The sequence below is a fragment of the Hemiscyllium ocellatum genome, chromosome 46 (genome assembly GCF_020745735.1).
Source record: "Hemiscyllium ocellatum isolate sHemOce1 chromosome 46, sHemOce1.pat.X.cur, whole genome shotgun sequence".
Taxonomy (NCBI): Eukaryota; Metazoa; Chordata; class Chondrichthyes; order Orectolobiformes; family Hemiscylliidae; genus Hemiscyllium; species Hemiscyllium ocellatum.
This window is the reverse complement of record NC_083446.1, coordinates 22,320,825-22,390,208: the sequence shown is the minus strand read 5'-3', so window position 1 is coordinate 22,390,208 and position 69,384 is coordinate 22,320,825. Positions and strand designations below refer to the sequence as shown.

The 69,384-nt window shown below is 54.3% G+C and overlaps 2 non-coding genes across 2 annotated transcripts; both read left to right on the top strand.

The window, feature by feature from the left end:
• Positions 1 to 44,551: 44,551 nt before the first annotated feature.
• Positions 44,552 to 44,624, top strand: trnar-ucg (transfer RNA arginine (anticodon UCG)). Its single transcript has one exon. It is a non-coding gene; the product is annotated as a tRNA-Arg (tRNA).
• A 12,752-nt stretch (positions 44,625 to 57,376) lies between these two features.
• Positions 57,377 to 57,458, top strand: trnas-uga (transfer RNA serine (anticodon UGA)). The gene has a single exon. It is a non-coding gene; the product is annotated as a tRNA-Ser (tRNA).
• Positions 57,459 to 69,384: the final 11,926 nt, after the last annotated feature.

Genomic DNA, 69,384 nt, shown 5'->3' with positions numbered 1-69,384 from the left:
AGGGAGTCAGGATGACCGCGATGGAGTGAGTGTGAGTGGCCAGGGTGACGGTGATGGATTGATTGTGAGGGTGTCAGGGTGACGGTGATGGAGTGAGTGTAAGGGGGTCAGGGCGATATTGATGGAGTGAGTGTGAGGGGTTCAGGGCGATGGAGGAGGTGCGAGTGTAAGGGGTCAGGGTGACTGTCATGGAGTGAGTGTGAGGGGGTCAGGATGAAGGTGAGGGAGTGAGTGTGAGGGGGTCAGGATGATGGTGATGGAGTTAGTGTGAGCGGGCCAGTATGATCGTGATGGCGTGAGTGTGAGGGGTTCATGGTGACGGTGATGGATTGAGTGCGAGGGGTCAGGGTGACAGAGATTGACTGAATGTGAGGAGTTTAGGATGAGGAAGATGGAGTGAGTCTGAGAGCGTCAGGGTGACAGTGAAGGAGTGGGTGTGAGGGAGTCAGAATGATAGTGATGGAGTGAGAGTGAGGGTGTCAGGGTGACGGTGATGGAGTGAGTGTGAGGAGATCAGGGTGACGTTGATGGAGTGACTGTGAGGGGGTCAGGGTGACGGTGATGGAGTGACTGTGAGGGAGTCAGGTTGACGGTGTTGGAGCGAATGTGAGGTTGTCAGTGTGATGAAGATGGAGTGTGTGAGGGGTTCAGAGTGAAGGTGATGTATCGAGTGTGAGGAGGTCAGTGAGACAGTGATGGAGTGAGTGTGAGGGGTTCAGGATGACGGTGATGGAGTGAGTCAGGGAGACAGTGATGGAGTGAGTGTGAAAGGGTCAGAGTGTTGGTGATGGAGAGGGTTTGAGGGGTTCAGGGTGATTGAGGTGGAGCGAGTGTGAGGGTGTTCAGGGTGACGGTGATGTAGGGAGTGTGAGGTGGTCAGGGTGACGGCGATGGAGTGTATGTGAGCGGTTCAGTGTCATGTTGATGGAGTGAGTGTGAGGGTTTCAGGGTGACGGAGGTGGAGTGAGCAGCGGGTCAGGGTGACAGTGATGGAGTGAGTGTGAGGGGATCAGGGTGATGGTGATGGAGTGAGTGCGAGGGGGTCAGGGTGATGGTGATGGAGTGATTGTTAGAGGGTCAGGGTGACGGTGATGGGGTGAGAGTAAAAGTGTTAGGGCGATGGTGCTGGAGTGATTCTGAGGGCGTCAGGGTGAAAGAGGTGGAGCGAGAGAGTGGGTGTCAGGGCGACAGTGATGGAGGAGTGCGAGGGGTTCAGTCTGTTGGAGATGGAGCGAGTGTGAAGGGGTCAGTGTGACGGTGATGGAGCGAGTGTGAGGGGGTCAGGATGAGGGTGATAGAGTGAGTGAAAGTGGTTCAGGGAGACTGTGATGGAGTGAGTTTGAGGGGGTCAGGGTGACGGAGATGGAGTGAGTGTGAGGGAGTGAGGGTGACGGTGATGGAGTGAGTGTGTGGGCGTCAGGGTGATGGAGATGGAGTGGGTTTGAGGGATTCAGGTTGACGGAAGTGGACTGAGTGTGAGGGGTTCAGGGTGATGGTAATGGAGTGAGTGTGAGGGGTTAAGGGTGTGGCTAATGGAGTAATTGTGAGGGGGTCAGGGTGAAGGAAGTGGAGGTTCTGTGAGACAGTGATGGAGTGAGTGTGAAGTGCTCAGCGTGACGGTGATGGAGTGAGTGTGATGGGTTTAGGGTGACAGTGATGGAGGTAGTGTAAGGAGGTCTGGGTGACGGTGATGGAGTGAATGTGAGGGGGTCAAGGTGATGGTGATGGAGTGAGTTTGAGGGGGTCAGTGTGATGGAGATGGACCAAGTCAGGGTGACGGTGATGGAGTGAGTGTTAGAGGGTTGGAGTGAATGTGGTGGAACGAGTGTGAGGGGTTCAGGGTGATGGTGACGGAGTGAGTGTGAGGGGGTCAGGGTGACGGTGATGTCGTGAGTGAGAGTGGGTCAGGGAGACTGTGACGGAGTGAGTGTGATAGTGGGAGGGAGAAGGTGATGGAGGAAGTGTGAGGGGGTCAGGGAGATAGTGATGGAGTGAGTGTGAGGGTTTCAGGGCATTGGAGGAGGTGCTTTTGATAGTGGGTCAGGATGATGGAGAAGGAGCGAGTGTGAGGGGTCAGGGTGACTGTCATGGAGTGAGTGTGAGGGCGTCAGGATGACGGTGATGGAGTGAGTGTGAGGGGGTGAGGATGACGGTGATGGAGTGAGTGTGAGGGAGTCAGGATGATGGTGATGGAGTGAGCGAGAGAGGGTCATTGAGACTGTGATTGAGTGAGTGTGTGTGGTCAGGGTGACAGTGATGGAGTGAGTGCGAGAGGGTCAGAGAGAAGGTGATGGAGCAAGTGTGAGGGGGTCAGCGTGATGGTGATGGAGCGAGTATGAGGGGGCCAGAGTGACGTCGATGGAGTGAGTGTGAGTGGGCCAGGGTGACGGTGATGGAGTGTGTGTGAGGGTGTCAGGGTGACGGTGATGGAGTGAGTGTGAAGGGGCCAGTATGATGGTGATGGGGTGAGTGTGAGAGGGTCAGGATGACAGTGATGCAGTGAGTATGAAAGGGTCAGGTCGATGGTGATCGAGTGAGTGTCGGGGGTCAGGGTGATGGTGATAGAGTGAGTGTGAGGGAGTCAGGGTGACGGTGATGGAATGAAGGTCAAGGGGTCAGGGTGAAAGTGATGGAGTGAGTGTAAGGGTGGTCAGGGTGACGGTGATGGAGGGTGTGATAGAGTCAGGGTGACGGTGATGGAGTGAGTGTTAGAGGGTTGGAGTGACTGTGATGGAGTGAGTGTCAGGGGTCAGGGAGATGGTGATGGAGAGGGTTTGAGGGGGTCAGGGTGATGGAGGTGGACTGAGTCAGGATGACGTTGATGGAATGAGTGTGAGGGGGTCTGGGAGACTGTGATGGAACAAATGTGAGTGGGCCAGGGTGACGGATGTGACGCAAGTGTGAGGGAGTCAGGGAGACGGTGATAGAATGAATGCGAGAGGGTCAGCGTGACGGCGATGGAGTGAATGTGAGGGGCTCAGGCTGACGGTGATGGAGCGAGTGTGAGGGCGTCAGGGTGATGGTGACGGAGTGAGTGTGAGGGGTTCAGGGTGACGGTGATGGACTGAGTGCGCGGGGGTCAGGGTGACGGAGATTGAGTGAATATGAGGGGTTTAGGATGAGGAAGATGGAGTGAGTGTGAGAGCGTCAGGGTGACAGTGAAGGAGTGTGTGTGAGGGAGTCAGGATGACCGTGATGGAGTGAGTGTGAGGGGATCAGGGTGACGGTGATGGTGTGAGTGTGAGGGGGTCAGGGTGACGATGATGGAGTGACTGTGAGGGAGTCAGGGTGACCGTGTTGGAGCGAATGTGAGGTTGTCAGTGTGATGGAGATGGATGTGTGAAGGATTCAGAGTGACGGTGATGGATCGAGTGTGAGGAGGTCAGTGAGACAGTGATGGAGTGAGTGTGAGGGGTTCAGGATGACGGTGATGTAGTGAGTCAGGGAGACAGTGATGGAGTGAGTGTGAAAGGGTCAGGGTGATGGTGATGGAGAGGGTTTGAGGGGTTCAGGGTGATTGAGGTGGAGCGAGTGTGAGCAGTTCAGTGTGATGGTGATGGAGTGAGTGTGAGGGGTTCAGGGTGACGAAGATGGAGTGAGTAGCGGGTCATGGTGACAGTGATGGAGTGATTGTGAGGGCGTCAGGGTGAAAGAGGTGAAGCGAGAGAGAGGGTGTCAGGGTGGTAGTGATGGGTGAGTGCGAGGGGTTCAGGATGACAGTGATGGAGCGAGTGTGAAGGTGTCAGTGTGACGGTGATAGAGCGAGCGTGCGGGGGTCATGATGATCGTGATGGGGTGAGTGTGAGAGGGTCAGGGTGACGGTGATGCAGTGAGTATGAAAGGGTCAGGTCGATGGTGATCGAGTGAGTGTCAGGGGGTCAGGGTGATGGTGATAGAGTGAGTGTGAGGGAGTCAGGGTGACGGTGATGGAATGAAGGTCAAGGGGTCAGGGTGAAAGTGATGGAGTGAGTGTAAGGGTGGTCAGGGTGACGGTGATGGAGGGTGTGACAGAGTCAGGGTGACGGTGATGGAGTGAGTGTTAGAGGGTTGGAGTGACTGTGATGGAGTGAGTGTGAGGGGTCAGGGTGATGGTGATGGAGAGGGTTTGAGGGGGTCAGGATGATGGAGGTGGACTGCATCAAGATGACGTTGATGGAATGAGTGTGAGGGGGTCAGGGTGACTGTGATGGAACAAGTGTGAGTGGGCCAGGGTGACGGATGTGACGCAAGTGTGAGGGGGTCAGGGAGACGGTGATAGAATGAATGCGAGATGGTCAGCGTGACGGCGATGAAGTGAATGTGTGGGGCTCAGGCTGACGGTGATGGAGCGAGTGTGAGAGCGTCAGGGTGACAGTCAAGGAGTGTGTGTGAGGGAGCAAGGATGACCGTGATGGAGTAAGTGTGAGGGGGTCAGGGTGACGGTGATGGAGGGAGTGTGAGGGGATCAGGGTGATGGGGGTGGAGTGAGTGTGAGTTGGTCAGGGTGACGGCGATAGAGTGAATGTGAGCAGTTCAGTGTGATGTTGATGGAGTGAGTGTGAGGTGTTCAGGGTGACGGAGGTGGAGTGAGTAGCAGGTCATGGTGACAGTGATGGAGAGAGTGTGAGGGGATCAGGATGCCGGTGATGGAGTGATTGTTAGAGGCTCCGGGTGACGTTCATGGAGTGAGAGTAAAAGTGTTAGGTCGATGGTTTTGGAGTGATTGTGAGGGCGTCAGGGTGAAAGAGGTGAAGCGAGAGAGAGGGGGTCAGGGTGACAGTGATGGGTGAGTGCGAGGGGTTCAGGATGACAGTGATGGAGCGAGTGTGAAGGTGTCAGTGTGATGGTGATGGAGCGAGTGTGAGGGGGTCAGGATGAGGGTGATGGAGTGAATGAGAGTGGTTCAGGGAGACTGTGATTGAGTGAGAGTGAGGAGGTCAGGGTGACAGTGGTGGAGTGAGTGCGAGGGACTCAGGGTGACAGTGATAGAGTGAGTGTGAGGGGATCAGGGTGACAGTGATGGAGAGAGTGTGAGGGGGTCAGGGTGCCGGTGATGGAGTGATTGTTAGAGGGTCCGGGTGACGGTCATGGAGTGAGAGTAAAAGTGTTAGGTCGATGGTGTTGGAGTGATTGTGAGGGCGTCAGGGTGAAAGAGGTGAAGCGAGAGAGAGGGTGTCAGGGTGACAGTGATGGGTGAGTGCGAGGGTTTCAGGATGACAGTGATGGAGCGAGTGTGAAGGTGTCAGTGTGACGGTGATGGAGCGAGTGTGAGGGGGTCAGGATGAGGGTGATGGAGTGAATGAGAGTGGTTCAGGGAAACTGTGATTGAGTGAGAGTGAGGAGGTCAGGGTGACAGTGGTGGAGTGAGTGTGAGGGGCTCAGGGTGACGTTAATGGAGTGAGTGTGAGTGGGTCAGGATGAGGGTGATGGAGTGAGTGAGAAAGGGTCAGGGAGACTGTGATTGAGTTAGAGTGAGAGGGTCAGGGTGACGGTGATAGTGTGTGTGTGAGGTGCTCAGGGTGACAGTGATGGAGTGAGTGTGAGGGGATCAGGGTGATGGAGATGGAGTGGGTTTGAGGAATTCAGGTTGACGGAAGTGGAGTGAGTGTGAGGGTTTCAGGGTGACGGTAATGGAGTGAGTGTGAGGGGTTAAGGGCGAGGTTGATGGAGTGAGTGTGAGGGCGTCAGGTTGACGGAGATTGAGTGAATGTGAGGGGTTTATTCACACAGCAATAGAGTGAGTGTGAGACGGTCAGGATGACGGTGATGGAGTGAGTGTGAGGGAGCAAGGATGAGGGTGATTGAATGAGAGAGAGTGGGTCAGAGAGACTCTGATTGAGTGAGTGTGAGGGGGTCAGGGTGACAGTGATGGAGTGAGTGTGAGAAGGTCAGAGAGAAGGTGATGGAGTAAGTGTGAATGGATCAGCGTGACGGTGATGGAGCAAGTGTGAGGGGGTCAGGGTGATAGTGATGGAGCGAGTGTGAGGGGGTCAGGGTGACGGTGATGGATTTTGTTTGAGGGGGTCAGGGTGATGGTGGTGGAGCGAGTGTGAGGGGGTCAGGTTAACGGTGATGGAGTGAGTGTAAGGGGGATCAGGGTGACGTGATGGAGGGTGTGACCTATTCTGGGTGTCAGTGATGAAGCGAGTGTGATGGATTCAGGGTGATGGAGGTGGAGCGAGTATGAAGTGGTCAGGGAGACAGTGATGGAGTGAGTGTGAGGGGATCAGGGTGAAGGTGCTGGAGTGAGTGTGAAGGGGTCAGGGCATGGTTGATGGAGTGAGTATGAGGGGGTCAGGTTGACGGAAATGAAGTGAGTTTGAGGGGTTCAGGTTGATGGAAGTGGAGTGAGTGTGCGTGTTTCTGGCTGACGGTGATGGAGGAGTGCGATGGTGATGGGCAAGTGTGAGGGGGTCAGGGTGACAGTGATGGACGAGTGTGAGGGCGTCAGGGAGACTGTGATGGAGTGAATGTGAGAGGGTCAGGGTGACGGTGGTGGAGCGAGTGTGAGGCTGTCAGGGTGACGGTGATGGAGGGTGTGACCGAGTCAGGGTGACGGAGATGGAGCGAGTGTGAGGGGGTCTGCATGATGGTGATCGAGTGAATGTAAGCATTTCAGTGTGACGGTGATGGAGTAAGTGTGAGAATGTGAGGATGACGGAGATGGAGAGGGTGTGAGGGATTGAGGTTGACGGTGATTTTGTGAGTCTGAGGGGGTCAGGATGACAGTGATGGAGTGAGTTTGAGGGGCGTCAGGTTGTAGTGATGGAGCGAGTGTGAGGGTTTCCGGATGAAGGAGATGGAGTGAGTGTGAGGAGGTCAGGGTGACAGTGATGGATGAATGTGAGAGTATCAGGGTGACAGTGAAGGATTGAGTGTGAGGGGATCAGGATGATGGTGATGGAGTGAGTGTGAGTCGGTCAGGGTGACAGGGATGGAATGAGTGTGAAGGAGTCAGGATGATAGTGCTGGAGTGAAAGTGAGGGGTTCAGTGTGACGGTGATGGAGTCAGTGTGAGGGTGTCAGGATGACGGAGATGGAGAGGGTGTAAGGGATTGAGGTTGACGTTGATTTTGTGAGTCTGAGGGGGTCAGGATGACAGTGATGGAGTGAGTGTGAGTGGCGTCAGGGTGTGGTAATGGAGCGAGTGTGAGGGGGTCAGGGTGACAGTAATGGAGTGAGTGTGAGGGTGTCAGTGTGACGGTGATGGAGTGAGTGTGTGAGGGTCAGGGTGACAGTGATGGAGCGAGTGTGAGGTTGTCAGTGTGATAGTGATGGAGTGAGTGTGAGAGGTTCAGGGTGATGGAGGTGGAGCGAGTGTGAGGGGGTCACGGTGATGGAGGTGTATCGAGTGTGAGGGGGTCAGGGTGACAGTGATGGAGTGAATGTAAGGGGCTCAATGTGACAGTGATGGAGTGAGTATGAGGGTGTCAGGGTGTTGGAGATGAAGTGAGTGTGAGGGGTCAGGGTGGCGGTGCTTGAGCGAGTGTGTGGGGTTCAGGGTGACAGGTGGAGTGAGTGCGCATGGTTCAGGGTGAATGAGGTGGAGCGAGTGTGAGTGGATCAGGGTGACAGTGATGGAGTGAATGTGAGGGGTTTATTGTAATGGTGATGGAGTGAGTGTGAGAGCATGAGGATGACATTGATGGAGTGAGTGTGCGGCGGTCAGTGAAATGGTGATGGAGTGAGTGTGAGGGCATCAGGGCGACTGTGATAGAGTGAGTGTGAGGGGGCCAGCATGACGGTGATGGAGGGTGTGACCAAGTCAGGGAGACGGTGATGGAGAGAGTGTAAGAGGGTCGGAATGACGGTGATGGAATGAGCGTGAGGGGGTCAGGGTGACCGAGATGGAGTGAGTGTGAGAGCGTCAGGATGACAGTGATCGACTGAGTGTGAGGGGGTCAGTGTGACGGTAATGGAATGCGTGTTAGAGGATCAGGGGGATGGTGATGAAGTGATTGTGAGGGGTTCAGGGCGAGTGTGATGGAGTGAGTGTGAGGGGTTCGGGGTGATGGAGGTGGAGCGAGTGTGAGGGGATCAGGGTGACAGCGATGGAGTGAGTGGAAGGGGTTCAGGGTGACGGTGAAGGAGTGAATGCGAGAGGGTCAGGGTGACAGTGATGGAGCGAGTGTGAGGTTGTCATGGTGCCGGTGATGGAGTGAGTGTGAGAGGTTCAGGGTGATGGAGGTGGAGCGAGTGTGTGGGCGTCAGGGTGATGGAGGTGGAGCGAGTGTGAGGGGATCAGGGTGACAGTGATGGAGTTAGTGTAAGGGGGTCAGGGAGAGTGTGATTGAGTGAGTGTGAGGTGGGCAGGGTGACGGTGATGGCAAGAGTGCGAGGAGGTTAGGGTTATGGTGATGGAGTGAGTGTGAGAGGGTCAGGATGATGGTGATGGAGCAAGTGTGAGGGTGTCAGGGTGACGGAGATGGAGTGAGTGTGAAGTGTTCAGGGTGACAGTAATGGAGTGAGTTTGAGGGGGTCAGTGTGATGGAGGTAGAGCAAGTGAGAGGGGGTCAGCGTGATGGTGATTGAGTGAGTGTGAGGTGGTCAGTGTGACGTTGATGGTGCGAGTGTGAGGGACTCAGGGTGATGGATTTGGAGCGAGTGTGAGGGGATCAGGGTGATGGAGGTGTAGCAAGTGTGAGGGGGTCAGTGTGATGGTGATTGAGTGAGTGTGAGGTGGTCAGGGTGACGGTGATGGCAAGAGTGCGAGGGAGTCAGGGTTGTGGTGATCGAGTGAGTGTGAGAGGGTCAGGGTGACAGTGATGGAGCAAGTGTGAGTGTGTCAGGGTGAAGGAGATGGAGTGAGTGTGAAGTGTTCAGGGTGACTGTGATGGAGAGAGTGTGAGGGTTTCAGGGTGACAGTAATGGAGTGAGTTTGAGGGGGTCAGGGTGATGGAGGTGGAGCAAGTGTGAGGGGGTCAGGGTGATGGTGATCGAGTGAATGTGGGTTGGTCAGTGTGGCGGTGATGGTGCGAGTGTGAGGGGCTCAGGGTAATGGAGGTGGAGTGAGTGTGAGGGGGTCAGGGTGACGTTGATGGAATGTATGTTAGAGGGTCTGGTCGATGGTGATTAAGTGTTTGTGAGGGGGTCAGGGTGATGGTGATGGAGCGAGTGTGAGGGGGTCAGGGTGACAGTGATGGAGTGAGTGTCAGGGGGTCAGGGAGACTGTGATCGAGTGAGTGTGAGGTGGTCAGGGTGACGGTGATGGCGAGAGTGCGAGGGAGTTAGGGTTACGGTGATGGAGTGAGTGTGAGGGAGTCAGGGTGATGGTGATGGAGTGAGTGTGAAGGGTTCTGGGTGAATGTGATGGAGAGAGTGTGAGGGGTTCAGGGTGATGGAGGTGGAGCAAGTGTGAGGGGGTCAGGGTGACAGTGTTAGAGTGTGTGTAAGGGGGTCAGGGCGACGGTGATGGAGTGAATGTGAGAGGATCAGGGCGACGCTGATGGAGTGAGTGTAAGGGGAGTCAGGGTGACGGTGAGGGAGGGTGTGACCGAGTCAGGGTGATGGAGATGAAGTGAGTGTGAGAGCGCCAGGGTGACTGTGATTGATTGAGTGTGAGGGGGTCAGGAAGACGGTGAACGAGCAAGTGTGAGGGGGTCAGGGTGACAGTGATGAAGTGAGCTTGAGGGAGTCAGGGTGATGGAGGTCGAGCAGCTGTGAGGAGGTCAGGTTGACGGTGATGGGGCGAATGTGAGTGGGTCAGAATGAGGGTGATGGAGCGAGTGTGAGGGGTTCAGGGTGATGGAGGTGGAGCGAGTGTGAGGGGGTCAGTGTGGTGGCGATGGAACGAGTGTGAGAGGATCAGACTGACGGAGGTGGAGCAAGTGTGAGAAGGTCAAGGGGATGGTGATGAATTGATTGTGAGGGAGTCAGGATGAAAGAGGTGGTGCAATTGTGAGGGGGTCAGGGCGATAGTGATGGAGTGAGTGGAAGGGGGTCTGGGTGACGGTGATGGAGTGAGTGGAAGTGGCTCAGGGTGACGGAGATGGAGTGAATGTGAGAGGGTCAGGGTGACGTTGATGGTGCGAGTGTGAGGGACTCAGGGTGATGGATTTGGAGCGAGTGTGAGGGGATCAGGGTGATGGAGGTGTAGCAAGTGTGAGGGGGTCAGTGTGATGGTGATTGAGTGAGTGTGAGGTGGTCAGGGTGACGGTGATGGCAAGAGTGCGAGGGAGTCAGGGTTGTGGTGATCGAGTGAGTGTGAGAGGGTCAGGGTGACAGTGATGGAGCAAGTGTGAGTGTGTCAGGGTGAAGGAGATGGAGTGAGTGTGAAGTGTTCAGGGTGACTGTGATGGAGAGAGTGTGAGGGTTTCAGGGTGACAGTAATGGAGTGAGTTTGAGGGGGTCAGGGTGATGGAGGTGGAGCAAGTGTGAGGGGGTCAGGGTGATGGTGATCGAGTGAATGTGGGTTGGTCAGTGTGGCGGTGATGGTGCGAGTGTGAGGGGCTCAGGGTAATGGAGGTGGAGTGAGTGTGAGGGGGTCAGGGTGACGTTGATGGAATGTATGTTAGAGGGTCTGGTCGATGGTTATTAAGTGTTTGTGAGGGGGTCAGGGTGATGGTGATGGAGCGAGTGTGAGGGGGTCAGGGTGACAGTGATGGAGTGAGTGTCAGGGGGTCAGGGAGACTGTGATCGAGTGAGTGTGAGGTGGTCAGGGTGACGGTGATGGCGAGAGTGCGAGGGAGTTAGGGTTACGGTGATGGAGTGAGTGTGAGGGAGTCAGGGTGATGGTGATGGAGTGAGTGTGAGGTTGTCAGGGTGACGGAGACGGAGTGAGTGTGAAGGGTTCTGGGTGAATGTGATGGAGAGAGTGTGAGGGGTTCAGGGTGATGGAGGTGGAGCAAGTGTGAGGGGGTCAGGGTGACAGTGTTAGAGTGTGTGTAAGGGGGTCAGGGCGACGGTGATGGAGTGAATGTGAGAGGATCAGGGCGACGCTGATGGAGTGAGTGTAAGGGGAGTCAGGGTGACGGTGAGGGAGGGTGTGACCGAGTCAGGGTGATGGAGATGAAGTGAGTGTGAGAGCGCCAGGGTGACTGTGATTGACTGAGTGTGAGGGGGTCAGGAAGACGGTGAACGAGCAAGTGTGAGGGGGTCAGGGTGACAGTGATGAAGTGAGCTTGAGGGAGTCAGGGTGATGGAGGTCGAGCAGCTGTGAGGAGGTCAGGTTGACGGTGATGGGGCGAATGTGAGTGGGTCAGAATGAGGGTGATGGAGTGAGTGTGAGGGGTTCAGGGTGATGGAGGTGGAGCGAGTGTGAGGGGGTCAGTGTGGTGGCGATGGAACGAGTGTGAGAGGATCAGACTGACGGAGGTGGAGCAAGTGTGAGAAGGTCAGGGGGATGGTGATGAATTGATTGTGAGGGAGTCAGGATGAAAGAGGTGGTGCAATTGTGAGGGGGTCAGGGCGATAGTGATGGAGTGAGTGGAAGGGGGTCTGGGTGACGGTGATGGAGTGAGTGGAAGTGGCTCAGGGTGACGGAGATGGAGTGAATGTGAGAGGGTCAGGGTGACGGTGATGGAGCGAGTGTGAGGGGTTCATTGTGACGGTGGTGGAGTGAGTGTGAGGGTGTCAGGGTGACGGAGATGGAGTGAGTGTGAGTGGGTCATGGTGACAGTTACGGAGTGAGTGTGAGGGTGTCTGGGTGATGGAGATGGAGTGAGTGTGAGAGGGTGAGGGTGACAGTGATTGAGTGAGTGGAAGGAGGTCAGGAAGACGGTGATGGAGAGAATGTAGAGGGTGATGGTGACGGTGACTGAGCGAGTGTGAGGTTGTCAGGGTGACTGTGATGGCGTGAGTGTGAAAGGTTCAGGGTGATGGAGATGGAGTGAGTGTGAGGGTTTCTGGATGACGGTAATGCAGTTAGTCAGGGAGACAGTGATGGAGTGAGTGTGAGTGTGTCAGGGTGACGGTAATGGAGCGTGTGTGAGGGTGTCAGTGTCACGGTGATGGAGTGAGTGGAAGGGGGTCTGGGTGACAGTGTTGGAGTGCGTGTGAGGGACCCAGGGTGATCGTGATGGATTGAGTGTGTGAGGGTCAGGGTGACGGTGATGCAGTGATTGTGAGGGGGTCAGTGTGACGATGGTGGGGAGAGTGTGAAGGGTTCAGGGCGACTGTGATGGAGTAAGTGTGAGGGGTTCAGGGTGATGGTGGTGGAGGGAGTGTGAGGGGGTCAGGGTGGCAGTGATTGAGTGAGTGGAAGGGGGTCAGGATGACGGTGATGAAGAGAATGTGAGAAGGTTATGGTGACGGTGATGGAGCAAATGTGAGGTTGTCAGGGTGACGGTGAAGGAGTGAGTGTGAGAGGTTCAGGGTGATGGAGGTGGAGCGAGTGTGAGGGGTCAGGGTGACAGTAATGGAGTGAATTTAAGGGGTCAGGAAGACTGTGATTGAGTGAGTGTGTGGGAGCCAGGGTGACGGTGATGGAGTGAGTGTAAGGGGGTCTGGGTGACTTGGGTGGAGTGAATGCGACTGATGCAGTGTGACGGTGATGGAGTGAGCGTGGGTGTTTCAGGGCGACTGTGATGGAGTAAGTGTGAGGGTTTCAAGGTGATGGAGGTGGAGCGAGTGTGAGGGGGTCAGCGTGACGGTGATGGAGCGAGTGTGTGGGTGTCATGGTGACGGTGATGGAGGGTGTGACCAAGTCAGGGTGACGGACATGGAGTGAGAGTGAGAGCGCCAGAGTGACAGTGATTGACTGAGTGAGGGGTTCAGCGAGATGGTGATGGAGCAAGTGTGAGGGGGTCAGGGTGACAGTCATGGAGTAAGTGTGAGGGGGCCAGATTGACGGAGATTGAGTGAATGTGAGGGGTTTATTGAGACAGCGAGGGAGTGAGTGTGAGACGGTCAGGATGACAGTGATGGAGTAAGTGTGAGGGAGTCAGGATGAGGGTGATTGAATGAGAGAGAGTGGGTCAGAGAGACTGTGACTGAGTGAGTGTGAGGGGTCAGGGTGACAGTGATGGAGTGAGTGCGACAGAGTCAGAGAGAAGATGATGGAGCAAGTGTGAGGGGGTCAGGGTGGCAGTGATGGAGTGAGTGTGAGGGGGTCAGTGTGATGGTGATTGAGTGAGTGTGAGGTGGTCAGGGTGACGGTGATGGAGCAAGTATGAGGGGGCCAGAGCGACGGCGATGGATTGAGTGTGAGTGGGCCAGAGCGACGGCGATGGAGTGGGTGTGAGGGGGTCAGGGTGATTGTGATGGAGTGAGTGTGAGGTTGTCAGTGTGATGGAGACGGAGTGTGTGACGGGTTCTGGATGACGGTAATGAAGCGAGTGTGATGGGGTCAGGGAGACAGTGATGGAGTTAGTATGACGGGTTCTGGATGACGGTGAAGGAGTGAGTCATGGAGACAGTGATGGAGCGAGTGTGAGGGAGTGATGGTGACGGTGATGGACTGAGATTGAGGGAGTCAGGGTGACGGTGATGGAGCGAGTGTGTGGGAGTCAGGACGACGGTGATGGAGTGAGTGTGAGGAGGTCAGAGTGACAATGATGGAGCGAGTGTGTGCGGGTTAAGGTGACGGTGATGGAGTGAATGTGAAAGGGTCAGGGTGACAGTGATGGAGCGAGTGTGAGGGAGTGATGGTGACGGTGATGGACTGAGATTGAGGGAGTCAGGGTGACGGTGATGGAGCGAGTGTGAGGGAGTCAGGATGACGGTGATGGAGTGAGTGTGAGGGGTTCAGGGTGACAATGATGGAGCGAGTGTGTGGGGGTCAGAGTGACGGTGATGGAGCGAGTGTGAGGATGTCAGGGTGATGGTGATGGAGTGAGTGTAAGGGGGACAGGGTGACGGTGGTGGAGTGAATGCGAGGGATGCAGCGTGACGGTGATGGAGTGAGTGAGAGTGTGTCAGGGAGACTGTGATGGAGTGAATGTGAGAGGGTCAGGGTGACAGAGATGGAGCGAGTGTGAGAGCGCCAGGGTGACAGTGATTGATTGAGTGAGGGGGTCAGGGTGACAGTGATGGAGTGAGTGTGATGGGGTCAGGGTGACGGTGATGTATTTAGTTTGAGGGGGTCAGGGTAATGGAAGTGGAGTGAGTGTGAGGGGGTCAGGGTGACGGTGCTGGAGCGAGTGTGAGGGGTTCAGGGTGACGGAGGTGGAGTGAGTGCGTATGGTTCAGGGTGAATGAGGTGAAGTGAGTGTGAGGGGATCAGGGTGACAGTGATGGAGTGAACGTGAGGGGTTTATTGTAATGGTAATGGAGTGAGTGTGAGAGCGTCAGGATGACATTGATGGAGTGAGTGTGCGGCGGTCAGTGAAATGGTGATGATGCAGGTGTGAGGGGATCAGGGTGATGGTGATGGAGTGTTTGTGAGGGGGTCAGGGTGACAGTGATGGAGTGAGTGTGAGGGCGTCAGGGCGACGGTGATAGAGTGAGTGTGAGAGCGTCAGGATGACAGTGATTGACATGTTAGAGGATCAGGGCGATGGTGATGAAGTGATTGTGAGGGGTTCAGGGCGACTGTGAGGGGTTCAGGGTGATGGAGGTGGAGCGAGTGTGAGGGGATCAGGGTGACAGCTATGGAGTGAGTGTGTGGGCGTCAGTGTGATGGAGATGGAGTGAGTTTGAGGGATTCAGGTTGACGGAAGTGGAGTGAGTGTGAGGGGGTCAAGGTGATGGTGATGGAGTGAGTTTGAGGGGGTCAGGGTGATGGAGATGGACCAAGTCAGGGTGACAGTGATGGAGTGAGTGTTAGAGGCTTGAAGTGAATGTGATGGAACGAGTGTGAGGGGTTCAGGGTGATGGTGACGGAGTGAGTGTGAGGGAGTCACGGCGACGGTGATGGAGTGAGTGTGAGGGGGTCAGGGTGACGGCGATGTCGTGAGTGAGAGTGGGTCAGGGAGACTGTGATGGAGTGAGTGCGAGAGTGTGAGGGAGAAGCTGATGGAGCAAGTGTGAGGGGATCAGCGTGACGGTGATGGAACTAGTGTGAGGGGGTCAGGGAGATAGTGATGGAGTGAGTGTGAGGGGTTCAGGGCGATGGAGGAGGTGCGAGTGAGAGTGGGACAGGATGATGGAGATGGAGTGAGTGTGAGGGGTCAGGGTGACTGTCATGGAGTGAGTGTGAGGGGGTCAAGATGACGGTGATGGAGTGAGTGTGAGGGCAGGGGTCAGGGTGTCAGAGATTATGTGGATGTGAGGGGTTTATTGAGATGGCGATGGAGTGAGTGTGAGGGGGTCAGGATGACGGTAATGGAGTGAGTGTGAGGGAGTCAGGATGATGGTGATGGAGTGAGGGAGAGTGGGTCATTGAGACTGTGATTGAGTAAGTGTGTGTGGTCAGGGTGTTGTGATGGAGTGATTGTGAGAGGGTCAGAGAGGATGTGATGGAGCAAGTGTGAGGGGGTCAGCGTGATGGTGATGGAGCGAGAATGAGGGGCCAGAGCGATGTCATTGGAGTGAGTGTGAGTGGGCCAGCATGATGGTGCTGGCGTGAGTGACAGAGGGTCAGGATGACGGTGATGCAGTGAGTATGAAAGGGTCACGGCGATGGTGATGGAGTGAGTGTCAGGGGGTCAGGGTGATGGTGATAGAGTGAGTGAGAGGGAGACAGGGATGGAATGAATGCGAAGGGGTCAGGTTGAAATTGATGGAGTGAGTGTAAGGCGGGTCAGGGTGACGGTGATGGAGGGTGTGACAGAGTCAGTGTGACCATGATGGAGTGAGTGTGAGGGGGTCAGGGCGATATTGATGGAGAGAGTTTGAGGGGATCATGATCATGGAGGTGGACTGAGTCAGGATGACGGTAATGGAGTGAGTGTGAGTGGGTCAGGGTGACGGTGATGGAACAAGTGTGAGGGGGCCAGGGTGATGGAGGTGGAGCGAGTGTGCGGGGGTCAGGGTGACGGTGATGGAGTGAAGACGAGAGGGTCAGCGTGATGGTGATGGAGTGAGTGTGAGGGGGTCAGGGTGACGGTGATGGAGTGAGTGTGAGGGGTCAGGGTGACGGTGATGGATTGAGTGCGAGGGGTCAGGGTGACAGAGATTGAGTGAATGTGAGGGTTTTAGGATGAGGAAGATGGAGTGAGTGTGAGAGCGTCAGGGTGACAGTGAAGGAGTGTGTGTTAGGGAGTCAGGATGACCGCGATGGAGTGAGTGTGAGTGGCCAGGGTGACGGTGATGGATTGATTGTGAGGGTGTCAGGGTGACGGTGATGGAGTGAGTGTAAGGGGGTCAGGGCGATATTGATGGAGTGAGTGTGAGGGGTTCAGGGCGATGGAGGAGGTGCGAGTGTAAGGGGTCAGGGTGACTGTCATGGAGTGAGTGTGAGGGGGTCAGGATGAAGGTGAGGGAGTGAGTGTGAGGGGGTCAGGATGATGGTGATGGAGTTAGTGTGAGCGGGCCAGTATGATCGTGATGGCGTGAGTGTGAGGGGTTCATGGTGACGGTGATGGATTGAGTGCGAGGGGTCAGGGTGACAGAGATTGACTGAATGTGAGGAGTTTAGGATGAGGAAGATGGAGTGAGTCTGAGAGCGTCAGGGTGACAGTGAAGGAGTGGGTGTGAGGGAGTCAGAATGATAGTGATGGAGTGAGAGTGAGGGTGTCAGGGTGACGGTGATGGAGTGAGTGTGAGGAGATCAGGGTGACGTTGATGGAGTGACTGTGAGGGGGTCAGGGTGACGGTGATGGAGTGACTGTGAGGGAGTCAGGTTGACGGTGTTGGAGCGAATGTGAGGTTGTCAGTGTGATGAAGATGGAGTGTGTGAGGGGTTCAGAGTGAAGGTGATGTATCGAGTGTGAGGAGGTCAGTGAGACAGTGATGGAGTGAGTGTGAGGGGTTCAGGATGACGGTGATGGAGTGAGTCAGGGAGACAGTGATGGAGTGAGTGTGAAAGGGTCAGAGTGTTGGTGATGGAGAGGGTTTGAGGGGTTCAGGGTGATTGAGGTGGAGCGAGTGTGAGGGTGTTCAGGGTGACGGTGATGTAGGGAGTGTGAGGTGGTCAGGGTGACGGCGATGGAGTGTATGTGAGCGGTTCAGTGTCATGTTGATGGAGTGAGTGTGAGGGTTTCAGGGTGACGGAGGTGGAGTGAGCAGCGGGTCAGGGTGACAGTGATGGAGTGAGTGTGAGGGGATCAGGGTGATGGTGATGGAGTGAGTGCGAGGGGGTCAGGGTGATGGTGATGGAGTGATTGTTAGAGGGTCAGGGTGACGGTGATGGGGTGAGAGTAAAAGTGTTAGGGCGATGGTGCTGGAGTGATTCTGAGGGCGTCAGGGTGAAAGAGGTGGAGCGAGAGAGTGGGTGTCAGGGCGACAGTGATGGAGGAGTGCGAGGGGTTCAGTCTGTTGGAGATGGAGCGAGTGTGAAGGGGTCAGTGTGACGGTGATGGAGCGAGTGTGAGGGGGTCAGGATGAGGGTGATAGAGTGAGTGAAAGTGGTTCAGGGAGACTGTGATGGAGTGAGTTTGAGGGGTCAGGGTGACGGAGATGGAGTGAGTGTGAGGGAGTGAGGGTGACGGTGATGGAGTGAGTGTGTGGGCGTCAGGGTGATGGAGATGGAGTGGGTTTGAGGGATTCAGGTTGACGGAAGTGGACTGAGTGTGAGGGGTTCAGGGTGATGGTAATGGAGTGAGTGTGAGGGGTTAAGGGTGTGGCTAATGGAGTAATTGTGAGGGGGTCAGGGTGAAGGAAGTGGAGGTTCTGTGAGACAGTGATGGAGTGAGTGTGAAGTGCTCAGCGTGACGGTGATGGAGTGAGTGTGATGGGTTTAGGGTGACAGTGATGGAGGTAGTGTAAGGAGGTCTGGGTGACGGTGATGGAGTGAATGTGAGGGGGTCAAGGTGATGGTGATGGAGTGAGTTTGAGGGGGTCAGTGTGATGGAGATGGACCAAGTCAGGGTGACGGTGATGGAGTGAGTGTTAGAGGGTTGGAGTGAATGTGGTGGAACGAGTGTGAGGGGTTCAGGGTGATGGTGACGGAGTGAGTGTGAGGGGGTCAGGGTGACGGTGATGTCGTGAGTGAGAGTGGGTCAGGGAGACTGTGACGGAGTGAGTGTGATAGTGGGAGGGAGAAGGTGATGGAGGAAGTGTGAGGGGGTCAGGGAGATAGTGATGGAGTGAGTGTGAGGGTTTCAGGGCATTGGAGGAGGTGCTTTTGATAGTGGGTCAGGATGATGGAGAAGGAGCGAGTGTGAGGGGTCAGGGTGACTGTCATGGAGTGAGTGTGAGGGCGTCAGGATGACGGTGATGGAGTGAGTGTGAGGGGGTGAGGATGACGGTGATGGAGTGAGTGTGAGGGAGTCAGGATGATGGTGATGGAGTGAGCGAGAGAGGGTCATTGAGACTGTGATTGAGTGAGTGTGTGTGGTCAGGGTGACAGTGATGGAGTGAGTGCGAGAGGGTCAGAGAGAAGGTGATGGAGCAAGTGTGAGGGGGTCAGCGTGATGGTGATGGAGCGAGTATGAGGGGGCCAGAGTGACGTCGATGGAGTGAGTGTGAGTGGGCCAGGGTGACGGTGATGGAGTGTGTGTGAGGGTGTCAGGGTGACGGTGATGGAGTGAGTGTGAAGGGGCCAGTATGATGGTGATGGGGTGAGTGTGAGAGGGTCAGGATGACAGTGATGCAGTGAGTATGAAAGGGTCAGGTCGATGGTGATCGAGTGAGTGTCGGGGGTCAGGGTGATGGTGATAGAGTGAGTGTGAGGGAGTCAGGGTGACGGTGATGGAATGAAGGTCAAGGGGTCAGGGTGAAAGTGATGGAGTGAGTGTAAGGGTGGTCAGGGTGACGGTGATGGAGGGTGTGATAGAGTCAGGGTGACGGTGATGGAGTGAGTGTTAGAGGGTTGGAGTGACTGTGATGGAGTGAGTGTCAGGGGTCAGGGAGATGGTGATGGAGAGGGTTTGAGGGGGTCAGGGTGATGGAGGTGGACTGAGTCAGGATGACGTTGATGGAATGAGTGTGAGGGGGTCTGGGAGACTGTGATGGAACAAATGTGAGTGGGCCAGGGTGACGGATGTGACGCAAGTGTGAGGGAGTCAGGGAGACGGTGATAGAATGAATGCGAGAGGGTCAGCGTGACGGCGATGGAGTGAATGTGAGGGGCTCAGGCTGACGGTGATGGAGCGAGTGTGAGGGCGTCAGGGTGATGGTGACGGAGTGAGTGTGAGGGGTTCAGGGTGACGGTGATGGACTGAGTGCGCGGGGGTCAGGGTGACGGAGATTGAGTGAATATGAGGGGTTTAGGATGAGGAAGATGGAGTGAGTGTGAGAGCGTCAGGGTGACAGTGAAGGAGTGTGTGTGAGGGAGTCAGGATGACCGTGATGGAGTGAGTGTGAGGGGATCAGGGTGACGGTGATGGTGTGAGTGTGAGGGGGTCAGGGTGACGATGATGGAGTGACTGTGAGGGAGTCAGGGTGACCGTGTTGGAGCGAATGTGAGGTTGTCAGTGTGATGGAGATGGATGTGTGAAGGATTCAGAGTGACGGTGATGGATCGAGTGTGAGGAGGTCAGTGAGACAGTGATGGAGTGAGTGTGAGGGGTTCAGGATGACGGTGATGTAGTGAGTCAGGGAGACAGTGATGGAGTGAGTGTGAAAGGGTCAGGGTGATGGTGATGGAGAGGGTTTGAGGGGTTCAGGGTGATTGAGGTGGAGCGAGTGTGAGCAGTTCAGTGTGATGGTGATGGAGTGAGTGTGAGGGGTTCAGGGTGACGAAGATGGAGTGAGTAGCGGGTCATGGTGACAGTGATGGAGTGATTGTGAGGGCGTCAGGGTGAAAGAGGTGAAGCGAGAGAGAGGGTGTCAGGGTGGTAGTGATGGGTGAGTGCGAGGGGTTCAGGATGACAGTGATGGAGCGAGTGTGAAGGTGTCAGTGTGACGGTGATAGAGCGAGCGTGCGGGGGTCATGATGATCGTGATGGGGTGAGTGTGAGAGGGTCAGGGTGACGGTGATGCAGTGAGTATGAAAGGGTCAGGTCGATGGTGATCGAGTGAGTGTCAGGGGGTCAGGGTGATGGTGATAGAGTGAGTGTGAGGGAGTCAGGGTGACGGTGATGGAATGAAGGTCAAGGGGTCAGGGTGAAAGTGATGGAGTGAGTGTAAGGGTGGTCAGGGTGACGGTGATGGAGGGTGTGACAGAGTCAGGGTGACGGTGATGGAGTGAGTGTTAGAGGGTTGGAGTGACTGTGATGGAGTGAGTGTGAGGGGTCAGGGTGATGGTGATGGAGAGGGTTTGAGGGGGTCAGGATGATGGAGGTGGACTGCATCAAGATGACGTTGATGGAATGAGTGTGAGGGGGTCAGGGTGACTGTGATGGAACAAGTGTGAGTGGGCCAGGGTGACGGATGTGACGCAAGTGTGAGGGGGTCAGGGAGACGGTGATAGAATGAATGCGAGATGGTCAGCGTGACGGCGATGAAGTGAATGTGTGGGGCTCAGGCTGACGGTGATGGAGCGAGTGTGAGAGCGTCAGGGTGACAGTCAAGGAGTGTGTGTGAGGGAGCAAGGATGACCGTGATGGAGTAAGTGTGAGGGGGTCAGGGTGACGGTGATGGAGGGAGTGTGAGGGGATCAGGGTGATGGGGGTGGAGTGAGTGTGAGTTGGTCAGGGTGACGGCGATAGAGTGAATGTGAGCAGTTCAGTGTGATGTTGATGGAGTGAGTGTGAGGTGTTCAGGGTGACGGAGGTGGAGTGAGTAGCAGGTCATGGTGACAGTGATGGAGAGAGTGTGAGGGGATCAGGGTGCCGGTGATGGAGTGATTGTTAGAGGCTCCGGGTGACGTTCATGGAGTGAGAGTAAAAGTGTTAGGTCGATGGTTTTGGAGTGATTGTGAGGGCGTCAGGGTGAAAGAGGTGAAGCGAGAGAGAGGGGGTCAGGGTGACAGTGATGGGTGAGTGCGAGGGGTTCAGGATGACAGTGATGGAGCGAGTGTGAAGGTGTCAGTGTGATGGTGATGGAGCGAGTGTGAGGGGGTCAGGATGAGGGTGATGGAGTGAATGAGAGTGGTTCAGGGAGACTGTGATTGAGTGAGAGTGAGGAGGTCAGGGTGACAGTGGTGGAGTGAGTGCGAGGGACTCAGGGTGACAGTGATAGAGTGAGTGTGAGGGGATCAGGGTGACAGTGATGGAGAGAGTGTGAGGGGGTCAGGGTGCCGGTGATGGAGTGATTGTTAGAGGGTCCGGGTGACGGTCATGGAGTGAGAGTAAAAGTGTTAGGTCGATGGTGTTGGAGTGATTGTGAGGGCGTCAGGGTGAAAGAGGTGAAGCGAGAGAGAGGGTGTCAGGGTGACAGTGATGGGTGAGTGCGAGGGGTTCAGGATGACAGTGATGGAGCGAGTGTGAAGGTGTCAGTGTGACGGTGATGGAGCGAGTGTGAGGGGGTCAGGATGAGGGTGATGGAGTGAATGAGAGTGGTTCAGGGAAACTGTGATTGAGTGAGAGTGAGGAGGTCAGGGTGACAGTGGTGGAGTGAGTGTGAGGGGCTCAGGGTGACGTTAATGGAGTGAGTGTGAGTGGGTCAGGATGAGGGTGATGGAGTGAGTGAGAAAGGGTCAGGGAGACTGTGATTGAGTTAGAGTGAGAGGGTCAGGGTGACGGTGATAGTGTGTGTGTGAGGTGCTCAGGGTGACAGTGATGGAGTGAGTGTGAGGGGATCAGGGTGATGGAGATGGAGTGGGTTTGAGGAATTCAGGTTGACGGAAGTGGAGTGAGTGTGAGGGTTTCAGGGTGACGGTAATGGAGTGAGTGTGAGGGGTTAAGGGCGAGGTTGATGGAGTGAGTGTGAGGGCGTCAGGTTGACGGAGATTGAGTGAATGTGAGGGGTTTATTCACACAGCAATAGAGTGAGTGTGAGACGGTCAGGATGACGGTGATGGAGTGAGTGTGAGGGAGCAAGGATGAGGGTGATTGAATGAGAGAGAGTGGGTCAGAGAGACTCTGATTGAGTGAGTGTGAGGGGGTCAGGGTGACAGTGATGGAGTGAGTGTGAGAAGGTCAGAGAGAAGGTGATGGAGTAAGTGTGAATGGATCAGCGTGACGGTGATGGAGCAAGTGTGAGGGGGTCAGGGTGATAGTGATGGAGCGAGTGTGAGGGGGTCAGGGTGACGGTGATGGATTTTGTTTGAGGGGGTCAGGGTGATGGTGGTGGAGCGAGTGTGAGGGGGTCAGGTTAACGGTGATGGAGTGAGTGTAAGGGGGATCAGGGTGACGTGATGGAGGGTGTGACCTATTCTGGGTGTCAGTGATGAAGCGAGTGTGATGGATTCAGGGTGATGGAGGTGGAGCGAGTATGAAGTGGTCAGGGAGACAGTGATGGAGTGAGTGTGAGGGGATCAGGGTGAAGGTGCTGGAGTGAGTGTGAAGGGGTCAGGGCATGGTTGATGGAGTGAGTATGAGGGGGTCAGGTTGACGGAAATGAAGTGAGTTTGAGGGGTTCAGGTTGATGGAAGTGGAGTGAGTGTGCGTGTTTCTGGCTGACGGTGATGGAGGAGTGCGATGGTGATGGGCAAGTGTGAGGGGGTCAGGGTGACAGTGATGGACGAGTGTGAGGGCGTCAGGGAGACTGTGATGGAGTGAATGTGAGAGGGTCAGGGTGACGGTGGTGGAGCGAGTGTGAGGCTGTCAGGGTGACGGTGATGGAGGGTGTGACCGAGTCAGGGTGACGGAGATGGAGCGAGTGTGAGGGGGTCTGCATGATGGTGATCGAGTGAATGTAAGCATTTCAGTGTGACGGTGATGGAGTAAGTGTGAGAATGTGAGGATGACGGAGATGGAGAGGGTGTGAGGGATTGAGGTTGACGGTGATTTTGTGAGTCTGAGGGGGTCAGGATGACAGTGATGGAGTGAGTTTGAGGGGCGTCAGGTTGTAGTGATGGAGCGAGTGTGAGGGTTTCCGGATGAAGGAGATGGAGTGAGTGTGAGGAGGTCAGGGTGACAGTGATGGATGAATGTGAGAGTATCAGGGTGACAGTGAAGGATTGAGTGTGAGGGGATCAGGATGATGGTGATGGAGTGAGTGTGAGTCGGTCAGGGTGACAGGGATGGAATGAGTGTGAAGGAGTCAGGATGATAGTGCTGGAGTGAAAGTGAGGGGTTCAGTGTGACGGTGATGGAGTCAGTGTGAGGGTGTCAGGATGACGGAGATGGAGAGGGTGTAAGGGATTGAGGTTGACGTTGATTTTGTGAGTCTGAGGGGGTCAGGATGACAGTGATGGAGTGAGTGTGAGTGGCGTCAGGGTGTGGTAATGGAGCGAGTGTGAGGGGGTCAGGGTGACAGTAATGGAGTGAGTGTGAGGGTGTCAGTGTGACGGTGATGGAGTGAGTGTGTGAGGGTCAGGGTGACAGTGATGGAGCGAGTGTGAGGTTGTCAGTGTGATAGTGATGGAGTGAGTGTGAGAGGTTCAGGGTGATGGAGGTGGAGCGAGTGTGAGGGGGGTCACGGTGATGGAGGTGTATCGAGTGTGAGGGGGTCAGGGTGACAGTGATGGAGTGAATGTAAGGGGCTCAATGTGACAGTGATGGAGTGAGTATGAGGGTGTCAGGGTGTTGGAGATGAAGTGAGTGTGAGGGGTCAGGGTGGCGGTGCTTGAGCGAGTGTGTGGGGTTCAGGGTGACAGGTGGAGTGAGTGCGCATGGTTCAGGGTGAATGAGGTGGAGCGAGTGTGAGTGGATCAGGGTGACAGTGATGGAGTGAATGTGAGGGGTTTATTGTAATGGTGATGGAGTGAGTGTGAGAGCATGAGGATGACATTGATGGAGTGAGTGTGCGGCGGTCAGTGAAATGGTGATGGAGTGAGTGTGAGGGCATCAGGGCGACTGTGATAGAGTGAGTGTGAGGGGGCCAGCATGACGGTGATGGAGGGTGTGACCAAGTCAGGGAGACGGTGATGGAGAGAGTGTAAGAGGGTCGGAATGACGGTGATGGAATGAGCGTGAGGGGGTCAGGGTGACCGAGATGGAGTGAGTGTGAGAGCGTCAGGATGACAGTGATCGACTGAGTGTGAGGGGGTCAGTGTGACGGTAATGGAATGCGTGTTAGAGGATCAGGGGGATGGTGATGAAGTGATTGTGAGGGGTTCAGGGCGAGTGTGATGGAGTGAGTGTGAGGGGTTCGGGGTGATGGAGGTGGAGCGAGTGTGAGGGGATCAGGGTGACAGCGATGGAGTGAGTGGAAGGGGTTCAGGGTGACGGTGAAGGAGTGAATGCGAGAGGGTCAGGGTGACAGTGATGGAGCGAGTGTGAGGTTGTCATGGTGCCGGTGATGGAGTGAGTGTGAGAGGTTCAGGGTGATGGAGGTGGAGCGAGTGTGTGGGCGTCAGGGTGATGGAGGTGGAGCGAGTGTGAGGGGATCAGGGTGACAGTGATGGAGTTAGTGTAAGGGGGTCAGGGAGAGTGTGATTGAGTGAGTGTGAGGTGGGCAGGGTGACGGTGATGGCAAGAGTGCGAGGAGGTTAGGGTTATGGTGATGGAGTGAGTGTGAGAGGGTCAGGATGATGGTGATGGAGCAAGTGTGAGGGTGTCAGGGTGACGGAGATGGAGTGAGTGTGAAGTGTTCAGGGTGACAGTAATGGAGTGAGTTTGAGGGGGTCAGTGTGATGGAGGTAGAGCAAGTGAGAGGGGGTCAGCGTGATGGTGATTGAGTGAGTGTGAGGTGGTCAGTGTGACGTTGATGGTGCGAGTGTGAGGGACTCAGGGTGATGGATTTGGAGCGAGTGTGAGGGGATCAGGGTGATGGAGGTGTAGCAAGTGTGAGGGGGTCAGTGTGATGGTGATTGAGTGAGTGTGAGGTGGTCAGGGTGACGGTGATGGCAAGAGTGCGAGGGAGTCAGGGTTGTGGTGATCGAGTGAGTGTGAGAGGGTCAGGGTGACAGTGATGGAGCAAGTGTGAGTGTGTCAGGGTGAAGGAGATGGAGTGAGTGTGAAGTGTTCAGGGTGACTGTGATGGAGAGAGTGTGAGGGTTTCAGGGTGACAGTAATGGAGTGAGTTTGAGGGGGTCAGGGTGATGGAGGTGGAGCAAGTGTGAGGGGGTCAGGGTGATGGTGATCGAGTGAATGTGGGTTGGTCAGTGTGGCGGTGATGGTGCGAGTGTGAGGGGCTCAGGGTAATGGAGGTGGAGTGAGTGTGAGGGGGTCAGGGTGACGTTGATGGAATGTATGTTAGAGGGTCTGGTCGATGGTGATTAAGTGTTTGTGAGGGGGTCAGGGTGATGGTGATGGAGCGAGTGTGAGGGGGTCAGGGTGACAGTGATGGAGTGAGTGTCAGGGGGTCAGGGAGACTGTGATCGAGTGAGTGTGAGGTGGTCAGGGTGACGGTGATGGCGAGAGTGCGAGGGAGTTAGGGTTACGGTGATGGAGTGAGTGTGAGGGAGTCAGGGTGATGGTGATGGAGTGAGTGTGAAGGGTTCTGGGTGAATGTGATGGAGAGAGTGTGAGGGGTTCAGGGTGATGGAGGTGGAGCAAGTGTGAGGGGGTCAGGGTGACAGTGTTAGAGTGTGTGTAAGGGGGTCAGGGCGACGGTGATGGAGTGAATGTGAGAGGATCAGGGCGACGCTGATGGAGTGAGTGTAAGGGGAGTCAGGGTGACGGTGAGGGAGGGTGTGACCGAGTCAGGGTGATGGAGATGAAGTGAGTGTGAGAGCGCCAGGGTGACTGTGATTGATTGAGTGTGAGGGGGTCAGGAAGACGGTGAACGAGCAAGTGTGAGGGGGTCAGGGTGACAGTGATGAAGTGAGCTTGAGGGAGTCAGGGTGATGGAGGTCGAGCAGCTGTGAGGAGGTCAGGTTGACGGTGATGGGGCGAATGTGAGTGGGTCAGAATGAGGGTGATGGAGCGAGTGTGAGGGGTTCAGGGTGATGGAGGTGGAGCGAGTGTGAGGGGGTCAGTGTGGTGGCGATGGAACGAGTGTGAGAGGATCAGACTGACGGAGGTGGAGCAAGTGTGAGAAGGTCAAGGGGATGGTGATGAATTGATTGTGAGGGAGTCAGGATGAAAGAGGTGGTGCAATTGTGAGGGGGTCAGGGCGATAGTGATGGAGTGAGTGGAAGGGGGTCTGGGTGACGGTGATGGAGTGAGTGGAAGTGGCTCAGGGTGACGGAGATGGAGTGAATGTGAGAGGGTCAGGGTGACGTTGATGGTGCGAGTGTGAGGGACTCAGGGTGATGGATTTGGAGCGAGTGTGAGGGGATCAGGGTGATGGAGGTGTAGCAAGTGTGAGGGGGTCAGTGTGATGGTGATTGAGTGAGTGTGAGGTGGTCAGGGTGACGGTGATGGCAAGAGTGCGAGGGAGTCAGGGTTGTGGTGATCGAGTGAGTGTGAGAGGGTCAGGGTGACAGTGATGGAGCAAGTGTGAGTGTGTCAGGGTGAAGGGGATGGAGTGAGTGTGAAGTGTTCAGGGTGACTGTGATGGAGAGAGTGTGAGGGTTTCAGGGTGACAGTAATGGAGTGAGTTTGAGGGGGTCAGGGTGATGGAGGTGGAGCAAGTGTGAGGGGGTCAGGGTGATGGTGATCGAGTGAATGTGGGTTGGTCAGTGTGGCGGTGATGGTGCGAGTGTGAGGGGCTCAGGGTAATGGAGGTGGAGTGAGTGTGAGGGGGTCAGGGTGACGTTGATGGAATGTATGTTAGAGGGTCTGGTCGATGGTTATTAAGTGTTTGTGAGGGGGTCAGGGTGATGGTGATGGAGCGAGTGTGAGGGGGTCAGGGTGACAGTGATGGAGTGAGTGTCAGGGGGTCAGGGAGACTGTGATCGAGTGAGTGTGAGGTGGTCAGGGTGACGGTGATGGCGAGAGTGCGAGGGAGTTAGGGTTACGGTGATGGAGTGAGTGTGAGGGAGTCAGGGTGATGGTGATGGAGTGAGTGTGAGGTTGTCAGGGTGACGGAGACGGAGTGAGTGTGAAGGGTTCTGGGTGAATGTGATGGAGAGAGTGTGAGGGGTTCAGGGTGATGGAGGTGGAGCAAGTGTGAGGGGGTCAGGGTGACAGTGTTAGAGTGTGTGTAAGGGGGTCAGGGCGACGGTGATGGAGTGAATGTGAGAGGATCAGGGTGACGCTGATGGAGTGAGTGTAAGGGGAGTCAGGGTGACGGTGAGGGAGGGTGTGACCGAGTCAGGGTGATGGAGATGAAGTGAGTGTGAGAGCGCCAGGGTGACTGTGATTGACTGAGTGTGAGGGGGTCAGGAAGACGGTGAACGAGCAAGTGTGAGGGGGTCAGGGTGACAGTGATGAAGTGAGCTTGAGGGAGTCAGGGTGATGGAGGTCGAGCAGCTGTGAGGAGGTCAGGTTGACGGTGATGGGGCGAATGTGAGTGGGTCAGAATGAGGGTGATGGAGCGAGTGTGAGGGGTTCAGGGTGATGGAGGTGGAGCGAGTGTGAGGGGGTCAGTGTGGTGGCGATGGAACGAGTGTGAGAGGATCAGACTGACGGAGGTGGAGCAAGTGTGAGAAGGTCAGGGGGATGGTGATGAATTGATTGTGAGGGAGTCAGGATGAAAGAGGTGGTGCAATTGTGAGGGGGTCAGGGCGATAGTGATGGAGTGAGTGGAAGGGGGTCTGGGTGACGGTGATGGAGTGAGTGGAAGTGGCTCAGGGTGACGGAGATGGAGTGAATGTGAGAGGGTCAGGGTGACGGTGATGGAGCGAGTGTGAGGGGTTCATTGTGACGGTGGTGGAGTGAGTGTGAGGGTGTCAGGGTGACGGAGATGGAGTGAGTGTGAGTGGGTCATGGTGACAGTTACGGAGTGAGTGTGAGGGTGTCTGGGTGATGGAGATGGAGTGAGTGTGAGAGGGTGAGGGTGACAGTGATTGAGTGAGTGGAAGGAGGTCAGGAAGACGGTGATGGAGAGAATGTAGAGGGTGATGGTGACGGTGACTGAGCGAGTGTGAGGTTGTCAGGGTGACTGTGATGGCGTGAGTGTGAAAGGTTCAGGGTGATGGAGATGGAGTGAGTGTGAGGGTTTCTGGATGACGGTAATGCAGTTAGTCAGGGAGACAGTGATGGAGTGAGTGTGAGTGTGTCAGGGTGACGGTAATGGAGCGTGTGTGAGGGTGTCAGTGTCACGGTGATGGAGTGAGTGGAAGGGGGTCTGGGTGACAGTGTTGGAGTGCGTATGAGGGACCCAGGGTGATCGTGATGGATTGAGTGTGTGAGGGTCAGGGTGACGGTGATGCAGTGATTGTGAGGGGGTCAGTGTGACGATGGTGGGGAGAGTGTGAAGGGTTCAGGGCGACTGTGATGGAGTAAGTGTGAGGGGTTCAGGGTGATGGTGGTGGAGGGAGTGTGAGGGGGTCAGGGTGGCAGTGATTGAGTGAGTGGAAGGGGGTCAGGATGACGGTGATGAAGAGAATGTGAGAAGGTTATGGTGACGGTGATGGAGCAAATGTGAGGTTGTCAGGGTGACGGTGAAGGAGTGAGTGTGAGAGGTTCAGGGTGATGGAGGTGGAGCGAGTGTGAGGGGTCAGGGTGACAGTAATGGAGTGAATTTAAGGGGTCAGGAAGACTGTGATTGAGTGAGTGTGTGGGAGCCAGGGTGACGGTGATGGAGTGAGTGTAAGGGGGTCTGGGTGACTTGGGTGGAGTGAATGCGACTGATGCAGTGTGACGGTGATGGAGTGAGCGTGGGTGTTTCAGGGCGACTGTGATGGAGTAAGTGTGAGGGTTTCAAGGTGATGGAGGTGGAGCGAGTGTGAGGGGGTCAGCGTGACGGTGATGGAGCGAGTGTGTGGGTGTCATGGTGACGGTGATGGAGGGTGTGACCAAGTCAGGGTGACGGACATGGAGTGAGAGTGAGAGCGCCAGAGTGACAGTGATTGACTGAGTGAGGGGTTCAGCGAGATGGTGATGGAGCAAGTGTGAGGGGGTCAGGGTGACAGTCATGGAGTAAGTGTGAGGGGGCCAGATTGACGGAGATTGAGTGAATGTGAGGGGTTTATTGAGACAGCGAGGGAGTGAGTGTGAGACGGTCAGGATGACAGTGATGGAGTAAGTGTGAGGGAGTCAGGATGAGGGTGATTGAATGAGAGAGAGTGGGTCAGAGAGACTGTGACTGAGTGAGTGTGAGGGGGTCAGGGTGACAGTGATGGAGTGAGTGCGACAGAGTCAGAGAGAAGATGATGGAGCAAGTGTGAGGGGGTCAGGGTGGCAGTGATGGAGTGAGTGTGAGGGGGTCAGTGTGATGGTGATTGAGTGAGTGTGAGGTGGTCAGGGTGACGGTGATGGAGCAAGTATGAGGGGGCCAGAGCGACGGCGATGGATTGAGTGTGAGTGGGCCAGAGCGACGGCGATGGAGTGGGTGTGAGGGGGTCAGGGTGATTGTGATGGAGTGAGTGTGAGGTTGTCAGTGTGATGGAGACGGAGTGTGTGACGGGTTCTGGATGACGGTAATGAAGCGAGTGTGATGGGGTCAGGGAGACAGTGATGGAGTTAGTATGACGGGTTCTGGATGACGGTGAAGGAGTGAGTCATGGAGACAGTGATGGAGCGAGTGTGAGGGAGTGATGGTGACGGTGATGGACTGAGATTGAGGGAGTCAGGGTGACGGTGATGGAGCGAGTGTGTGGGAGTCAGGACGACGGTGATGGAGTGAGTGTGAGGAGGTCAGAGTGACAATGATGGAGCGAGTGTGTGCGGGTTAAGGTGACGGTGATGGAGTGAATGTGAAAGGGTCAGGGTGACAGTGATGGAGCGAGTGTGAGGGAGTGATGGTGACGGTGATGGACTGAGATTGAGGGAGTCAGGGTGACGGTGATGGAGCGAGTGTGAGGGAGTCAGGATGACGGTGATGGAGTGAGTGTGAGAGGTTCAGGGTGACAATGATGGAGCGAGTGTGTGGGGGTCAGAGTGACGGTGATGGAGCGAGTGTGAGGATGTCAGGGTGATGGTGATGGAGTGAGTGTAAGGGGGACAGGGTGACGGTGGTGGAGTGAATGCGAGGGATGCAGCGTGACGGTGATGGAGTGAGTGAGAGTGTGTCAGGGAGACTGTGATGGAGTGAATGTGAGAGGGTCAGGGTGACAGAGATGGAGCGAGTGTGAGAGCGCCAGGGTGACAGTGATTGATTGAGTGAGGGGGTCAGGGTGACAGTGATGGAGTGAGTGTGATGGGGTCAGGGTGACGGTGATGTATTTAGTTTGAGGGGGTCAGGGTAATGGAAGTGGAGTGAGTGTGAGGGGGTCAGGGAGACGGTGATGGAGCAAGTGTGAGGTGATCAGGGTAACAGTGATGGAGTGAGTGTGAGTGGGGCAGGGTGACGGTGACGGAGTGAGTGTGTGGGGTTCAGGGTGACGGAGATGGAGTAAATGGGAGGGGTTCATTGTGACGGCGATGGAGCGAGTGTGAGGGTGTCAGGGTGATGGAGATGGAGTAAGTGTGAGTGGGTCATGCTGACAGTGTTGGAGCTAGTGTAAGTGGGTCAGGGTGACTGTGATAGAGTGAATGTGAGAGGGTCAGCGTGACGGTGATGGAGCGAGTGTGAGACTGTCAGTGTGAAGGCGATGGAGGGTGTGACCGAGTCAGGGTAACGGAGATGGAGTGAGTGTGAGAGCACCAGGGTGACAGTGGTTGACTGAGTGAGGGGGCCAGGGAGGCGGTGATGGAGCAAGTGTGAGGGGGTCAGGGTGACATGATGGAGTGAGTGTGAGGGGGTCAGGGTGACGGTGATGGAGTGAGTGTGAGTGGGTCATGCTGACAGTGATGGAGTGAGTGTGACGGGGTCATTGTGATGGAGATGGAGTGAGTTTGAGGGATTCAGGGAGACGGAGATGGAGTGAGTGTGAGAGGGTCAGGGTGACGGTGCTGGAGTGAGAGTGAGAGCGCCAGGGTGACAGTGATGAAGTGATTGTGAGGGGTCAGTGTGACGGTGATGGAGCGAGTGTGAGGGATTCAGGGTGATGGTGGTGGAGCGAGAGTGAGAGGGTTATTGTGACAGTGATGGAGTGAGTCTGAGTTTGTCAGGATGACGGTGATGGAGTGAGTGTGAGAGGTTCAGGGTGATGGAGATGGAGCGAGAGTGAGGGGGTCAGGGTGACAGTAATGGATTGAGTGTACGGTGTCAGGGAAACTGTGATTGAGTGTGTGTTTGGGAGTCAGGGTGACAGTGATGGCGAGAGTGCGAGAGAGTAAGGGTGACGGAGGTGGAGTGAGTGTGAGAGAGTCAGGGTGACGGTGATGGAGCGAGTGTGTGGGGGTCAGTGTGACGGTGATGGAGTGAGTGAGAGTGGGTCAGGGAAACTGTGATGGAGTGAGTCCGAGAGGGTGAGGGAGAAGGTGATGGAGCAAGTGTGAGGGGGTCAGGGTGAAAGTGATGGAGTGAGTGTGAGGGGTTCAGGGTGATGGAGGTGGAACGAGTGAGAGTGGTTCAGGGTGATGGAGGTGGAGCGATTGTGATGGATCACGGTGACTGTGATGGAGAGAGTGTGTGAGGGTCAGGGTGACAGAAATGGAGTGAATGTGAGGGGTTCATTGTGACGGTGATGAAGCGAGTGTGAGGGAGTGATGGTGACGGTGATGGACTGAGATTGAGGGAGTCAGGGTGATGGTGATGGAGCGAGTGTGAGGGAGTCAGGGTGAAAGTGATGGAGTGAGTGTGAGGGGTTCAGGATGATGGAGGTGGAACGAGTGAGAGTGGTTCAGGGTGATGGAGGTGGAGCGATTGTGACGGATCACAGTGAGTGTGATGGAGTGAGTGTGAGAGTGTCAGTGTGACGGCGATGGAGGGTGTGACCGAGTCAGGGTGATGGAGATGGAGTGAGTGTGAGAGCGCCAGGGTGACAGTGGTTGACTGAGTGAGAGGGTCAGAGTGACGGTGATGGAACGAATGTGAGGGGGTCAGGGTAGCGGAGATGGAGTGAATGTAATGGGGGTCCGGTTAACGGTGATGGAGTGAGTGTGAGGGAGTCAGGGTGACGGTCATGGAGTAAGTGTGAGGGGTTCAGGGTGATGGAGGTGGAGCGAGTGTGAGGGGATCAGGGTGATGGTGATGGAGCGGGTCAAGGAGACAGTGATGGAGTGAGTGCGAGAGGGTCAGCGAGACACTGCTAGAATGAATGTTTGTGGTTCAGTGTGACGTAGATTGTGTGAGTGTGTGGGGGTTAGGGTGACCGTGATGGAGTGAATGTGAAAGGGTCAGGGTGACAGTGATGGAGCGAGTGTGAGGGAGTGATGGTGACGGTGATGGACTGAGATTGAGGGAGTCAGGGTGACGGTGATTGAGCGAGTGTGAGGGACTCAGGATGACGGTGATGGAGTGAGTGTGAGGGGTTCAGGGTGACAATGATGGAGCGAGTGTGTGGGGGTCTGAGTGACGGTGATGGAACGAATGTGAAAGGGTCAGGGTGATAGTGTTGGAGCTAGTGTAAGGTGGTCAGGGTGACTGCGATGGAGTGAGTGTGAGAGTGTCAGTGTGACGGCGATGGAGGGTGTGACCGAGTCAGGGTGATGGAGATGGAGTGAGTGTGAGAGCGCCAGGGTGACAGTGGTTGAATGAGTGAGGGGGCCAGGGAGACGGTGATGGAGCAAGTGTGAGGGGGTCAGGGTGACGGTGATGGAGTGTGTCTGAGGGGGTCAGGGTGACGGTGATGGAGTGAGTGTGAGGGGGTCTGGGTGATGGTGATGGAAGGTGATACCAAGTCAGGGTTACGGTGTTAGAGGGTTGGAGTGACGGTGATGGAATGAATGTGAGGGGGTCAGGGTGATGGTGATGGAATGAGTGTGAGGGAGTCATGGTGACGGTGATGGAGTGAGTGTGAGTTGGTCAGGGTGACGGTGATGGAGGGAGTGAGAGTGGGTCAGGGAGACTGTGATGGAGTGAGTCCGAGAGGGTGAGGGAGAAGGTGATGGAGCAAGTGTGAGGGGGTCAGGGTGACAGCGATGGAGTGAGTGTGAGGGGTTCAGGGTGATGGAGGTGGAACGAGTGAGAGTGGGTCAGGGTGGTGGAGGTGGAGCGATTGTGATGGATCACGGTGACTGTGATGGAGAGAGTGTGTGAGGGTCAGGGCGACGGTGATGGAGTGAATTTGAGGGGGTCAGGGTGATGGTGATGGAGTGAGTGTGAGGGGGGTCAGGTTGACGGTGATGGAGGGTGTGAAGGAGTCAGGGTGACGGTGATGGAGCGAGTGTGAGAGGGTCAGGGTGACGATGATAGAACGAATGTGAGTGGGTCAGGGTAGCGGTGATGGAGTGAATGTAATGGGGGTCAGGGTGACGGTGATGGAGTGAGCGCGAGAGAGTCAGGGAGAGAGTGAAGGAGCGAGTGTGAGGAGGTCAGGGAGACAATGATGAAGTGAGTGTGAAGGGATCCGTGCAACGGTCATGGAGGGATTCTGAGGGTGTCAGGATGACAGAGATGGGGTGAAAGTGAATGATTCACTGTGACCTGGATGGAGTGTGTGAGGGGGTCAGGGTGACAGTGATGGAGTGAGTGTGAGGGGGTCAGGATGACAGTGATGAAGTGAGTGTGAGGGAGTAAGGGTGACGGTGATGGAGTGAGTGTGAGAGGGTCAGCGAGACACTGAAGGAATGAATGTTTGTGGTTCAGTGTGACGGAGATTGAGTGAGTGTGAGGGTGTCAGGGTGACAGTAATGGAGTGAGTGTGAGGGGGTCAGGGTGACAGCGATGGAGTGAGTGTGAGGGGGTCACGGTGTGGTTGATGGAGTAAGTGTGAGGGGTTCAGGGTGACGGAGATGGAGTGAGTTTGAGGGATTCAGGTTGACGGAGGTGGAGTGAGTGTGAGGGGTTCATGGTGACGGTGAGGGATTGAGTGTGATGGGGGCAGGATGACGGAGATTGAGTGAATGTGAGGGGTTTAGGGTGATGGAGGTGGCATGAGTATGAGGGGTTGATGGTGATGGTGATGGAATGAGTGTGATGGGTTCACCGTGACGAAGATGGAGTGAGTGTGAGAGCATCAGGGTGACAGTGAAGGATTGAGTGTGAGGGAGTCAGTGTGACCGTGATGGAGTGAGTGCGAGCAGGTCACAGAGACCGTGATGGAGGAAGTGTGAGGGGGTCATTGTGACGGTGATGGAGTGGGTGTGAGGGGGTGAGGCTGGCAGTGATGGATTGAGTGTGAGGGAGTCAGCGTGATGGTGTTGGAGCGAATGTGAGGTTGTCAGTGTGATGGAGATGCAGTGTGTAAGAGGTTCAGAGTGACGGTGATGGAGCGAGTGTCAGGAGGTCAGGGAGACAGTGATGGAGTGAATGTGAGGGGTTCAGGATGATGGTGATGGAGTGAGTCAGGGAGACAGTGATGGAGTGAGGGTGAAAGGGTCAGGGTGATGGTGATCGAGAGGGTTTGAGGGGGTCAGGGTGATTGAGGTGGAGCAAGTGTGAGGTGGTCAGGGTGACGGCGATGGAGTGAATGTGAGCGGTTCAGTGTGACAGTGATGGAGTGAGTGTGAGGGGGTCAGGGTGCCGGTGATGGAGTGATTGTTAGAGGGTCAGGGTGACGGTAATGGAGTGAGAGTAAAAGTGTTAGGGCGATGGTGTTGGAGTGATTCTGAGGGCGTCAGGGTGAAAGAGGTGAAGCGAGAGGGAGGGTGTCAGGGTGACAGTGATGGGTGAGTGCGAGGGGTTCAGTGTGATGGAGATAGAGCGAGTGTGAAGGGGGCAGTGTGACGGTGATGGAGTGAGTGTGAGGGGGTCAGGATGAGGGTGATGGAGTGAGTGAGAGAGGGTCAACGAGACTGTGATTGTGTGAGAGTGAGGGGGTCAGGGTGACGGTGATGGAGCAAGTGTGAGGGGCTCAGGGTGACGGTGATGGAGTGAGTGTGTGGGAGTGAGGGTGATGGTGATGTAGTGAGTGTGAGGGCGTCAGGGTGATGAAGATGGAGTGGGTTTGAGGGATTCAGGTTGACAGAAGTGGAGTGAGTGTGAGGGGTTCAGGGTGACGGTAATGGAGTGAGTGTGAGGAGTTAAGGGCGTGGTTGATGGTGTGAGTGTGAGGGGGTCAGGCTGAAGGAGGTGGATTGAGTGTGAGGGGTTCAGGGTGACAGTGATGGAGTGAGTGTGAGGTGCTCAGTGTGACGGTGATGGAGTGAGTGTGATAGGTTCAGGGTGACAGTGATGGAGTGAGTGTAAGGGGGTCTGGGTGACGGTGATGGAGTGAATGTGAGGGGGTCAAGGTGATGGTGATGGAGTGAGTTTGAGGGGGTCAGGGTGATGGAGATGGACCCAGTCAGGGTGACGGTGATGGAGTGAGTGTTAGTGGGTTAGAGTGAATGTGATGGAACGAGTGTGAGGGGTTCAGGGTGATGGTGACGGAGTGACTGTGAGGGAGTCAGGGCGACGGTGATGGAGTGAGTGTGAAGGGGTCAGGGTGACGGCGATGTCGTGAGTGAGAGTGGGTCAGTGAGACTGTGACGGAGTGAATGCGAGAGTGTGAGGGAAAAGGTGTTGGAGCAAGTGTGAGGGGATCAGCGTAACGGTGATGGAGCGTGTGTGAGGGGGTCAGGGAGATAGTGATGGAGTGAGTGTGAGGGGTTCAGGGAGATGGAGGAGGTGCGAGTGAGAGTGGGACAGGATGATGGAGATGGAGCGAGTGTGAGGGGTCAGGGTGACTGTAATGGAGTGAGTGTGAGGGCGCCAGGGTGTTAGAGATTAAGTGGATGTGAGGGGTTTATTGAGTTGGCGATGGAGTGAGTGTGAGGGAGTCAGGATGACGGTGATGGAGTGAGTGTGAGGGGGTCAGGGTGACTGTGATGGAACAAGTGTGAGGGGGCCAGGGTGATGGAGGTGGAGCGAGTGTGATGGTGTCAGGGTGACGGTGATGGAGTGAGTGCGAGAGGGTCAGCGTGACGGCGATGGATGAGTGTGAGGGGGTCAGGCTGACAGTGATGGAGTGAGTGTGAGGGGTTCAGGGTGATGGTGATGGATTGAGTGCGAGGGGGTCATGGTGACGGAGATTGAGTGAATGTGAGGAGTTTAGGATGAGGAAGATGGAGTGAGTGTGAGAGCGTCAGGTTGACAGTGAAGGAGTGTGCGTGAGGGAGTAAGGATGACCGTGATGGAGTGAGTGTGAGGGGGTCAGGGTGATGGTGATGGAGTGAGTGTGAGGGGGTCAGGGTGACGGTCATGGAGTGACTGCGAGGGAGTCATGGTGATGGTGTTGGAGCGAATGTGAGGTTGTCAGTGTGATGGAGATGGAGTGTGTGAGGGGTTCAGAGTGAAGGTGATGAATCGAGTGTGAGGAGGTCAGTGAGACTGTGATGGAGTGAGTGTGAGGGGTTCAGGATGACGGTGATGGAGTGAGTGTGAAAGTGTCAGTGTGACGGTGATAGAGCGAGTGTGAGGGGGTCAGGATTAGGGTGATGGAGTGAGTGAGAGTGGTTCAGGGAGACTGTGATTGAGTGAGTGTGAGGGGGTCAGGGTGACGGTGATGGAGTGAGTGTGAGGGGCTCAGGGTGACGGTGATGGAGTGAGTGTGAGGGGTCAGGATGAGGGTGATGGAGTGAGTGAGAGAGGGAGAGGGAGACTATGATTGAGTGAGTGTGAGGGGCTCAGGGTGACGTTGATGGAGTGATTGTGAGAGGGTCAGGGTGACGGTGAAGGAGTGAGTCAGGGAGACAGTGATGGAGTGAGTGTGAGAGGGTCAGGGTGACGTTGATGTAGTGATTGTGAGAGGGTCAGGGTGACGGTGAAGGAGTGAGTCAGGGAGACAGTGATGGAGTGAGTGTGAGAGGGTCAGGGTGACGGTGAAGGAGTGAGTCAGGGAGACAGAGATGGAGTGAGTGTGAGAGGGTCAGGGTGACAGAGATGGAGTGAATGTGAGGGGTTCTTTGTGACGGTGATGGAGTGAGTGTGAGGGGTTCAGGGTGACAATGATGGAGCGAGGTGTGGGGGTCAGGGTGATGGTGATGGAGTGAATGTGAAAGGGTCTGGGTGACAGTGATGGAGCGAGTGTGAGGGTGTCAGGGTGAGGGTGGTGGAGTGAATGCGAGCGATGCTGCGTGACGGTGATGGAGTGAGTGAGAGTGGGTCAGGGAGACCGTGATGGAGTGAATGTGAGAAGGTCATGGGGACGGTGATGGAGCGAGTGTGAGAGTGCCAGGGTGACAGTGATTGATTGAGTGAGAACGTCAGAGTGACAGTGATGGAGTGAGTGTGAGGGGGTCAGGGTGATGGTGATGGAGTTAGTTTGAGGGGGTCAGGGTGATGGAAGTGAAGCGAGTGTGAGGGGATCAGGGTGACGGTGCTGGAGTGAGTGTGAGGGGGTCAGGGCGTGGTTGATGGAGTGAGTATGAGGGGGTCAGGTTGACGGAAATGAAGTGAATTTGAGGGGTTCAGGTTGACGGAGGTGGAGTGAGTGTGCTTGTTTCAGGCTGACAGTGATGGAGGAGTGCGAGAGGGTCAGAGAGAGGGTGATGGGCAAGTGTGAGGGGGATCAGGGTGACAGTGATGGACGAGTGTGAGTGGGTCAGGGAGAATGTGATGGAGTGAATGTGAGAGGGTCAGGGTGAAGGTGATGGAGCGAGTGTGAGGGTGTCAGGGTGACGGTGATGGAGGGTGTGACCGAGTCAGGGCGACGGAGATGGAGCGAGTGTGAGGGGGTCTGCATGATGGTGATCGAGTGAATGTAAGCATTTCAGTGTGACGGTGATGGAGTAAGTGTGAGAATGTCAGGATGATGGAGATGGAGGAGTGCGAAGGGTTCAGGGTGAAGGTGAAGGAGTGGGTGTGAGGTGGTCAGGATTAAGGTGATGGAGTGAATGTGAGGTGGTCAGGGTGACAGTGATGGAGTGAGTGTGAGGTGGTCAGGATGACGGTGATGGAGTGAATGTGAGGTGGTCAGGGTGACGGTGATGTAGTGTGTGTGAGGTGGTCAGGGTGACGGTGATGGAGTGAGCGTGTGGGGTTCAGGGTGGCGGTGATGAGTGAGGGTGTGGGGGTCAAGGTGATGATGATGGAGTGAGTGTTAGAGGGTCAGACTGACGGTGATGGAATGAGTGTGAGGGGTTCAGTTTGACATTGATGGAGTGAGTGTGAGAGTCAGGATGATGATGATGGAGTGAGTGTGGGTGGGTCAGTGTGATGTTGATGGAGTGAGTATGAGGGGGTCTGGGAGACGATGATGAAATGAGTGTGAGGGAGTCAGGCTGACGGCAATGGAGTGAGTGCGAGGTGGTCATGGTGACAGTGATGGAGTGAGTGTGTGGGGTTCAGGGTGACGGTGATGAGTCAGTGTGAGGGGGTCACTGTGACGGAGATGGGGTGCGTGTGAGGGGATTTTGTGACGGTGAAGGAGTGAGTGTGAGGGGGTCAAAATGATGAAGAAGGAGTTAGTGTGTCGGTGTCAGGGTGACAGCGATGGAATGTGTGTGAGTTGATCAGGGTTACAGAGATGAAGTGAGTGTGATGGGGTCAGTGTGACACAGATGGCTGAGTGTGAGGGGGTCAGGGTGACGATGATGGAGTGAGTGTGAGAACATCAGGGTGATGGTGATGGAATGAGTGTGTGTGGGTCAGTGCGACGATGATAGAGTGAGTGTGAGGGGATCTGGGTGACGGTGATGGAATGAATGTGAGGGTGTCAGGCTGATGGCGATGGAGTGACTGTGAGGGGGTCAGGGTGAGGGTGATGGATTGCGTGTGACGGGTTCAGTGCGACGCTGATGAAGTGAGATCAATGGAGTCAGTTTGACGGAGATGGAGTGGGTGTTCAGGGGTCAGAGTGAAGGTGAAGGACTGAGTGTGAAGTGGTCAGGATGACGGTGATGGAGTGAGTGTGAGGTGGTCAGGATGACAGTGATGGCGTGAGCATGTGGGGTTCAGGGTGACAGTGATGAGTGAGCGTGTGGGGCTCAGGGTGACGGTGATGGAGTGAGTGTGAGCGAGTCACGGTGACAGTGATGGAGGGAGCGTGAGGAGGGTGGGGTGAGGGTGGATGGTGTGAGTGTGAGGTGGTCATGGTGACGGTGATGGAGCGAGTGTGAGTGGGTAGGGGGCCAGTGATGGAGTGAGTGATTGGACAGTGTGACGGTGCTGGAACGAGTGTGAGGGAGTCAGTGTGACGGTGATGGATTGAGTGTGAGAGGGTCAGGGTGATGGGTGATGGAGTGAGGGTGAGGGAGACAGTGATGGAGTGAGTGTAATGGGTTCAGGGAGATAGTGATGGAGTGAATGTGAGTGGTTCAGTGAGACGGTGATGGAGTGAGTGTGAGGGTTTCAGGGTGATGGAGATGGAGTGAGTGTGATGGGTGCAGGGTGACAGAAATGGAGTGAGTTAGAGCGTGTCAGGGCTTGGTTGATGGAGTTAGTGTGAGGGAGTGAGTGTAATGGGTTCAGGGAGATAGTGATGGAGTGAATGTGAGTGGATCAGTGAGACGGTGATGGAGTGAGTTTGAGGGATTCAGGTTGACGGAGGTGGAGTGAGTGTGACGGGTTCAGGGTGACGGTAATGGAGTTAGTGTGAGGAGTTCAGGGTGATGGTGATGTAGGGAGTGTAATGGGTGAAGGGTGACTGAGATGGAGTCAGTGTGAGAAGATCAGGGCGTGGTTGATGGAGTGAGTGTGAGGGGGTGAGGGCGACGGAGATGGAGTGAGTTTGAAGGATTCAGTTAAACTTTGGTGGTGTGAGTGTGAGGGGTTCAGGGTGACGGTGATGGAGTGAGTGTGAGTGGTTCAGGATGACACGATGGAGTGAATGTGAGCATTTCAGTGTGACAGTGATGGAGTGAGTGTGAGGGGTTCAGTGTAACGGTGATCGAGGGATTGTGAGGGTGTCAGGATGATGGAGATGGAGTGAATGTGAGAGTTTTACTGTGAAGGTGATGAGTGATTCTGAGAGTGTCAGGGTGACGGTGCTGGTGTGAGTGTGAGGGGTTCAGGGCGTTGTTGATGGAGTGAGCGTGAGGGGGCCAGGGTGACGGTGATGGAGTGAGTGTCGGAGGATCAGGGTGATGGTGATGGAGTTATTGAGAGAGGTTCAGTGTGGCATTGATGGAGCGAGTGTGAGGTTGTCAGGATGACGGAGATCCAGTGAGTGTGAGGGTTTCAGATTGATGGTGATGGAGAGAGTATGACGGGATCATGGTGAAAGAGGTGGAGCGAGTGTGAGGTGGTCAGGATGACGGTGTTGGAGGGAATGTGAGGGGGTAAGGGAGATGGTGATGGAGTGAGTTTGAGGGCGTCAGGGTGATGGTGATGGAGTGGGTGTGAGGAGGTCAAGCTGACGGTGATGGAGTGAGTGTGAGGGAGTCAGGGTGACGGAGATGGAGTGAGTGTTAGTGGGCCAGGTTGAAGGTGATGGAGTGATTGTGAGGGTATCAGGGTGATGGAAATGGAGTGAGTTTGAGGTGTTCAGGGTGACAGAGGTGGAGTGAGTGTGCGTGTTTCAGGGTGGTGGTGATGGAGAGAGTGTGAGGGGTTCAGAGTGATGGTGATGAAGTGAGTGTCAGGGGTTCAGGATGTCGGTGATTTCGTGAGTGTGAAGGGTTCAGAGTGATGGAATGAGTGTGAGGGGGTCAGAGTGACAGTGATGGAGTGAGTGTGAGGGGGTCAGGATGGTGGAGATGGAGTGAGTGTGAGAGGGTCAGGTTGGCAGTGATGGAGTGAGTGTGAGGGATTCAGTGTGATGGAGCTGGAGTGAATGTGAGTGGGCCAGGGTGAAGGTGATGGAGTGGGTGTGAAGAGGTCAGGCTGACGGTAATGGAGTGAGTGTGAGGGAGTCAGGGTGAGGGTGATGGAGCGAATGTGAGGTTGTCAGTGTGATGAACATGGAGTGTGTGAGGGGTTCAGAGTGACGGTGATGGTGTGAATGTGAAGGGGTCAGGGAGACAGTGATGGAGTGAGTGTGAGGGGTTCAGGATGATGGTGCTTTCGTGAGTGTGAAGGGTTCAGGGTGATGGAGTGAGTGTGAGGGGTTCAGTGCAATTGTGATGGAGGGATGAAGTCGGTGTCAGGATGAGGGAGATGGGGTGAATAGAAGTGGTTCAGCGTGACAGTGATGGAGTGAGTGTGAAGGGGTCAGGATGACGGTGATGAAGTGAGTGTGAGGGAGTCAGGGTGACGGTGATTGAATGAGTGTGAGTGTGTCAGGGCATGTGTGATGGAGTGAGTGTGACAGAGTCAGCATGACGGTGATGGAGTGCGTGTGAGCGGGTCAGGGTGACGGTGATGGAGTGAGCGTGAAGGGGTCAGGGTGACGGAGATGGAGTGAGTGTAAAAGTGTTGGGGCAATGGTGTTGGAGTGATTGTGAGGGGGTCAGGGTGAAAGAGGTGGAACGAGTGTGAGGATGTCAGGGCGACAGTGATGGAGTGAGTGCGAGAGGTTCAGGGTGATGGAGGTGGAGCGAGTGTGAGGGGGTCAGGTTGACGGTGATGGAGTGAGTGAGAGTGGGTCAGGGAGACTGTGATTGTGTGAGTGTGAGGGTTCAGGGTGACGGTGATGGAGTGAGTGTGAGGGAGTCAGGGTGACGGTGATGGAGTGAGTGTTAGGGGTTCAGGGCGTGGTTGATGGAGTGAGTGTGATGGGGTCAGGGTGACAGAGATGGAGAGAGTTTGAGGGATTCAGGTTGACGGAGGTGGAGTGAGTGTGAGGGGTTCAGGGTGACGGTGATGGAGTGAGTGTGAGGGGTTCAGGGTGACAGTGATGGAGTGAGTGTGAGGTGGTCAGGATGACATGATTGAGTGAGTGTGAGCATTTCAGTGAGACGGTGATGGAGTGAGTGTGAGGGGTTCAGTGTAACGGTGATCGAGGGATTCTGAGAGTGTCAAGGTGGCGGAGATGGAGTGAATGTGAGAGTTTTACTGTTTCGGTGATGGAGTGATTCTGAGAGTGTCAGGGTGGCGGTGCTGGAGTGAGTGTGAGGGGGCCAGGGTGACGGTGATGGAGTGAGAGAGAGGGGATCAGGATGATGGTGATGGAATGACTGAGAGAGGTTCAGTGTGATGTGATGGAGCAAGTGTGAGGTTGTCAGGATGACGGAGATCAAGTGAGTGTGAGGGGTTCAGTGTGACGGTGTTGGAATGAGTGTGAGGGTGAAGCGTGACGCTGATGGATTGAATGTGAGAGGGTCAGGGTGATGGGTGATGGAGTGAGTGTGAGGGAGTCAGGATGACAGTGATGGAGTGAGTGTGAGCGGGTAAGGGAGATGGTGATGGAGCAACTGTGGGGGGTGATGGTGACAGAGATGGAGTGAGCGTGGGGTGGTCAGGGCGTGGTTGATGGACTGAGTGTGAGGGGGTGAGGGTGACGGAGATGGAGTGAGTTTGAGGGATTCAGGGTGACGGAGGTGGAGTGAGTGTGACGGGTTCAGGGAGACGGTAATGCGGTGAGTGTGAGGGGTTCAGGGTGATGGTGATGGAGTGAGTGTGATGGGTGCAGGGTGTCAGAGATGGAGTGAGTGTGAGGGGGTCAGGGCGTGGTTGATGTAGTGTGTGTGAGGGGGTTAGGGTGAAGGAGATGGAGTGAGTTTGAGGGATTCAGGCTAACGGAGGTGGAGTGAGTATGAGGGGTCCAGGGTGACGGTGATGGAGTGAGTGTGAATGGTTCAGGGTGACGGTGATGGAGCGAATGTGAGGTTGTCAGTGTGATGGAGATGGAGTGTGTGAGGCGTTCAGAGTGACGGAGTTGGAGCGAGTGTGAAGGGGTCAGGGAGACAGTGACGGAGTGAGTGTGAGTGGTTCAGAATGACGGTGATGGAGTGAATGTGAGGGGTTCAATGTGATTGTGATGGAGTGAGTATGAGGGGGTCAGTGTGATGGAGATGAAGTGCGTTTGAGGGGCTCAGGGTGACAGAGGTGGAGTGCATGTGCGTGTTTCAGGGTGGCCGTGATAGAGTGATTGTGAGGGGGTCAGGGTGACGGTGATGGAGTGAGAGGAAAAGTGTTAGGGCGATGGTGTTGGAGTAATTGTGAGGGGGTCAGGGTGAAAGAGGTGGAGCAAGTGTGAGGATGTCAGAGCGACAGTGATGGAGTGAGTGCGAGAGGTTCAGGGTGAGGGAGGTGGAGCGAGTGTGAGGGTGTAAGTGTGACTGAGTTGGAGTGAGTGTGAGGGGTTCATGGTTACGGTAAGTGAGTGAGTGTGAGGGGGTCAGGGTGACAGAGATGGAGTCAGATTGAGGGATTCAGGTTGACGGAGGTGGAGTGAGTGTGAGGGGTTCAGGGTGACAGTGATGGAGTGAGTGTGAGGGTGTCAGGGTGACAGTGATGGAGTGAGTGTGAGGTGGTCAGCATGATATGATGGAGTGAGTGTGAGCATTTCAGTGAGACTGTGATGGAGTGAGTGTGAGGGGTTCAGTGTAACGGTGATTGAGGGATTCTGAGAGTGTCAGGATGATGGAGATGGAGTGAATGTGAGTGATGTACTGTGACGGTGATGGAGTGATTCTGAGAGGGTCAGGATGACGGTACTCGAATGAGAGTGAGGGGGCCAGGGTGACGGTGATGGAGTGAGTGCGAGGGATCAGGATGATGGTGATGGTATGATTGAGAGAGGTTCAGTGTGATGGTGATGGAGCAAGTGTGAGGTTGTCAGGATGACGGAGATCAAGTGAGTGTGAGGGGTTCAGAGTGGTTGCGAAGGAGTGAGTGTGAGGGGATCAGGGTGAAAGAGGTGGAACGAGTGTGAGGGTGTCAGCGTGACGGTGATGGATTGAGTGTGAGAGGGTCAGGGTGATGGGTGATGGAGTGAGTGTGAGGGAGACAGTGACGGAGTGAGTGTAAGTTGTTCAGGGAGATAGCAAATGACGCTTCCCAATGACGTCCTTGTCAAGAAGAACAAGAAGTCTTCTGTTAGGACAAAATGTGAAAACTCAGTTGGAGCGCTCGAGGGTTACAACGATGTCAGAAAAGACCTAAAAAGAGAGCTGAGAAGAGTCAGGAGGAGACATGAGAAGTTTTTGGCTGATATGATCAGCGTTAACCTAAGGCTTTCCATAGGTATGTCAGGAATAAAAGAATGACGAGAGTTAGCTTTTGGACAGTCAAGGATACTAGTGGGAAGTTGTGTGTGGAGTCAGATGAGATAGGGGAAGCACTAAGTAAACAGTTTAAACAGTTTTCGACAGTATTTGCTACAGAAAGTGAAAATGTTGGCGAGGATGATATAGAGATAATTGCGTCTAGACTTAGAAGAGATTGAGGTTCACAAGGAAGAGTTATTAGAAATACTTCAGAGTGTGAAAATAGAGTGTGAAAAAATCCCTGCGCCGGATGGGATCTATCTGATGTTGTTTAGCAAATGTACTGCTGGAAGGTACAAATCAAGCTGATGCTCACAACGGCTCGTTTTGAGCCGCTAATTGGCAGTGAAGTGGCGGCGTCAATAAAAGCTGTCACGCATCTCGTCTTATTCCACACCCTGAGCTCGAAATGACCCGAGATCTCTCGCAGAGTTTCTGCAGGGTCTTGCTTGGACGACACCATGACACTTTTTCACTGGAGTGGATCATGTAATCGCGTCGTGACTGTGAATGAAACGATGGAAACTTCCAGCAGAGGAGGAGCCGACCCTGAAGCAGGCAGCTGAGGACAAATGTTTCTCCTTTGCCAGTGAAAGGCACTGCTTCAGAAATTGGAAGCTTCCAAGTGAAGCTGTGTTGGCGATTATCTTCGCTGCTTGCTCACCTTTTTCATTCTGATTCCGTGATAATCAATCACATTACATATCGGCATACTGCCTGCATTGGATTCGACATTCGGGCCAGTGGCGTAATGGATAACGCGTCTGACTTCGGATCAGAAGAGTATAGGTTCGAGTCCTACCTGGCTCGTGGGGGAACGTCTCTCTTTAACGGTGGTCCGTGTTGACGCTTCCCAATGACTTTCTTGTCGGAATGTCGCTTCTGCATTTAAAACTAGTGTCCTTTCTATTGTCCATTTCAAATTTCAGCTCACCACAACGGACACTTTTGTCAGTCTCGGGTGTCTCCCTCTGAGCGTGGAAATGAGCATGAGCTCCTCAAAAGAGTTACAATTCGTTGTGAAAATGCCATACTTCTGCCCCATTATTGTGCCATTTAAGAACACAGGATAACCTCATTGACATTTGCCCTGGAAACATTAGAACACACAAGACTTTGAGCCAAAGTTGGAAACTGCGACTTGAATTGATGGCTCTTTGTTTAGCCGCAATGCAGAATGGGCAGAATAGCCTTTTCCCACTTTGCAAATCTTCGAAGACAAGTTGAAAATAATCTGCAACGAAAATGTTCAGAAAGGGGCTTTTAATTCGACCAAATACGATAGTATCTATCGCCTTGTCTTGTTATTTACTTGTGAGGTTGCGATACTCTAAGCACCGTGGCCCGGATCCTATTCCCGCTCACGGAATGGTTGCCTTGTTCAGCAAACATATTGGTGTACCAGTACTTCTGCGGATATTTCGATGCAAGCAGGTCATTGGTCAGGTAGACTGTGATTGAGTGAGTGTGTGGGAGTCAGGGTGACGGTGATGGAGTGAGTGTAAGGGGGTCAGCGTGACGGTGGTGGATTGAATGTGTGGGATGCAGCGTGACGGTGATGGAGTGATTGTGAGTGGTTCATGGCGACTCTGATCGAGTAAGTGTGAGAGGTTCAGGGTGATGGAGGTGCAGCGAGTGTGAGGGGGATCAGGGTGACGGTGATGGAGCGAGTGTGAGTGTGTCAGGGTGACGGTGATGGAGAGTGTGACCGAGTCATTGTGACGGAGATGGAGTGAGAGTGAGAGCGCCAGGGTGACAATGATTGACTGAGTGAGGGTGTAAGGGAGATGTTGTTGGAGCAAGTGTGATGTCGTCAGGGTGACAGGGATGGAGTGAGTGTCAGGGGGTCAGGTTGACGGAGATTGAGTGAATGTGAGGGGTTTATTTAGACAGCGATGGAGTGAGTGTGAGACGGTCAGGATGACAGTGATGGAGTGAGTGTGAGGGAATCAGGATGAGAGTGATGGAACGAGAGAAGTTGGTCAGAGAGACTGTGATTGAGTGAGTGTGAGGGGGTCAGGGTGACACTGATGGAGTGAGTGCGAGAAGGTCAGAGAGAAGGTGATGGAGCAAGTGTGAGGGGGTTAGGGTGACGGCGATGGATTGAGTGGGAGTGGGCCAGAGCGACGGCGATGGAGTGAGTGTGAGTGGGCCAGGATGACGGTGATGGAGTGGGTGTGAGGGGGTCAGGGTGACTGTGATGGAGTGAGTGTGAGGTTGTCAGTGTGATGGAGACGGAGTGTGTGAGGGGTTCAGAGTGAACGTAATGGAGCGAGTGTGAGGGGGTCAGGGAGACAATGATGGAGTTAGTGTGAGGGGTTCTGGATGACGGTGAAGGAGTGAGTCACGGAGACAGTGATGGAGTGAGTGTGAGACGGTCAGGGTGACGGAGATGGAGTGAATGTGAGGTGTTCATTGTGACGGTGATGAAGCGAGTGTGAGGGAGTGATGGTGACGGTGATGGACTGAGATTGAGGGAGTCAGGGTGACGGTGATGGAGCGAGTGTGAGGGAGTCAGGATGACGGTGATGGAGTGAGTGTGAGAGGTTCAGGGTGACAATGATGGAGCGAGTGTGTGGGGGTCAGAGTGACGGTGATGGAGTGAATGTGAAAGGGTCAGGGTGACGGTGATGGAGTGAGTGTGAGGTTGTCAGTATGATGGAGATGGAATGTGTGAGGGGTTCAGAGTGACGGTGATGGAGCGAGTGTGAGGGGGTCAGGGAAACAGTGATGGAGTGAGTCTGAGGCGTTCTGGATTTCGGTAAATGACTGAGTCAGGGAGACATTGATGGAGTGATTGTGAGAGGATCAGGGTAATGGAGATGGAGTGAATGTGAGGGGTTCATTGTGATGGTGATGGAGCGAGTGCGAGGGAGTCATGTTGACGGTGATGGAGTGAGTGTGATGGAGTCAGGGTGACTGTGATGGAGCGAGTGTGAGGGAGTCAGTGTGACGGTGATGGAGTGAATGTCAAAGGGTCAGGATGACTGTAATGTAGCGAGTGTGAAGGCGTCAGTGTGACAGTGATGGCGTGAGTGTGATGGGGTCAGGGTGACGGTGATGGAGCGAGTATGAGAGAGCCAGAGTGACGGCCATGGAGTGAGTGTGCGTGTGCCAGGGTGACGGTGATGCAGTGGATGTGAGTTTGTCGGTGTGATGGAGATGGAGTGTGTGTGGGGTTCAGAGTCACGGTGATGGAGCGAGTGTGAGGGGGTCAGGGAAACAGTGATGGAGTGTGTGGGAGTCAGTGTGACGGTGAAGTAGCGAGGGTGTGGCGGTCAGGGTGACGGTGATGGAGTGAATGTGATAGGGTCTGGGTGACAGTGATGGAGCGAGTGTGAGGGTGTCAGGGTGATGGTGATGGCGTGAGTGTAAGGGGGTCAGGGTGACGATTGTTGAGTGAATGCGAGGGATGCAGCGTGACGGTGATGGAGTGAGTGAGAGTGGGTCAGGAAGACTGTGATCGAGTGAATGTGAGAGGGTCAGGGTGACGGAGATGGAGTGAGTGTGTGAGTGCCAGGGTGACAGTGATTGATTGAGTGAGGGGGTCAGGGTGACAGTGATGGAGTGAGTGTGAGGGAGTCAGGATGAGGGTGATGGAATGAGAGAGAGTGGGTCAGAGAGACTGTGATTGAGTGAGTGTGAGGGGGTAAGGGTGTCACTGATGTGGTGAGGGCGAGAAGGTCAGAGAGAAGGTGATGGAGCAAGTGTGAGGGGATCAGCATGACGGTGATGGAGCTAGTGTGAGGGTGGTCAGGGTGATAGTGATTGAGCGAATGTGAGGGGGTCAGGGTGACGGTGATGGAGTGAGTCAGGGAGACAGAGATGGAGTGAGTGTGAGAGGGTCAGGGTGACGGATATGGAGTGAATGTGAGGGGTTCTTTGTGACGGTGATGGAGTGAGTGTGAGGGGTTCAGGGTGACAATGATGGAGCGAGGTGTGGGGGTCAGGGTGATAGTGATGGAGCGAATGTGAGGGGCTCAGTGTGACGGTGATGGAGTGAGTGTGATGGGATAAGCGTGATGGTGATGGAGCGAGTATGAGGGGGCGAGAGTGACAGCGATGGAGTGTGTGTGAGTGGGCCAGGGTGACGGTGATGGAGTGGGTGTGAGGTTGTCAGTGTGATGGAGATGGAGTGTGTGAGGGGTTCAGAGTGGCGGTGATGAAGCGAGTGTGAGGGGGTCAGGGAGACAGTGATGGAGCGAGTGTGAGGGCGTCAGGGTGATGGTGACAGAGTGAGTGTCAGGGGTTCAGGGTGACGGTGATGGATTGAGTGCGAGGGGGTCAGGGTGACGGAGATTGAGTGAATGTGAGGGGTTTAGGTTGTGGAAGATGGAGTGAGTGTGAGAGCGTCAGGGTGACAGTCAAGGAGTGTGCGTGAGGGAGTAAGGATGACCGTGATGGAGTGAGTGTGAGGGGGTCAGGGTGACGATGATGGAGTGACTGTGAGGGAGTCAGAGTGACCGTGTTGGAGCGAATGTGAGGTTGTCAGTGTGGTGGAGATGGAGTGTGTGAGGGGTTCAGAGTGAAGGTGATGGATCGAGTATGAGGAGGTCAGTGAGACAGTGATGGAGTGAGTATGAGGGGTTCAGGATGATGGTGATAGAGTGAGTCTGGGAGACAGTGATGGAGTGAGTGTGAAAGGGTCAGGGTGATATTGATGGAGAGGGTTTGAGGGCATCGGGGTGATTGAGGTGGAGCGAGTCTGAGGGGGTCAGGGTGTCGGTGATGGAGGCAGTGTGAGGTGGTCAGGGTGACGGCGATGGAGTGAATGTGATCTGTTCAGTGTGACGGTGATGGAGTGAGTGTGCGTGTTTCAGGGTGACGGAGGTGGAGTGAGTAGCGGGTCATGGTGACAGTGATGGAGTGAGTGTGAGGGGGTCAGGGTGACGGTGATGGAGTGATTGTTACAGGGTCAGGGTGACGGTGATGGAGTGAGAGTAAATGTGTTAGGGCGTTGGCGTTGGAGTGATTGTGAGGGCGTCAGGGTGAAAGAGGTGGAGCGAGAGAGAGGGTGTCAGGGAGACAGTGATGGAGGAGTGCGAGGGGTTCAGGATGACGGTGATGGAGCGAGTGCGAGGGGTTCAGGATGACGGTGATGGAGTGAGTGTAAGGGGCTCAGGGTGATGGTGATGGAGTGAGTGTGAGGGAGTGAGGGTGACGGTGATGGAGTTAGTGTGAGGGGGTCAGGATGGGGTGATGGAGTGAGTGAGATATGGTCAGGGAGACTGTAATTGAGTGAGTGTGAGGGGGTCAGGGTGACGGTGATGGAGTGAGTGTGAGGGGTTAAGGGCGAGGATGATGGCGTGAGTGTGAGGGGGTCAGGGTGAAGGAGATGGAGTGAGTGTGAGGGGTTCAGGGTGACAGTGATGTAGTGAGTGTGAGGTGCTCAGGGTGACGGTGATGGAGTGAGTGTGATGGGTTCAGGGTGACAGTGATGGAGTGAGTGTGAGGGCGTCAGGGTGTCAGAGATTAAGTGAATGTGAGGGGTTTATTGAGATGGCGATGGAATGAGTGTGAGGGGTTCAGGATGACGGTGATGGAGTGAGTGTGAGGGAGTCAGGACGGTGGTCATGGAGTTAGGGAGAGTGGGTCATTGAAACTGTGGTTAAGTGAGTGAAGGGATCAGGGTGACAGTGATGGAGTGAGTGCGAGAGGGTCAGAGAGAAGGTGATGGAACAAGTGTGAGGGGGTCAGCTTGACGGTGATGGAGTGATTGTGAGGGGGGTCAGGGTGACAGTGATGGAGTGAGTGTGAGGGAGTCAGGACGATGGTCATGGAGTTAGGGAGAGTGGGTCAATGAAACTGTGGTTAAGTGAGTGCATGACATCAGGGTGACAGTGATGGAGTGAGTGCGAGAGGGTCAGAGAGAAGGTGATGGAACAAGTGTGAGGGGGTCAGCTTGACGGTGATGGAGTGATTGTGAGGGGGGTCAGGGTGACAGTGATGGAGTGAGTGTGAGGGGGTCAGGATGAGGGTGATGGAGTGAGTGAGAGATGGTCAGGGAGACTGTGATTGAGTGAGTGTGAGGGGGTTAGGGTGACGGTGATGGAGTGAGTGTGAGGGGTTAAAGGCGAGGTTGATGGAGTGAGTGTGAGGGGGTCAGGGTGAAGGAGGTGGAGTGAGTCTGAGGGGTTCAGGGTGACAGTGATGTAGTGAGTGTGAGGTGCTCAGGGTGACGGTGATGGAGTGAGTGTGATGGGTTCAGCGTGACAGTGATGGAGTGAGTGTGCGTGTTTCAGGGTGACGGAGGTGGAGTGAGTAGCGGGTCATGGTGACAGTGATGGAGTGAGTGTGAGGGGGTCAGGGTGACGGTGATGGAGTGAGAGTAAAAGTGTTAGGGCGTTGGTGTTGGAGTGATTGTGAGGGCGTCAGGGTGAAAGAGGTGGAGCAAGAGAGAGGGTGTCAGGGAGACAGTGATGGAGGAGTGCGAGGGGTTCAGGATGACGGTGATGGAGCGAGTGTGAGGGGGTCAGGATGAGGCTGATGGAGTGAGTGAGAGTGGTTCAGGGAGACTGTGATGGAGTGAGTGTGAGGGGGTCAAGGTGACGGTGATGGAGTGAGTGTAAGGGGCTCAGGGTGATGGTGATGGAGTGAGTGTGAGGGGGTCAGGATGAGTGTGATGGAGTGAGTGAGAGAGGGTCAGGGAGACTGTGATTGAGTGAGAGTGAGGGGGTCAGGGTAACGGTGATGGAGTGAGTGTGAGGGGCTCAGGTTGATGGTGATGGAGTACGTGTGAGGGAGTGAGGGTGACGGTGATGGAGCTAGTGTGAGGGGGTCAGGATGGGGTGATGGAGTGAGTGAGAGATGGTCAGGGAGACTGTAATTGAGTGAGTGTGAGGGGGTCAGGGTGACGGTGATGGAGTGAGTGTGAGGGGTTAAGGGCGAGGATGATGGCGTGAGTGTGAGGGGGTCAGGGTGAAGGAGGTGGAGTGAGTGTGAGGGGTTCAGGGTGACAGTGATGTAGTGAGTGTGAGGTGCTCAGGGTGACGTTGATGGAGTGAGTGTGATGGGTTCAGGGTGACAGTGATGGAGTGAGTGTGAGGGGGTCAGGATGACGGTGATGGAGTTAGGGAGAGTGGGTCATTGAAACTGTGGTTAAGTGAGTGAAGAGATCAGGGTGACAGTGATGGAGTGAGTGCGAGAGGGTCAGAGAGAAGGTGATGGAACAAGTGTGAGGGGGTCAGCTTGACGGTGATGGATTGATTGTGAGGGGGGTCAGGGAGGCTGTGATTGAGTGAGTGTGAGGGGGTCAGGGTGATGGTGATGGAGTGAGTGTGAGGGGTTAAGGGCGAGGATGATGGCGTGAGTGTGTGGGTGTCAGGGTGAAGGAGGTCGAGTGAGTGTGAGGGGTTCAGGGTGACAGTGATGTAGTGAGTGTGAGGTGCTCAGGGTGACGGTGATGGAGTGATTGTGAGGGGGTTCAGGGTGAGAGTGATGGAGTGAGTGTGAGGGGGTCAGGATGACGGTGATGGAGTGAGTGTGAGGGCGTCATTACGATGGTCATGGAGTTAGGGAGAGTGGGTCATTGAAACTGTGGTTAAGTGAGTGCATGGGATCAGGGTGACAGTGATGGAGTGAGTGCGAGAGTGTCAGAGAGAAGGTGATGGAACAAGTATGAGGGGGTCAGCTTGACGGTGATGGAGTGAGTGTGAGGGGATCAGGGTGACGGTGATGGAGTGAGTGTGTGGGGGGCAGCGTGATGGTGATAGAGTTAGTGTGAGGGAGTCAGGGTGATGGTGATGAAATGAATGTGAAGGGGTCAGGTTGAAAGTGATGGAGTGAGTGTGAGGGGGTCAGGGTGACAGTGATGGAGTGAGTGCGAGAGGGTCAGAGAGAAGGTGATGGAACAAGTGTGAGGGGGTCAGCTTGACGGTGATGGAGTGATTGTGGGGGGGTCAGGGCGACAGTGATGGAGTGAGTGTTAGGGGGTCAGGATGAGGGTCGTGGAGTGAGTGAGAGATGGTCAGGGAGACTGTGATTGAGTGAGTGTGAGGTGCTCAGGGTGATGGTGATGGAGTGAGTGTGATGGGTTCAGGGTGACAGTGATGGAGTGAGTGTGAGGGGGTCAGGATGACGGTGATGGAGTGAGTGTGAGGGCGTCAGGGTGTCAGAGATTAAGTGAATGTGAGGGGTTTATTGAGATGGCGATAGAATGAGTGTGAGGGGTTCAGGATGACGGTGATGGAGTGAGTGTGAGGGAGTCAGGACGATGGTCATGGAGTTAGGGAGAGTGGGTCATTGAAACTGTGGTTAAGTGAGTGAAGGGATCAGAGTGACAGTGATAGAGTGAGTGCGAGAGGGTCAGAGAGAAGGTGATGGAACAAGTGTGAGGGGGTCAGCTTGATAGTGATGGAGTGATTGTGAGGGGGGTCAGGGAGGCTGTGATTGAGTGAGTGTGAGGGGGTCAGGGTGATGGTGATGGAGTGAGTGTGAGGGGTAAAGGGCGAGGTTGATGGAGTGAGTGTGTGGGGGTCAGGGTGAAGGAGGTGGAGTAAGTGTGAGGGGTTCAGGGTGACAGTGATGGAGTGAGTGTGAGGGGGTCAGGATGACGGTGATGGAGTGAGTGTGAGGGCGTCAGGGTGTCTGAGATTAAGTGAATGTGAAGGGTTTATTGAGATGGCGATGGAATGAGTGTGAGGGGTTCAGGATGACGGTGATGGAGTGAGTGTGAGGGAGTCAGGACGATGGTCATGGAGTTAGGGAGAGTGGGTCATTGAAACTGTGGTTAAGTGAGTGAAGGGATCAGGGTGACAGTGATGGAGTGAGTGCGAGAGGGTCAGAGAGAAGGTGATGGAACAAGTGTGAGGGGGTCAGCTTGACGGTGATGGAGTGATTGTGAGGGGGGTCAGGGATACTGTGATTGAGTGAGTGTGAGGGGATCAGGCTGACGGTGATGGAGTGAGTGTGAGGGGTAAAGGGCGAGGTTGATGGAGTGAGTGTGTGGGGGTCAGGGTGAAGGAGGTCGAGTGAGTGTGAGGGGTTCAGGGTGACAGTGATGTAGTGAGTGCGAGAGGGTCAGAGAGAAGGTGATGGAACAAGTATGAGGGGGTCAGCTTGACGGTGATGGAGTGAGTGTGAGGGGATCAGGGTGACGGTGATGGAGTGAGTGTGTGGGGGTCAGCGTGATGGTGATAGAGTGAGTGTGAGGGAGTCAGGGTGATGGTGATGAAATGAATGTGAAGGGGTCAGGTTGAAAGTGATGGAGTGAGTGTGAGGGGGTCAGGGTGACAGTGATGGAGTGAGTGCGAGAGGGTCAGAGAGAAGGTGATGGAACAAGTGTGAGGGGGTCAGCTTGACGGTGATGGAGTGATTGTGAGGGGGGTCAGGGTGACAGTGATGGAGTGAGTGTTAGGGGGTCAGGATGAGGGTCGTGGAGTGAGTGAGAGATGGTCAGGGAGACTGTGATTGAGTGAGTGTGAGGGGGCCAGGGTGACAGTGATGGAGTGAGTGTTAGGGGGTCAGGGTGAGGGTGATGGAGTGAGTGAGAGATGGTCAGGGAGACTGTGATTGAGTGAGTGTGAGGTGCTCAGGGTGACGGTGATGGAGTGAGTGTGATGGGTTCAGGGTGACAGTGATGGAGTGAGTGTGAGGGGTTCAGGATGACGGTGATGGAGTGAGTGTGAGGGCGTCAGGGTGTCAGAGATTAAGTGAATGTGAGGGATTTGTTGAGATGGCGATGGAATGAGTGTGAGGGAGTCAGGACGATGGTCATGGAGTTAGGGAGAGTGGGTCATTGAAACTGTGGTTAAGTGAGTGAAGGGATCAGAGTGACAGTGATAGAGTGAGTGCGAGAGGGTCAGAGAGAAGGTGATGGAACAAGTGTGAGGGGGTCAGCTTGACGGTGATGGATTGATTGTGAGGGGGGTCAGGGAGGCTGTGATTGAGTGAGTGTGAGGGGGTCAGGGTGATGGTGATGGAGTGAGTGTGAGGGGTAAAGGGCGAGGTTGATGGAGTGAGTGTGAGGGGGTCAGGGTGAAGGAGGTCGAGTGAGTGTGAGGGGTTCAGGGTGACAGTGATGTAGTGAGTGTGAGGTGCTCAGGGTGACGGTGATGGAGTGAGTGTGATGGGTTCAGGGTGACAGTGATGGAGTGAGTGTGAGGGGGTCAGGACGATGGTCATGGATTTAGGGAGAGTGGGTCATTGAAACTGTGGTTAAGTGAGTGCATGGGATCAGGGTGACAGTGATGGAGTGAGTGCGAGAGGGTCAGAGAGAAGGTGATGGAACAAGTGTGAGGGGGTCAGCTTGACGGTGATGGAGTGAGTGTGAGGGGATCAGGGTGACAGTGATGGAGTGAGTGTGAGGGGATCAGCGTGATGTTGATAGAGTTAGTGTGAGGGAGTCAGGGTGATGGTGATGGAATGAATGTGAAGGGGTCAGGTTGAAAGTGATGGAGTGAGTGTAAGGGTGGTCAGGGTGACGGTGACGGCGGATGTGACAGATTCAGGGTGACGGTGATGGAGTGAGTGTTAGAGGGTTGGAGTGACTGTGATGGAGTGAGTGTGTGGGGTCAGCGTGATGGTGATGGAGAGGGTTTGAGCAGGTTAGGGTGATGGTGACTGAGTGAGTGTGAGGGAGTCAGTATGACGGTTATGGAATGAGTGAGAGTGGGTCAGGGAGACTGTGACGGAGTGAGTACAAGAGGGTGAGGGAGAAGGTGGTGGAGCAAATATGAGGGGATCAGCGTGACGGTGATGGAGCTAGTGTGAGGGGGTCAGGGTGACAGTGATGGAGTGAGTGTGAGTGGTTCAGGGTGATGGAGGTGAAGCGAGTGAGAGTGTGTCAGGGTGATGGAAGTGGAGCGAGTGTGAGCGGTCTGGGTGATTGTGATGGAGTGAGTGTGAGGGGGTCAGGGTGGTGAGATGGAGTGAGTGTGAGAGGGTCAGGGTGACAGTGATGGAGTGAGTGTGAGGGGATCAGGATGATGGTGATGGAATGATTGAGAGAGGTTCAGTGTGATGTGATGGAGCAAGTGTGAGGTTGTCAGGATGACGGAGATCAAGTGAGTGTGAGGGGTTCAGAGTGATGGTGATGGAGTGAGTGGGAGGGGATCAGGGTGAAAGAGGTGGAGCGAGTGTGAGGTGGTCAGGATGACGGATATCAAGTGCGTGTGATGGGTTCAGTGTGACGGTGTCGGAACGAGTGTGAGGGTGTCAGCGTGACGCTGATGGATTGAGTGTGAGAGGGTCAGGGTGATGCGTGATGGTGTGAGTGTGAGGGAGTCAGGATAACAGTGATGGAGTGGGTGTGAGCGGGTAAGGGAGATGTTGATGGAGCAACTGTGGGGAGTGATGGTGACAGAGATGGTGTGAGTGTGAGGGGGTCAGGGCGTGGTTTGTGGTCTGAGTGTGAGAGGGTGAGGATGACGGAGATGGAGTGAGTTTGAGGGATTCAGGTCGACAGAGGTGGAGTGAGTGTGACGGGTTCAGGGAGATGGTAATGCAGTGAGTGTGAGGGGTTCAGGGTGTTGGTGATGGAGTGAGTGTGAGAGGTTAAAGGTGACGGTGATGGAGCGAATGTGAGGTTGTCAGTGTGATGGAGATGGAGTGTGTGAGGCGTTCAGAGTGACGGAGTTGGAGCGAGTGTGAAGGGGTCAGGGAGACAGTGATGGAGTGAGTGTGAGGGGTTCAGAATGACGGTGATGGAGTGAGTCAGGGAGACAGTGATGGAGCGAGTGTGAGGGGGTCAGGCTGACAGAGGTGGAGTGAGTGTGAGGGGATCAGGGTTACGGTAATTGAGTGGGTGTGAGGGCGTCAGGGTGACGGAGATGGAGTGAGTGTGAGTGGGCCAGGGTGAAGGTGATGGAGTGATTGTGAGGGTATCAGGGTGATGGAAATGGAGTGAGTTTGAAGTGTTCAGGGAGACAGAGGTGGAGTGAGTGTGCGTGTTTCAGGGTGGCGGTAATGGAGTGAATGTGAGGGGTTCAGGGTGATGGTGATGAAGTGAGTGTGATGGGTTCAGGATGACGGTGATTTCGTGAGTGGGAAGGGTTCAGGGTAATGGAATGAGTGTGAGGGGATCAGAGTGAGAGTAATGGAGTGAGTGTGAGGGGGTCAGGGTGGTGGAGATTGAGTGAGTGTGAGAGGGTCAGGGTGACAGTGATTGAGTGAGTGTGAGGGGTTCAGGGATTGTAGGTTCAGTAGATTGTAGGTTCGAGATCTACCTGACTCGTGGGGGAAAGTCTCACTTTAACCGTGGTCCGTGTTGACGCTCCCCAATGACGTCCTTGTCGGGATGGCGCTTCTGCATTTAGAACTTGTGTCTGATCTATTGTCCATTTCAAATTTCAGCTCACCACAACGGACAATTCTGTCAGTCTCGGCTGTCTCCCTCTGTGGGTGGAAATGAGCATGAGCTCCTCAAAAGAGTTACAATTCGTTGTGAAAATGTCATACTTCTGCCCCATTATTGTGCCATTTAAGAACACAGGATAACCTCATTGACATTTACCCTGGAAACGTTAGAACACACAAGACTTTGAGCCAAAGTTGGAAACTGCGACTCGAATAGATGGCTCTCTGTTTAGCCGCAATGCACAATGGGCAGAATGGCCTTTTCCCACTTTGTAAATCTTCGATGACAAGTTGAAAATAATTTGCAACGAAAATGTTCAGAAAAGGGCTTTTATTTCGACCAAATACGATAGTACCTATCGCCTTGTCTTGTTATTTACTTGTGAGGTTTCGTTACTCTAAGCACCGTGGCCCGGATCCTATTCCCGCTCACGGAACGGTTGTCTTGTTGAGCAAACATATTGGTGTACCAGTACTTCTGCGGATTTTCCGATGCAAACAGGTCATTGGTTTTGTCCAAAACATTATGAAGGTTAACATAAAACAAACAGCTGCAGTTGCTGGAAATCTGAGCCAAAAACGAAAATAGTTTGCGGAACACATCAAGCCTGGCAACAGAAACGTCGACTTTGCTGCTCCTCGGATGCTGCCTTACCGACTGTGCTTTTCCAGCATCACTCTGATCTAAAATCTGGTTTCCAGCATCTGCAGTCCTCACTTTTACCTAGTTTCTTCAGTGTCGCTGGTTCCCAACTCAACAACTCCATCTCTAGCGGTTTCATGTCTGTTCCTCCATGCTGAGGAGCTGAAGAGTGAAGAAAATTAACTCACCCCATCCATCTCTGGGGAAATTGGGGACTGAAAGAGAATCTTATCACATTGAAATATATCTAGATACGACTTAATGTCTGTCTTTTATTGGGAATCATCTCTTTCATTGTAACCATCAGGAAAGACCATTTCGTTCGGCAGAATATGTCACTAACTTTTGATTGTTTCACGTCCAAGAACACTCAGATCAATAGCTCCCTTGATAAGCTCTGTTGGTAATGTTCACAAAGATATCTAGCAAACTGCCAAGTGTGATTTTCCTTTCAATAAATAATTTTGACTAAGTTTAGCTGCAAATATCTTTTCCGAACTTTGTGCTTTTGTTCTTTTACATTGGTGTCCAGCACCTTCCAAATGACAGCAAAGGTATGAAAGGAGATGGAAGCCTTGAGCCCATCACGTCAGCGACCGTTTCAATGAGCTCGCCGGGCTCGTCTGTAGTCATGGCCGAGTGGTTACGGCGATGGATTTGAAATCCATTGGGGTTTCCCCACGCAGGTTCGAATCTTGCTAACTACGTTCATGAATGCCTTCCAATTGGAGCAATTTTCGCTCAAAGTTCAGAAAACCTACTTTGAAAGCCAGACCAGTCATTTGATGAGACTTGGGAAACTCGAGTCCTTCATTAGAAATGTTCCACATTGAAAACGTTATCTCTGCTTCTCTTTCCAGATACACTGATCGTCACATCGGGTTTCTGCAGTTGTTATTGAACGTCCTGAGCGGAAGTGCTGCTTTTCATTAGATTCCTTTCATCCCAGTCATCTGTTGACTGACTCTGATCAGTGGCAACACTTCTTCCTGCACGTCACAGTGCTCATTCCCCACCGCTCCCTCTCCCATCATTACAAACAACTGCAGGAAATTGCCACTTAACCATCTTTGTTCCATTGTGAAACTCACCAGCCTCGGGAATCTCTCCACCAAACGGGACTTCTCATGCCTGGACATAGTGCAAGCCAGAGAAATGTGAAGAGATACTGTGAAAATATTGTCAATTGGCAGTTGGAAATATGTTTAGGAAGCAAACCATATAATCTAGAATCCAGCTTTGGAAATCTTGAGAAACTCTTTGGGAAATGGAATCAGAGGAGAATGAAGAAGTGTGAAATCTCGGGCCGAGCAGAGGACGGGACATTGACTCTGATGTTCTCGGGACAGGAACTCATCTGAGACATTGAAAGAATTCTCGCTCCCGTACGTGAGGAATACAAACTTCATCTGGATACTGGGACAATGAAAAACTCTGGAACACTCAAGGCAATATCCAAATATTGACTGGGATCACGGCAGTACGTCTACTATAGATGGGTCACTTTTTGTCCAGGGTGTGCAGAAGGGCTTCCTGACACAATATGTAGACAGGCCTTCAAGGGACGAAGCCACTTTAGATTTAGTTTTGTGTAACGAGCCTGGCCAGGTTTTAGATTTGGAAGTAGGTGAGCACTTTGCAATGAGGAGCTTATTACGATGCAATGAGGTAGGATTTAGGAAGCGAAGAATGGTGTAGGAAACTGCAGGGGCTGAGCACATTAAAAATGTGGAGCTTATTCAAGGAAAAGCTCCTGTGTGTCCTAGATAAGTACGTACCTGTCTGGCAGGGAGGAAGATATAAAATGCTTGAGCCGTGGTTTACTAAGGAGAAGGAATCCCTGGTCAAGAAGAACAAGAAGTCTTCTGTTAGGACAAAATGTGAAAACTCAGTTGGAGCGCTCGAAGGTTACAACGATGTCAGAAAAGACCCAAAAAGAGAGCTGAATAGAGCCACGAGGAGACATGAGAAGTTTTTGGCCGATATGATCAGCTTAACCTAAGACTTTCCACAGGTTAACCTAAGGCTTTCCTTAGGTATGTCAGGAATAAAAGAATGACGAGAGTTAGCTTTGGGACAGTCAAGGATAATAGTGGGAAGTTGTGTGTGGAGTCGGAGGAGATAGGGGAAGCACTAAGTAAACAGTTTTCGACAGTATATGCTGCAGAAAGTGAAAATGTTGTCGAGGATGATATAGAGATAATTGCATATCGACTTAGAAGAGATTGAGGTTCACAAGGAAGAGTTATTAGAAATACTGCAGAGTGTGTAAATAGAGTGTGAAAAAATCCCTGCGCCGGATGGGATCTATCTGATGTTGTTTAGCAAATGCACTGCAGGAAGGTACAAATCAAGCTGATGCTCACAACGGCTCGTTTTGAGCCGCTAATTGGCAGTGAAGTGGCGGCGTCAATAAAAGCTGTCACGTATCTCGTCTTATTCCACACCCTGAGCTCGAAATGACCCGAGATCTCTCGCAGAGTTTCTGCAGGGTTTGCTTGGACGACACCATGACACTTCTTCACTGGAGTGGATCATGAAATCGCGTCGTGACTGTGAATAAAACGATGGAAACTTCCAGCAGAGAAGGAGCCGACCCTGAAGCAGGCAGCTGAGGACAAATGGTTCTCCTTTGACAGGGAAAGGCACTGCTTCACAAATTGGAAGCTTCCAAGTGAAGCTGTGTTGGCGATTATCTTCGTTGCTTGTTCACCTTTTTAATTCTGATTCCGTGATAATCAATCACATTACATATCGACATACTGCCGGCGCATGGCGTGTTGTTTGGGCCAGTGGCGTAATGGATAACGCGTCTGACTTCAGATCAGAAGAATGTAGGTTCGGGTCCTACCTGGCTCGTGGGGGAACGTGATAATCAATCACATTACATATCGACCTGCTGCCAGTACTTCTGCGAATTTTGTAATGCAAGCAGGGCATTGGTCAGGTAGACTGAGGTTGAGTGAGTGTAAGGGGGTCAGCGTGACGGTGGTGGATTGAATGCGTGGGATCCAGCGTGACGGTGATGGATTGAGTGTGAGTGGTTCAGGGCGACTCTGATGGAGAAAGTGTGAGGGGTTCAGGATGGTGGAGGTGGTGCGAGTGTGAGCTGGTAAGGGTGACGATGATGGAGCGACTGTGTGGGTGTCAGGGTGACGGTGATGGAGGGTGTGACCGAATCAGGGTGACGGAGATGGAGTGAGAGTGAGAGCGCCAGGGTGACAGTGATTGACTGACTTAAGGGGTGAGGGAGACGTTGATGGAGCAAGTGTGAGGGGGTCAGGGTGACAGCGATGGAGTGAGTGTGAGACGGTCAGGATGACGGTGATGGAGTGAGTGTGAGGGATTCAGGATGAGGGTGATTGAATGGGAGAAGTGTGTCAGAGAGCCTGTGATTGAGTGAGTGTAAGGGGCTCAGTGTGACAGTGATGGAGCGAGCGTGAGGCGGTCAGGGTGTCGGTGATGGAGTGAGTGTGAGGGTGTCAGCGTGATGGTGATGGAGCGAGTATGAGGGGGCTAAGTGACGGAGATGGAGTGCGTGTGAGTGGGCCAGGGTGACGGTGATGGAGTTGGTGTGAGGGGGTCAGGATGACGGTGATGGAGTGAATGTGAGGTTGTCAGTGTGATGGAGATGGAGTGTGTGAGGGGTTGAGAGTGACGGTGATGGAGCGAGTGTGAGGGGGTCAGGGAGACAGTGATGGAGTGAGTCTGAGGGAGTCAGGGTGACGGTGAATGAGTGAGTCAGGGAGACATTGATGTAGGGATTGGAGATGGAGTGAATGTGAGGGGTTTATTGTGTCGGTGATGGAGTGAGTGTGAGGGAGTCAAGGTGACGGTGATGGAGTGAGTGTGAGGCAGTCAGGGTGACGGTGATGGAGCGAATGTAAGGGAGTCAGTGTGACGGAGATGGTGTGCGTTGAGGGGTTCAGGTTGACAATGATGGAGCGAGGGTGTGGGGGTCAGGGTGAGGGTTGTGGAGTGAATGCGAGGGATGCAGCGTGACGGTGATGGAGCGAGTGTGAGGGGGTCAGGGTGATGGTGATGGAGTGAGTGTCAGGGGGTCAGGATGACGGAGATGGAGTGAGTGTGAGAGCCCCAGGGTGACAGTGATTGATTCAGTGTGAGTGGGTCAGGGTGACGGTGATGGATTTGGTTTGAGGGGGTCAGGGAGACAATGATGGATGAGTGTGAGGGGTTCTGGATGACAGTAATGCAGTTAGTCAGGGAGACAGTGATGGAGTGAGTATGAGGGTATCAGGGTAACGGTGACGGTGATGGAGTGAGTGGAAGGGGTCTGGGTAACGGTGCTGGAGTGAGTGTGAGGGGCCGAAGGTGACCATGATAGATTGAGTGTGAGAGGGTCAGGGTGACGGTTATGGAGTGAGTGTCAGGGGGTCAGGGTGACGGAGATGGAGTGATGTGAGAGGGTGAGGGTGACAGTGATTGAGTGAGTGTGATGGGGCCAGGGAGATGGTGATGGAACAAGTGTGAGGGGGTCAGGGTGACAGTGATGAAGTGATTGTGAGGGGGTCAGTGTGACGGTGATGAAGCGAGTGTGAGGGAGTCATGGTGACGGAGATGGAGTGAGTATGAGACGGTTTGGGTGACAGTGATTGAGTGAGTGTGAGTTTGTCGGGGTGACGGTGATGGAGTGAGTGTGAGTGGTTCAGGGTAATGGAGGTGGAGCGAGTGTGAGGGGTCAGGGTGACAGTAATGGAGCGAGTGTAAGGGGTCAGGTAGACTGTGATTGAGTGAGTGTGTGAGAGTCAGGGTGACGGTGATGGAGTGAGTGTAAGGGGGTCAGGGCGACTGTGATGGAGTAAGTGAGAGGGGTTCAGGGTGATGGAGGGGGAGCGAGTGTGAGGAGGTCAGGGTGACGGTGATGGAGCGAGTGAGAGGGTGTTAGGATGACGGTGATGGAGGGTGTGACCGAGTCAGGGTGACGGAGATGTAGTGAGAGTGAGAGCGCCAGGGTGACAGTGATTGACTGAGTGAGGGGGTGAGGGAGACGGTGATGGAGCAAGTGTGAGACGGTCAAGGTGACAGTGATGGAGTGAGTGTGAGGGGGTCAGGTTGACGGCGATTGAGTGAATGTGAGGGGTTTATTGAGACAGCAACGGAGTTAGTGAGAGACGATCAGGATGACGGTGATGGAGTGAGTGTGAGGGGTTCAGGGTTACGGTGATGGAGTGGGTGTGAGGTTGTCAGTGTGATGGAGATGGAGTGTGTGAGGGGTTCAGAGTGACAGTGATGAAGCGAGTGTGAGGGGGTCAGGGAGACAGTGATGGAGTGAGTCAGGGAGACAGTTATGGAGTGACTGTAAGGGGGTCAGGGTGAGGGTGGTGGAGTGAATACGAAGGATGCAGCGTGACGGTGATGGAGTGCGTGAGAGTGGGTCAGGGAGACTGTGATGGAGTGAATGTGAGAGGGTCATGGTGACGGTGATGGAGCGAGTGTGAGAGTGCCAGGGTGATAGTGATTGATTGAGTGAGAGGGTCAGAGTGACAGTGATGGAGTGAGTGTGAGGGGGTCAGGGTGACGGTGATGGATTTAGTTTGAGGGGGTCAGGGCGATGGAGGTGGAGCGAGGTGAGGGGGTCAGGGTGACGGTGATGGAGTGACTTTGAAGGGGTCGGTATGACGGTGATGGAGTGAGTGTAAGGAGGATCAGGGTGACGTGATGGAGCGTGTGACCTAGTCAGGGTGTCAGTGATGGAGTAAGTGTGAGGGTGTCAGTGTGGCGGAGTTGGAGTGAGTGTGAAGTGTTCAGGGTGACTGTGATGCAGAGAGTGTGAAGGGTTCAGGGTGACAGTAATGGAGTGAGTGTGAGGGGGTCAGGGTGATGGAAATGAAGTGAATTTGAGGGGTTCAGGTTGACGGAGGTGGAGGAGTGCGATGGTGATGGGCGAGTGTGAGGGTCAGGGTGACAGTGATGGAAGAGTGTGAGGGGGTCAGGGAGACTGTGATGGAGTGAATGTGAGAGGGTCAGGGTGCCGGTGGTGGAGCGAGTGTGAGGATGTCAGGGTGACGGTGATGGAGGGCATGACCGAGTCAGGGTGACGGAGATGGAGCGAGTGTGAGGGGGTCTGCATGATGGTGATCGAGTGAATGTAAGCGTTTTAGTGTGACGGTGATGGAGTAAGTGTGAGGGTGTCAGGATGACGGAGATGGAGAGGGTGTGAGGGATTGAGGTTGACGGTGATTTTGTGAGTCTGAGGGGGTCAGGATGACAGTGATGGAGTGAGTTTGAGGGGCGTCAGGATGACAGTGATGGAGTGAATGTGAGGGATTCAGTGTGACGGTGATGGAGTGAGTGTGAGGGTGTCAGGATGACGGAGATGGAGTGAGTGTGAGGAGGTCAGGGTGACGGTGATGGATGAATGTGAGAGTATCAGGGTGACAGTGACGGATTGAGCGTGAGGGGATCAGGATGATGGTGATGGAGTGAGTGTGAGTCTGTCAGGGTGACAGGGATGGAGTGAGTGTGAGGGAGTCAGAATGATAGTGATGGAGTGAATGTGAGGGGTTCAGTGTGACGGTGATGCAGTAAGTGTGAGGGTGTCAGGATGATGGAGATGGAGAGGGTGTAAGGGATTGAGGTTGACGGTGATGGTGTGAGTCTGAGTGGGTCAGGATGACAGTGATGGAGTGAGTGTGAGTGGCGTCAGGGTGTGGTGATGGAGCGAGAGTGAGGGGGTCAGTGTGACGGTGATGGAGTGAGTGTGTGAGGGTCAGGGTGACAGTGATGGAGCGAGTGTGAGGTTGTCAGTGTGACAGTGATGGAGTGAGTGTGAGAGGTTCAGGGTGATGGAGGTGGAGCGAGTGTGAGGGGTTCAGGGTGATGGAGGTGTAGCGAGTGTGAGGGGATCAGGGTGACAGTGATGTAGTGATAGTAAGGGGGTCAGGGAGACTGTGATTGAGTGAGTGTGAGGTGTTCAGGGTGACGGTGATGGCAAGAGTGCGAGGGAGTCAGGGTTATGGTGATGGAGTGAGTGTGAGAGGGTCAGGGTGACGGTGATGGAGCAAGTGTGAGGTTGTCAGGTTGACGAGATGGAGTGAGTGTGAAGTGTTCAGGGTGACTGTGATGCAGAGAGTGTGAGGGGTTCAAGGTGACACTCATGGAGTGAGTTTGAGGGGGTCAGGGTGATGGAGGGGGAGCAAGTGTGAGGGGGTCAGGGTGATGGTGATGGAGTGAGTGCAAGGGGGTCAGGGAGACTGTGATTGAGTGAGTGTGAGGGGGTCAGGGTGACAGTGATGGCAATAGTGCGAGGGAGTCAGGGTAATGGTGGTGGAGTGAATGTGAGTTGGTCATTGTGACGGTGATGGAGCGAGTGTGAGGGGTTCAGGGTGATGGAGGTGGAGTGAGTGTGAGGGGGCAGGGTGACGTTGACGGAATGTGTGTTAGAGGGTCATGGCGATGGTGATTAAGTGTTTGTGAGGGGGTCAATGGTGACGGTGATGGTGTGAGTGTGACCGGATATGGTGACAGTGATGGAGTGAGAGAAAAGGGGTCAGGGTGACGGTGATGGAGTGAGTGTGAGAGGTTCAGGGTGATGGAGGTGGAGTGAGTGTGAGGGGGTCAGGGAGACTGTGATTGAGTGAGTGTGAGGGGTTCAGGGTGATGGAGGTGGAGCAAGTGTGAGTGGGTCAGTGTGACAGTGATAGAGTGAGTGTAAGGCGGTCAGGGTGACGGTGATGGAGTGAATGTGAGAGGGTCAGGGCGACGCTGATGGAGTGAGTGTAAGGGGAGTCAGGGTGACGGCGATGGAGTGTGTGACCGAGTCAGGGTGATGGAGATGAAGTGATTGAGAAAGCGCCAGTGTGACTGTGATTGACTGAGTGTGAGGGGGTCAGGGAGACGGTGAACGAGCAAGTGTGAGGGGGTTAGGGTGACAGTGATGGAGTGAGTGTTAGGGGGTCAGGCTGACGGAGTTTGAGTGAATGTGAGGGGTTTATTGAGACAGCGATGGAGTGAGTGTGAGACGGTCAGGATGACGGTGATGGTGTGAGAGTGAGGGAGTCAGGATGAGGGTGATGGAGGTCGAGGTGAGCTTGAGGGGGTCAGGGTGATGGAGGTCGAGCAGCTGTGAAGGGGTCAGGTTGACGGTGATGGAGCGAATGTGAGTGGGTCAGAATGAGGGTGATGGAGCGAGTGTGAGGGGTTCAGGGTGACGGAGATGGAGCAAGTGTGAGAAGGTCAGGGCGATGGTGATAAATTGATTGTGAGGGAGTCAGGGTGAAAGAGGTGGTGCAATTGTGAGGGGGTCAGAGCGATAGTGATGGAGTGAGAGGAAGGGGGTCAGGGTGACGGTGATGGAGTGAGTGTGAGGGTGTCAGCGTGATGGTGATGGAGCGAGTATGAGGGCGCCAGAGTGACGGCGATGGAGTGAGTGTGAGTGGGCCAGGGTGACGGTGATGGAGTGAGTGTGAGGTTGTCAGTGTGATGGAGATGGAGTGCGTGAGGGGTTCAGAGTGACGGTGATGGAGCGAGCGTGAGGGGGTCAGGGTGACGGTGATGGAGTAGGTGTGAGGGGTTCAGGGTGACAATAATGGAGCGAGGATGTGGGGGTCAGGGTGACGGTGATGGAGTGAATGTGAAAAGGTCAGGGTGACAATGATAGAGCGAGTGTGAGGGTGTCAGGGTGACGGTGATGGAGTGAGCGTAAGGGGGTCAGGGTGACGGTGATGGAGTGAATGTGAAAGGGTCAGCGTGACAGTGATGGAGCGAGTGTGAGGGTGTCAGGGTGACGGTGCTGGATTTAGTTTGAGGGGGTCCAGGTGATGGAGGTGGAGCGTGTGTGAGGGTGTCAGGGTGAGAGTGATGGTGTGAGTGTATTGGGGTCAGGACGACGGTGATTGAGTGAGTGTAAGGGCGTCAGCGTGACGGTGATGGAGTGAACGTGAGGGTCAGGGCGACGGTGATGGAGTGAGTTTGAAGGGGTCGGTGTGATGGTTATGGAGTGAGTGTAAGGGGGATCAGGATGACGTGATGAAGGGTGTGACCTAGTCAGGGTGTCAGTGATGGAGCGAGTGTGATGGATTTGTGGTGATGGAGGTGGAGCGAGTATGAAGCGGTCAGGGAGACCGTGATGGAGTGAGTGTGAGTGGGTCAGGTTGTCGGAGAGGGAGTGAGTGTGAAGGTGTCAGGGTGACGGTGCTGGAGCGAGTGTGAGGGTTCGTGGTGACGGAGGTTTAGTGAGTGCGCATGGTTCAGGTTGAATGAGGTGGAGCGAGTGTGAGGGGGTCAGGGTGACAGTGGTGGAGTGAATGTGAGGGGTTTATTGTGATGGTGATGGAGTGAGTGTGAGAGCGTCAGGATGACATTGATGGAGTGGGTGTGCGGGGGTCAGTGAAATTGTGATGTTGCGAGTGTGAGGGGATCAGGGCGACGGTGATAGAGTGAGTGTGAGGGGGCCAGCGTGACGGTGATGGAGTGAGTGGAAGGGGGTCAGGGTGATGGTGATGGAGTGAGTGTGAGAGGTTCAGGGTGATGGAGGTGGAGCGAGTGTGAGGGGGTCAGGGTGATGGAGGTGGAGCGAGTGTGAGGGGATCAGAGTGACAATGATGGAGTGAGTGTAAAGGGGTCAGGGAGAGTGTGATTGAGTGAGTGTGAGGTGGTCAGGGTGACGGTGATGGCAAGAGTGCGAGGGAGTCAGGGTTATGGTGATGGAGTGAGTGTGAGAGGGTCAGGATAACGGTGATGGAGCAAGTGTGAGGGTGTCAGGGTGAAGGAGATGGAGTGAGTGTGAAGTGTTCAGAGTGACTCTTCAACAATGCCGTCCCTCTCGTTCGTAAATACTGAAGACAAGTACTCATTCAAGACCTCTCCTGTCTCTTCCGACTCAATACACAATGTCCCACAACTGTCCTTGATCGGACCTACTCTCGTTCTCGTCATTCTCATGTTTCTCACATACGCATAAAATGCCTTGGGGTTATCCTTGATCCTATCCGCCAAGGATTTTTCATGCCCTCTCTTAGCTCTCCTAATCCCTTTCTTCAGGTCCCTTCTGGCTATCCTGTATCCCTCCACTTCCCTGTCTGAACCCTGTCTGCTCAACCTTATGTAAGCCTCCTTCTTCCTCTTTACTAGACATTCAACCTTCCTCGTCAACCAAGGCTCCCTCACACGACCATTTCTTTCCTGCCTGATAGGTACATACATATCAAGGACACGTCGTATCTGCTCCTTGAAAAAGTTCCACATTTCCACCACATCCTCCCCTGACACCCTATGCTCCCAACTTATGCTCCTCAAATCCTGTCTTATAGCATCGTAATTTCCCTTCTCCCAATTGTAAAATCTACCCTGTTGTGCGCACCTATCTCTCTCCATAACCAAGGTGAAAGTCACAGAATTGTGGTCACCATCACCAAAATGTTCTCCCACTAACAAGCCCATCACTTGTCCCGATTCATTACCGAGTACCAAATCCAATATGGCCTCCCCTCTGGTTGGACAATCTACATACTGAGTTAGAAAAGTTTCCTGGACACACTGCGCAAACACCGTCCCACCCAATCTACTTGATCTAAAGAGCTTCCAATCAAGATTTGGGAAGTTGAAGTCGCCCATGACTACGACCCTGTGGCTTCTGCACCTTTCCAAAATCTGTTCCCCAATCTGTTTCTCCACATCTCTGCTGCTATTGGGGGGCCTATGGCAAACATCCAACAAGGTGACTGCACCTTTCCTATTTCTGACTTCAGCCCATACTACCTCCAAAGGCAGATCCCCCTCAAACTTCCTTTCTGCAGCCGTTATACCATTTCTAATTAGCAATGCCACCCCCCTCCTTTTTTACCAGCCTCCCTAATCTTACTGAAACATCTGTAACCAGGAACCTCCAACAACCATTCCTGTCCCTCATCTATCCACGTTTCGGTGATGGCCACAACATCGTAGTCCCAGGTACTGATCCACGCCTTAAGTTCACCCACCTTATTTCTGGTACTCCTTGCGTTGAAGTATACGCAACTTGAGCCCATCTCTGTGTCCGCAAGTATTCCCTGTCAGTGCTACCTTCTCTACAGCCTCCCTACATTCTTGGACATTCTGACAAACAGGTAGCTTCCTTGGTCGATTACAAGTCCGGATCCCATCCCCCTGCCAAATTAGTTTAAACCCCCGAAGAGTGCTAGCAAACCTACCCCCCAGGATATTGGTTCCCTTCTGATTCAGGTGCAACCCGTCCTGTTTGTACAGGTCCCACCTTCCCCAGAATGCAGTCCAACTGTCCAAATACCTGAAGCCCTCCCTCCTACACCAAACTTGCAGCCACGTGTTCAACTGCACTCTCTCCCTATTCCTTGCCTCACTGTCACGTGGCACCGGCAACAACCCAGAGATGACGACTCTGACTGTCCTAGCTTTTAGTTTCCAGCCTAACTACCTGAGCTCTTGAATGACCTCCCCACCAATCTTCCTACCTATGTCGTTGGTGCCAATGTGTACCACGACTTCTGGCTGCACACCCTCCCACTTAAGGATTCTGAAGACACGGTCCAAGACGTCTCGGACCCTGGCACCCGGGAGGCAACAAACCATCCGAGAGTCTCGCCCTTGTCCACAGAACCCCCTGTCCGTCCCGCTAACTAGAGAGTCTACTATAACTAGCGCGCTCCTCCATCCCGGTGATGGAGCGAGTGTGAGGGGTTCAGGGTGATGGAGGTAGAGTGAGTGTGAGGGGGTCAGGGTGACGTTGATGGAATGTGTGTCAGAGGGTCAGGGCGATGGTGATTAAGTGTTTGTGAGGGGGTCAGGTTGACGGTGATGGAGTGAGTGTGACGGGGTAGGGTGACAGTGATGGAGTGAGCGAAAGGGGGTCAGGTGACGGTGATGGAGTGCTTGTCAGGGGGTCAGGGAGACTGTGATTGAGTGAGTGTGAGGGCGTCAGGGTGACGGTGATGGCGAGAGTGCGAGGGAGTTAGGGTTATGGTGATGGAGTGAGTGTGAGGCAGTGAGGGTTACGCTGGTGGAGTGAGTGTGAGAGGGCCAGGATGACGGTGATGGAGCGAGTGTGAGGTTGTCAGGGTGACGGAGATGGAGTGAGTGTGAATGGTTCTGGATGAATGTGATGGAGAGAGTGTGAGGGGTTCAGGGTGATGGAGGTGGAGCAAGTGTGAGGGGGTCAGGGTGACAGTGATAGAGTGTGTGTAAGGGGGTCAGGGTGACGGTGATGGGGTGAATATGAGAGGGTCAGCGTGACAGTGATGGAGTGAGTGTGAGAGGGTGAGGGTGACAGTGATGAAGTGATTGTGAGGGGGTCAGTGTGACGGTGATGGAGCGAGTGTGAAGGGTACAGGAGTAAGTGTGAGGGGTTCAGGGTAATGGAAGTGGAGGGAGTGTGAGGGGGTCAGGGTGACAGTGATGAAGTGAGAGGAAGGTGGTCAGGTTGACGGTGATGGAGAGAATGTGAGAAGGTCATGGTGACGGTGATGGAGCAAATGTGAGGCTGTCAGGGTGACGGTGATAGAGTGAGTGTGAGAGGTTCAGGGTGATGGAGGTGGAGCGAGTGTGAGGGGTCAGGGTGACAGTCATGGAGTGAGTGTAAGGGGTCAGGAAGACTGTGATTGAGTGATTGTGTGGGAGTCAGGGTGACGGTGATGGAGTGAGTGTAAGGGGGTCAGGGTG